This window comes from Emys orbicularis, chromosome 21 (assembly GCF_028017835.1).
Source record: "Emys orbicularis isolate rEmyOrb1 chromosome 21, rEmyOrb1.hap1, whole genome shotgun sequence".
NCBI classification, from domain to species: domain Eukaryota; kingdom Metazoa; phylum Chordata; order Testudines; family Emydidae; genus Emys; species Emys orbicularis.
Window position 1 is genome coordinate 21192276 of NC_088703.1, and position 65969 is coordinate 21258244.

Sequence of the window (65969 nt, forward strand, 5' to 3'; positions counted from 1 at the left end):
ACGGTTCAGTGCCCCGGGGGGCGGCCCGGGACTCCTGCACTCCACAGGGGGACAGGGCTAAGGCAGGAGAAGGCGATGGAGGGGGGCCATTAGGAGCAGTTACCTTCAGTCCTCTCCTGGTCCTGCTCCCAGCTCGGCTTGGCTGCTGCTCCCTCCTTAGCTCACCCGCTCTGGCTCAAGCAGCTCCAGCTCACAGGGAGGACGGGACCCTGGGATCCTGACTCCCTCCCTGGCCTGCCTGCCCTCTCAGTTGGGCTGATCTGGAGCATTGGCCTCTTCCCCATTGCCCCTGGGGATTGTCGGTCTCAGGGTCTTGATTTCTCATCAGCCCTTCCCCTTTCTTTGGCACTGGGAGCTGGCCAACCAAAAACCCCACTGTCAGTGAGGGGCCAACACTCCCCTTACATTAGCAAAAGGACAGATGGGGGGTGGGGAAGAGACAGGATGGAAACGGGGGTGAAATGCAGCTTCTGGGGATGGCGGCGGGCTCTAGACATGGGTTAGTGACAAGCGGGTGCGTTGACTGCAAGGTGACCCCGACCCCTGCTGCTCGGAGCCTGGGCGGTTACAATTCGGGCAGGGCCGGCCCCGCGTTGGGTCCGTTCTCCTTAGGCAGGGCAGGTGGGGTGGGTGCCACACATCCGACTGCAGCATCCAGTGGGAAGCCAGGAGAGTGATCTAGGAGAGGAGGAAAGACACAGCGGGGAGGAAAATAACCCAACCAGGAAGTGAAAAGGATCTCCAGGGCCTTCGCAGCGCTGCTAATCAGCTATCCCCGCGGGCGGGCTGGGGGCTGCAGGTCACAGCAATGGGACGACTTCCAGCTCGCAGAGGGGAAAACAAAGGTCCTTAAACATGAGCCAGGCCAGCCGGCTCCGGCCTCTCAGGGAGAAAGTCCTTTAGAGGAGTCGAGGGGCTGCAGTGCTGGGGGGCCGGGGCTGAGCTGGGGGAAGATGAAGCTGAGACAAGCTGAGCCGGGTCGCAAGGTGGGAGGGGGGAGGAGAGAGTTGAGCCCATCGTGGGGGTTTTTCCAATGTCTCTTTTTAAGGAACCCAGCGAGGGGGAAGTGGGCGGCCTAGTCCCTCCCTCTCATTATTTTGCCCCCCAATTAGGACCAAAGTCCCTCCTGCCAATTTGGGGCTATGAACTCCTGCTTCCAGCTTCCGTTTCCCCCAGTGCGATGTCGACAGTCGTGGGGCTGTAGCCAGGGGGCTTTTTGGGTCAGACCAACCCAGCGTCTGTGCCTGGTTCTCTCACCCGGGTTACAACGTTCAGCGTCGTCCCCAATTTCCCCTGGTTCTCCGGGGCCTTGGCACAGCTGGGGAACTTGCCCGTGGGTTTTACATGTGAGCTCGCAGCCGGGCCGCTTCACAGGCTCAACGGCCACCACAGTGCGAACGACCCCCAGGCGGCTCAGGCTGGGGGGACGATCCCACGTCCTCTCAGCTGTGGCTGTGTCAGAGCGTGTCCTGGAGGTCCCAGGCACGGGGGGGTGCTGCCCATGAAGCCCCGAGCCCTACGTGCCCCATGTCCTGATGGCTCCAGCCGCATTATAGGGCCCAGAGCTCTCCCCCAGGTGCGGCTCAGAGGGGTTCAGCTGCACTGGTCCTTCAAGCTCCATCCTGGGACAGCCAGGTTGGAGTGGGGGGGTGCTCTTGGGAGGGAGGGGGTCACCTCACCTAGCATGTTCCCCTCCTCCAGTCATGGGCAGCCTCGGCCAGGATCAATGCCAGGGCCAGCAGGACCACAGCACTCAGGGCCAGCCGGACGATGTTGCCCTGGGTGTAATCTGGGGTGACAAAGGGAGGAGGGGGCGTCAGCAGCTGCTCCAGGGGTTGGGGCGGGGGATCACTGTCCAGCTAGATGCACAGGGGCCCCCACCCTCTTTCTGCCCCCCAGAGGAAAAAAACACCACAGCCCCATATACCCATCCACCCCCTCTATGTAACTAATCTATCCCCGCCCACCCCCCTCTGTCTGGGAGTGCCAGAACAAGGTACTGGGCGGGCATGGCCTTCCCACTTTTTACCAGCGGTAGGAGTGAGTGACTGACGGGAAAGGACAGAGAGGCGGGAACAGGGCACGGGCTCTTGGAGGCTCTTGGGGGGAAGAGGCCGTGGGGGGGTAGGGTCTTGGGGAAAGGGGCAGGGCAGGGGCTTATTTCCTCCTTATTATGTTGTAGCCGAGCCTATGTGGGTCTTACTGTTTTGCATGAATACTGTGTGTGCCTCAGTTTCCCTGTGTGCTGCACCAGTGACTCGGGGGCGGGAATAAGGGTGTGTGACTTTTGCTGAGACCCGTGGGGGCAGGTGAGGCGGCTCCAGCTGCTTGCACGGAAGCGATGGACGGTGCCCTTCCTAACCTGAGACCCAGGAGGGGGATGCGACCAGGTGACACTTTGCCCGGGAAGCGAGACGAAGACCAGGAGGAGGGGCAATGGGCGTATCAGTGGTCAGGTCGCTGGAAGCTGGGCAGTTTCCGGTTTGGGATTCAGAGGGGGCATCCCGGGGTTCCCCCAAAATGGACTGGGCTGAAAGTCACTGATTTCTGTGCTAACAAGCTCTGTTCTACGCTTTGTTCCTGTCAACTAATAAACCACCTGTTTTACAACGCTGGCTGAGAGTCACTGCTGACCACGGAGCGGGGGTGCAGGGCCCTCTGGCTTCCCCAGGGGTCCCGTCCAGGTGGACCCGCCATGGGGAAGCGCACGGTGTGAACAGGAATGCTGAATGCTCTGAGGTCAGACCAGGAAGGCCATAGCAGAGGAGGCTTTTTACACTGGACAGCAAGTCCTGAGGGGAGTTGCGCCACCCCAGAGTCCTGGCTGGCTGCATACAGAGCAGTTCCAGAGCATCGGACCTGAGACTCCGTCACAACTGGTGGCAGCGGTGTGATCCACTGCAGCCCCTGCACGGAGCATCCTGCAGCAAGTGACTGGGGAGCAGTAGAACGAAGGGGGATTAGCGAGAGACAGGCGTGCTAAGGCTCAGAGAGGTGTGGTTCCAGGAAGCAGTGGAGCCCACGGCTTAACCCCCAATGGAGACTGTGACCCCCGAGAAGGGCTGTCGCACTGAAGGGGTTCCTCCCAGGGACCATGGGGAGCTGAGAGAGCACAGGCCTGTGAGTCCGTGACCACTTGGGAACAGCGTGGAGATGGCCTATAACCATCTCCAGAAGAAGGACATTGTAGAGCTGTGCAGAGAGACGGCTGCGCGTTGGAAAGCTCACCAAGGCACAGCTGATTGCTCAGTTGGAAGAGGACGATCGCTCTAAGGAGCCGGTTCCTGACCCAGCTGAGGCCGTGAGAGAGGCTGGGAGCAGCCGGGCGTCCCCGAGACCCGTGTCCCTGACCAGCACGGGGTCTTCACCCGGCTCCCCATGGGGGGATCTGAGACGTATGGAATTGGAGCGGAGATTGAAGGAGTCAGAGGACCAGGAGAGACAGGGAAGGCACAAGGGAGAATAGCAGGAGATGAACTGGCTATGGTGCAAGGGTGAGTGGGGATGGACCCACTTTATGGGCAACAATTTACATTCCTGGAGCACCAGGATCTGGCGTTACAACGTACAAGGCACTAGGCCAGAACCCCACCGCTCTACGGTCCCTTCGCGGCTTCTCTGTCCTTAGGCTGGTTTGTTGTATCTTGAGCCATCCCCTTGCCCCGTCTCTGTTTGCTGCTCTGAGTTCCAGCTCAGATACCTGCAGCTATTTCTCCAGGCGATGGGTCGGCTTCTCAATCGAACAACTATCCCTCCGCTGCTTTTTCTAGAGTCCCTTTGCGCTCTGCAGGGCTGGCCCACAACATTTTGGCACCTGAGGTGAGGAGCTCAAATGATGCCCCCATACCCCCTCGCTTGGGCCAAAACTTTGAAAGATCTCAATTCTGCCTTCTTCCTGTTCTACTCCTCTCATGATACTGCTCTGCTACCTACCCCAATAAAGGAGAACTAACAACTTAAAATTCCTTGTTCAAAAATGTTAAGTAACACGTAACTTTCAAATGCCTGAACAGCAAATGTAACTTTTCTTGTCTGCATAGTAAACACTGGCATTTTTATCTGTTTGAATAATCAAAGTGGTGCTTTCCATGCCTTCTTGGTTGCAAAGATTTGAACTGGTTCCTGAAGGTCCACAGTCTGGACCAGCTCATGCTCTATTAAGATGGTTGCAAGGCCGACCAGCCGCTCCTGTGTCATTGTGGAGCGTAGATGAATTTTTATTAACTTCAGCTTGGAGAAGCTGCATTCTCCACTGGCAACTGTTACAGGAAGGGTTAGAAGTATGTGCAGAGCAACAAAAGCATTTGGAAAGACGGTGGTCATCTTATTTGTGCCCATATATTCCAGAACAGCCTTTGGACTTGATCCTGCTGAAATGTAGCTTGAAAGGGCTTTCAGTTCATCACCTAAATCACTAGCATCAATATCGCGCATGTCATCATGTGTCAACACTGTCTCTAGTGCCCTGCACTGCTGGTGTAGGTCTTCTTCAGGTATAGTGAGGAGTTTTGGAATATCATACAACATCCCAAATATACTGCCGTGTTCCTTGAGCTGCATGAAATGTTCTTCAGCTGACTGTATTGCACAATCTAGCACCTGGTTAAAGACTTCAACTTTGAATTGTTGTTTGGGGTCTCTTATGGGATTATCCTGTGCCTCGTAATCAAAATGTCTTCTTCTTCGGTGACTCTTGTATTCTTGAATGGGTGGGAAAATAGCTTCAGTGTGAAGTTTCTCTGCCAACTTCTGTGCACTCTTCAGAACATTTTGAAATCTCTCATCTGACCGGTAAGACTGTAGGTATGACTTTGCGTTGTCCAATTGTTCCATTGCTCCAGATAGATCAAGGTCAACACCTTGGAGTCTCTTGCTTACAACATTTATTTCAAACAGTATGTCATGCCACAACACTAAGCCACACAGAAATTTGAAGTTATGTATGTTTCTGGTGATTCCATTTCCCTCTGCCACTGTTCTCCCACGAACAGTTCATGTCATAGCATTATCCTCCATAATGGCAACTTTGGCATCATCTATCTTCCCAATTTGGTGTTTGATAGGCTTTATCGCCTCCACTTCACTTTCCCATCATGTGGCACTCAGTGGTTTCAGTGTCAGAGAGGATGTTCCCAGATATTGCTTCAAAATTTGCCATCGATGAGTTGATGCAGAGAAAAATACATAGATGTTTTGAATTACATTAAAAAATTCAGCAGCCTCACTATAAGCTGATGCTGCATCACCGACCACCAAGTTCAATGAATGAGAACTGCATGGGACAAAAAAAGCTCAAGGGTTTAACTCTCGGACCCGTGTCTGCACTCCTCTGTTCTTTCCTCTCATGTTGGCACCATTATTGTAGCCCTGACCTCTCATGTCAGTTTTCGCAATTCCCGTATCTTCCAGCTTTTTAAGAAGCACATTTGTCATACCAGCTCCTGTAGTATCATCAATGTCAATAAATTCTAGAAAATGCTCTCTGACAGTCACCATTGCAGGGACATTTTCACTAGGTTCCGTTGTTGTTACAAAACGCATCATTAAAGTCATTTGTTCCATATGGCTGTGTGACGAAGTGGGGGGGTTTCTTGTTTTCGGTGAGGTTTCAATGGTTTGCATGCGGAGGGGGTGGGACTCAGTTTCCCTGGGTGTTACTGGTTTAACGAGGTGAGGGGAGAAGGAGTTTGTTGTTACAGAGGACCGGAGAGGGAACTTGGGACCTCAGCCAATGGCCTGGAGGATGGATACCCCAGAGACTGGTGACCCGGCGACCTGGTGACCCGGAGTCCCGGCTCAGGAGTTGCAGCCGGTTCTGGCCAGTGGGTGGACAATGGGCTGCAGAGTGAGGACCCAGTGACCTAACCAGCCGGTTCCAGCCAGAGGACAGAAGCGAGGAGAGGAGGCCCCGGTTTACAACCCTGTTTACCTGGAGAGAAGACAATGGACATAGGCGGGGCCTGCGGCCGGTGATCTCAGATGCCCAGCTGGGAAGCAGGGGGGCTCGGGGCTGGAGAGGGGGAGCAGGCAGAGCCCACCTGGATGCAGAGAGACTGGGATGTGCTGGGCTGAGGGAGGCCAGGCCTGAGACCCTGAGAGTTTTCTGTGCTGTGTTCAACTCTCAATAAATCCTCCTGTTTTATGCTGGCTGAGAGTCACTTTGGTCTAGAGAACAGGGTGGCATCAACCCCTTCGGGGGTGGAGGCCCCGGGGTTCCAGAGCGAGTGGACTCCCTGAGGGGGCCCATGCAGGGCCGGCTCTAACTTTTTTGCTGCCCCAAGCAGCAAAAAAAAGCGCCACCCCCCGAGTGCCCCCCGCCGAGCGCCACGCCGCCGGAACACGCCCCCCGCCGAGCGCCGCCGGAACACCCCCCCCCGAGCGCCGCGCCCCACGCCGCCCCCCCCGCCGAGCGCCGCGCCACCGGAGCCCACCCCCCCACCGAGCGCCGCCGGAACCCCCCGAGCGCCGCGCCCCGCGCCGCCCCCCCGCCGAGCGCCGCCGGAACACACACCCCCGAGCGCCGCGCCCCGCACCGCCCCTCTGCCGAGCACCGCGCCGCCAGAGCCCGCCCCCGCGGAATGCCGCGCCGCGCCGCGCTCCCCCCTCTGCCCCTTACCAGGTGCCACCCCAAGCATGTGCTTGGTTGCCTGGTGCCGGGAGCCGGCCGTGGGCCCACGGTGAGAAACAGGTGTGCTAAGGCTCAGAGAGGTGCGGCTCCAGGAGGTGGAGGGGCCTGACCCCGAGAGAGAGTGGACCCCCAAGAAGGGCTGTCGCACTGAAAGGGGCACCCCCCACGGACCGCACGGGGCCAAGAGTGGGCACGATCTGTGAGTCCGTAACAGGCTGATGTCAGGTGTACAGTCCAGAATAACAGAGTAATATTTTGCTGACTTCAGATCTGCCACAATCCTCTGTTTGACTTTTGTTGCCAGTAACTGTATGATCTCATTTTGAATTGTTTTTCCAAGGTAGTGGCGTGTGTACATTTCTTGGGTGGTGACTCTTCTTAGATGCTCCTGGAGTACAGAATCAAACTCAGCCATCAGCTTCACAATTTTAAGGAAGTTTCCATTGTTTGGCACATACAGCTGATCAGAAGTGCCACGCAGAGCTAGGTTTTGGGTAGCAAGCATTCTCACAATGGCAGTGAGCCTTTTCAGGACATTTTGCCAGTAAAGAGACTCTGATGCAATCTTCTCTTGATGCTGATCATCTATGGTGGCCTTTAACCTTTGTCTCATCTCAAGCTCTTTCCATCTATGGAATGCTCTCTGGTGATTTGCTGCCTTCCCATGGCATGCCAGATTTCTAGCCAGATTTTTCCAGTCCTTTGTTCCTGTAGAACCCAATGTGGCTGGAACATTAAACTGGAAGAGTTTGCAACAAAAACAGTATGCAGCATTCTGGGTTTTTGAGTACATAAGCCATGGCCTCTCCACTTTGTTACCATTGGAGATTTCACACCAGTAATGTGTTGGATGGAAACTTCTATTTTCATTGTCTTTGGGGAACATGAAGTTTTTCACTTGCTGTGGCCCATGCAGTACAAGGAAGTCCCTCAGGCTACTGCTCAAGTGGGTCCACTGTCCTGGATCATCTAGACTTAAGGAACTAAACTCAGCAGCAGCTGTTTCTTGCGCCTCCACCACACTCGTCGCTGATCTACACTTTTCTTCAGGAATGTGCATGGTTACATCCATTTGAGATGGAGATATGGATGCTGCAGTAGCTGCCAGGTCACCTGCACTCTGACTAACTGGAAGATCAGGCATCTCCTCACCACTCACATCCTCACTGGGGCCGGAAGGCTCACCGTGAACATTTGTGTCTATGTATCTCAGGAGAGCTCCTTCCTGCTTAGATAGAAAAGCTTCCTTTGCTTTCTTTCTTTTTCTGAATGCTGCCCCAAAGGGGCATTTTTTCTTCTTTCACTCATGACTGCTGTTCTGTGCCAGCTATAGTGACTCTCAACACTCAATTGAAGGGGACAAATAAGCAGGCTGGTAGCAGGGCCTGAGTGAGGGAAGATATCAGGGTCTTAAGGGCCTAACTGGCTCCTACTACTTCAGTTGACTGCCTGTTCTCCTCCAGTGGGTTCAGGGAAGCAGCAGGAAACAGGAAGCTCCCTGAGAAGCTGGTGTGAATCAGTCCAGGCTCATGGAGGTGCTAGAGAGGTACACAAGAGGCTCCTCCTCCTCTCTCTCCCTGCAGCTCCTGCTGCTTTCTGTTCTTCCCTCTCACCTTTTCTCCTGCCTGCCTGTTATGTCTCTTGTGCCCTCCTTCCTCCAGCACAGCACTCCACCATCTCTGTGCATCTAGAACAGAGCGAATACATAGGCACCTGCAGCAGACACAATTTGCCACACTCTGGGTTCTAGTGGTGCCCCCCACAGTCTGGCACCTGAGGTGGCCACCTCAGTTCACCTCATGGTAAGGCCAGCCCTGGCTCTCTGACAATTTTTCCCTTCCTGTCACTGCGAAGGTGCTGGGTGGAACTTGTCCGTACTATTTGCTTTCCTTTCGCTCCAGCTCACTTCCTCCTCATTTCTTCAGCCCGTTTCTCTTTGCTCACAGCTCATTTCCGTGATGTTTCATTCGTGCTTTACTTCTCCTGCGGTTTTCTAACAATTGCTTAGGTACTTAGAGACTCTTTTTTTCTTCGTGTTTCACTGCCAGGTTCTTCCTTTAACTTTCCCCCTCATGCCTCTGTCTTTCCTCTGTCTGCCTCCTCCTGTTCCTGCCATCTCTGTCCCTTCTCAATGGGACTTTCTCCCTGCCAGCTCCCTGCCTGGCGCCCTTCAACGACACAGCTCGGCCACCGGGTCTCTTTCCACTGGCTCCCCGCTCGCTGGGGCCCTTAATTTCTGGTGCCGGTTTCAACCTCGCTGGCTGCTGGTGTCTCTCTGCCGACGCTGGGCAGCCTCCCTCCAAACTCTACCAGCTGTTTCCACCCGGAGCGCTGGGGGCGGGGGGGGGAGCTGCTGTCTGCTGTCCCCTGCTGTGTTTTCTCTCTCTCCCCACCACAAAAAAATCCCACCCCAGGCTCGCGCTCCCCCCACTTCCTCTGCCCAGGAATCCTTGGGGGTCTCCCCACATCTGTTTCCAGGCTGCTTCTGAGCAGCCACCGTGTGCAGCTCCCACTGCTCTTGAACCCGACAGCCCCCAGCCCCGGTGGGCATCACACAGCCACGCAGGCACAGGCACAGGCTGGGGGTGGGGCAGCCCCTGGGCCCCGATTCCTCTGTGCGTCCCCAGAGCCGGGACAGCCAGGGGAGCATCCCCCTTGGAAAGGCCCCTGCTCTGCAGCTCCCCCTGGGGCAGGGATCCCCCCTCCCTCAGCATCAAACCTCCAGCAGCTGCTGCTGCCCCTTGCTGGGGAACCCACCAGTGATTCCATCCCTGCCCCACAGCCGGGCGTCACCTCTGCTGGGCCCAGGGCTCTGAGCATCCCATTGGCACAGAGACCCCCCGATCAGGGGCATGCACAGGAATGAGAATGTGGCCACTTTTGGAGGGGAACTTTGTGTGCCCCCCACAGCCAGAGGAGCTGGCTCTGCTCCTCAGAGGAGCTCTGTGCTCCAGCCCCACTGATTTGGGGGGCCCCTGCGCCTGTTTCCCCCCTTGCACATGCTTCTACCCCTGAGGGTCCGACTGGGGGTGGGGCTGGGAGCGGGGATGCTGAGCCGGGCCCCTCACCTGCTACCACCAGCTCCACGGGGTCGCTGGGATGTGACCAGATGAACCTGTTCAATTTGAGGTGATAATAGCAGCTGTAGTTCCCTGCAGGGGCCTCAGGAAACCTGGCCAGAGCGGTGGCTCAGCAGGGGAGGTGCCCAGGGGACGGAGCAGCCCTGCGCTCCCTGGGCGCAGGACCCAGGGCAAGGGGGTGGGGGGTGAAGAGGGTGTTAAGCCCCTGCCCGGGGGGCTGCTGTGGAGCCTGCAGGTTAGGGGTAGGAACAGGCTGGAAATCGCTTCCCCCCCCCCCCCCACTCCAGAGCTTAGCTGAGGGGTGGAGAGGCTCCCGCGTGCCAGCGCAGTGCGGGGCTTTGGCACACCCAGGGCTCAGCTCCTCCTGGCCAGTGCCCCAGGCCGGAGGGTCTTGGGCTTTCCCGGGGCGCCGGCCCAGCCAGAGGCAGTGGGGGGAGGAAGGGAGGAGCCCGCCGGCCAGGCTGTGGGTGAGCTGAGCGCTCCGACCAGGGGCTGGTTCTCCCCTCAGCGCTGGGTTGGGCTGCGCCCCACCGCGGGGGGGATATGGAGGAGCAGCGGGGCTGGGTGGGGGGTGAAGGGGCAAAGCAGGGAGAGGACAGCAAGATGGGGAGCACGTAAAGTGCTGATGGGTGGGCAGCAGAGGCAACACGTAACCAGCTGGTGTCTAACACCTGCCCGCACCCACCAGCCACCGCAGCTCGCACCGGGCAGAAACAGGACAGGGGGCTGCACTGATGGACCAGCAGGGGAGCGGCCGGCTCCACACGCTGCATCTTCGCCCCGTTACCAGCCTTGCACACCCACCCGTCTCGTCAGCCACTGGGGGCAGGCAGCTGGTGAGCAGGGATCCGGCAGGTACTGACGGGGGAGACAGAAAATACAGGAGAATTTGCCTGTTTTTAAGAAAAACTCGGGACACCTCCAGGAGGGTTAAATACGGGACTGTCCCTTTAAAATGGGAGGTCTGGTCACCCGCCCCCCCCTGCCCCCCCGTCAATCAGCAGTCACCCCCGACTGCACAGGGGGCAGGGCCAGGTTCTGATCTCAGCCCCCTGGGATCAATACAAGAAGGTTGAACTGATTTTTGGGGTGAAGGTTCAGGGCTCAGCTCCTCTTTTCCAATCCCCCATCCCCCCTCCCCGTCCTGAACACTAAAGTTTCCCCTGCCCCACAGATACTCACGTCCCGACACCCCGCTCTGCCCAGCCAGCCAGCAGCCTGGAAAGGAGACAGGTCGTTAGGCACCAGATCCCAGAGTGAGTCAGTTCTCCCCCACCCCATGGCACATGCCCTGGTCTCAGATCGGCCCTCCCCATGGACACACGCCCTGGTCTCAGATACCCCCCGCACACCCACATGGATACACGTGCAGGCTGTCTCCGAAACTCACAGAGGTAGAGGATGATGGGAGCTGATGCCATGATGGGGGCAGCGAGGGGCCCCTCAGCCCTGTCTCCAACACCCCAGTGCCCAACTCCACCGAGCCCCAAATAAGAAACTCAGCTGGTGGCTACAGCTACAGGAAGTTGACGATGTCTCGTCTCTTCCTGCGTCAATCACACGGTGTCTCTATTATGTAGGTGAAATCTACTGTGGTCAAAGAAGCAGAAGGCTTTGCGAAACCCAAGAAACCCAGAGACTGTCAGCCTCGCCAAGCGTCATGCAGCTCCCAGCTTGTCTGTGTCTCTGTGGAGAGGGGGGACAGGTCACCTCAACGTACCCTGCAGCCTTGAGAAAGGTTCATCAGGCTGAGAGCCGGGCGACCATGGGGTCTGGTCTTCAATCTTCCACTGACCACGATTTCCATGAAAATTCCATCCCCTTTTCATTCTGGGTTCAAGCCCGGCTGATGACCCATGTAGGTAAAGTGAATACGTGATCATGCAATTAAAGGCTGGCGTCATAATGGAGCTGCACAAAGGGGCAGAGTTAATGTCATTCAGGAAACTGTAACTGTGGCATTTCCTGATGCTGGAGGGTTTGAATCTGCAGCCTTCCCGCTCAGTCTGCAAACCTGCCCTCCTGCGACACGAGCCGTGTGAGGAGCGGGCGCGATGGGAAATGCCTGCGTTTGCTGCCTCTTGCGCCATAGGTGAGCGGTGATGGCGGGTTTACACTGTAACGCCTGGTTCTAAGGGGCATTTCCCAGCGTGTGAATTAGAAAAAAGAAAATTGTAGAAAGAGAAATTCCATCCTGGGCCCACAATGGGTCACCAGCCTGGAGAGACCCAAATTCCATCCTGCAGTAAGTGACTGGGGAGCAGTAGAAAGAAGGGGGATTAGTGAGAGACAGGCGAGCTGAAGGCTCAGTGAGGTGCAGCTCCAGGAGGTGGAGCCTATGGCTTAACCCCCGAGAGAGATTGTGGCCCCCGAGAAGGGCTGTCGCACTGAAGGGGGTTCCTCCCAAGGACCGTGGGGAGCTGAGAGAGCACAGGCCTGTGAGTCCGTGACCACTTGGGAACAGCGCGGAGATGTGGAGTGGGAACCAGTGCTGCTCCAGACTGAGTTGGGTCGGTTCCCCGTGTGGGGTCTGTTGGGGGGGGGTTATGAGAAAGCTGGAGCCCTGGTGTCTGTGGTTAGTTATACAGGGACACTCCCCCCGCCCCGCAATCGGCAATGGTGGCTCTTCCCCGGGCTGAGCCAGCGTTCCTGGGGAGAGGACGGGACCCAGGGATTCAAGCCAGCTCAGCGCCCCCGGGATCCCGGAATGGGGAGGATCGGCCCAACGAGACCCTCAGCACAGATACAGCCCCTGCCTGGCTCCATGGAAACCGGAACCAAAATCATTACTGACTAGTATTAATTACCAGGAGCCCCTGTCGTGGGCCAGTTCCCCCGTGTGCTCGGAGCTGTACAGACACAAACACACAGATGGTCCCTGGCCCAGTCAGGTGCCATTCACACCTGGAGTCACTGCCGAGCAGGTCTGGACGCGGCTGTTCCTATTTCGGAGGAGGAATGTCCCTGTGTCTGTAGAGCTACAGGGGAGCTTGTCTGCCAAACGGGGCTGTATCAAACCAGGGGGCGCTAATTCTGACAGCCCAGACTCGCTCTGAGATCACCAGTGGGGGTTGGGAACCACACGGGATTCGTCATTTCAGGTCCAGTTTTCATGGAGACGAGTTCTTAGTCCATCTTTCTATCCATCACCAGATGTGCTCCCATCTGTCCACCGCCCTATGTTCCCAAGGACCCATATTCCCGCCAATCCATGGCCGCCTGTCCCCAGTGATCTATCCATCACCCTCTATATAGAAGAATTGAACCCATCAGTTCTGTCTGCAGGGACCATCCCCGAATGGCCCCTTGGGCGTCTGAGTGGGGAGCTTTAAAGATAAGAAGGTAAATAAAAAGAATCCAGCTACGCAGTGTTTGTTTTTAACAGGGGCTCAGTCACCTTGATGTTAATTTGAAGGTTTGCACAGCATAGTTCTGACTGATTGTCATTGAACTCGCTTGAATACGGGTAATTTTACCAGGTGTCCCATATTCAGCAGAGGGAAATAGCTGAATTTGATAGCAGCCTTCAACTACCTGAAGGGGGGTTCCAAAGAGGATGGAGCTCAGCTGTTCTCAATGGTGGCAGATGACAGAACAAGGAGCAATGGTCTCAAGTTGCAGTGGGGGAGGTTTAGGTTGGATATTAGGAAAAACTTTGTCACTAGGAGGGTGGTGAAGCACTGGAATGGGTTCCCTAGGGAGGTGGTGGAATCTCCTTCCTTAGAGGTTTTTAAGGTCAGGCTTGACAAAGCCCTGGCTGGGATGATTTAGTTGGGATTAGGTCCTGCTTTGAGCAAGGGGTTGGACTAGAACCTCCTGAGGTCCCTTCCAACCCTGATAGTCTATGATTCTATGAAGGGGTTCGGGTCCTGGCAGTGCTTACTGGGGCTCAAGGAAGCAGTCACCTGGTCCCTGAGGCAGCTCTGTGGGGGGTGCGCTGCCTTCATGCCCTCAGGCTCCGCTCCCCGCAGCTCCCATTGGTCACGGATCCCGGCCCATGGGAGCTGCAGAGCCGGCACTGGGGTGGGGGCAGCATGCGGAGCCTAGGGGTTGCAGGGACCTGGCGGCCGCTTCCGGGAGCCACGTGGAGCTAGGGTAGGCAGGGAGCCTGCCTTACCCCGGGCCCCCGCTGTGCCGCCGACCTGACATTTAACGGCCCGGTCGGCAGTGCCGACTGGAGCCACCAGGGTCCCTTTTTGACCAGGCAACCCTGGTCCCCACTGACCCGTGGCCGTCTGTCTCCATGGATCTATCCATCAGCCTCTATGTAGAGGAATTGAAACCATCAGTTCTGTCTGCAGGGACCATCCCCCTCCAAACAGCCCGCATGGCCCCATGGGCGTCTGAGCGGGGAGCCCTGTTCCCTGGGGGATGAATTGTTCCATTTCTCCCGCTCACCTTCTCCCGCCGGCTCCATCAGGGGGGGATCCGGCTGCTGGGGCCCAGCTCGGTGGGTTCCCTCTGTGGGATAAAAACGAGCGTCGGGTGGGATGGGGGAGGGACAGAACCGAGCACCCAGGCCCGGGTGGGAAGGGGCTGAAATGGTGACGCTGCTCGGACCATGACCCGGCATTTGTTACGGCTTTAACTGTCCGGGCTGGTGGGGAGTGAATTCAGCGCTGGGGCCAGGGCCGGCTGGGCAGCCCCTGGACCCTGACTCCTCTGTGCGTCCCCAGAGCGGAGGCAGCCAGGGAGGGAGCATCCCCCTGGGAAAGCCCCTGCTCTGTAGCTCCCCCTGGGGGCAGGGATCCCTCCTTCCTGAGCCCCAAACCTCCAGCAGCTGCTGCACCCCCTTGCTGGGGAACCCCCTAGTGACTCCGTCCCCGCTCCCAGGCCAGGAGGGGAGTGGGGTCTAGTGGGGAGAGCAGGGAGGATGGGGGCCAGGACTCCTGGGTTCTGTGCACAGCACCACCACTGACTTGTAGGGGACTGTGCAAGTCTCTACTATACACTGAGGTTTATAACCTTCAGCTCCGCCCATCACCCCCTAACTGATGTGTTGCAGGGAAAGGCCCCCCCTGCTCTGCAGCTCCCCCTGGGGGCAGGAATCCTCCCTTCCTCTGCCCCAAATCTCCAGTTGCTGCTTCTCCCCCCTGGCTGGGGAACCCCCCAGTGACTCCGTCCCCACTCCCCGGCCAGGCGTCCCCTCTGCTGGGCCCAGGGCAAAGCCTGGCTCTCAGCATCCCATCGGTGCAGAGACCCCTTGTGGATCTGGCTGGGTGTGGGGCTGGGAGCCGGGACCCTGAGCCGGGCCCCTCCCTCACCTCCTACAATGATCTTGACGGGGTCACTGAGATCCAACCAGCGATTCTGTTCCGTTATGGAGCGATAGTCGCAGGTGTAGCTCCCTCCATCTTCCCAGCCGACACTGGCGATGGGAAATTCAGGCACGGTCCCATCAGGCACCATCCGCACCTGCAGGTTTGTTTATCCAGTTTTACGCAGAAAGAACTCCGTGCCCGGGTACAAACCCTCACAGCGAATGGTGACGCTTCCCCCGAGCGCCACCACCCTGCTGGGGCTCACCCAGATGGGAGGTTTGGGGTATTCTCGCCCTGCTTTCAAGAAGAGAAAGGAGTTAAACAGGGGAGACACACACCCCCGCCTGCCCCTCCCCAATTCAGTCCATCCGTCATTCGGCCTCTCTAGGAGTCTGTCCCCTACCAGGGTTGGCACTGCTGCCCATGGGGCTTGGGGGCAGGGGGTTCACCCAGACGTAGCTCAGGACCCAGCTGCATGAGAGATCACCTGCCCCCCCGACCCCACCTGCGGCCAGCCAGGGAGCCTGACCAGTGGGCCCCCTGCAGCTCTGTACCCCGCCCCGGGGTTGGAAATAGAGTCTGTGACGACAGGAAATAGAGTCTGTTACAAGACCCACCTTTCCCCAGGCCTTGGGATTGGGGGGGGGGGCTGTAAGTGCAGGGGAGGGAGCTGTTGGGTGGATCTGGGGGCAGGGGTGGATCTAGGGGGTTCTCCCCCACAGCTGCACTGACCGTGAACCTTTCGGTTCCCCAAGGGGATCTAGAGCCCATGGACGGGCCCTATTAGCATTTGTATGAGCTGAAATAAATCCACGTGCCGCCCCCAACCCACGATCCTCACAGCCTGTGGGGGGCAGGCCCAGACCCTGGGATCCAGATTCGGCTCCTAGTTACTCCATGGGTGCGTTGGGGTCACAGAAGAACGAGGCCGGGTCTGAGCTCACAGGGGGGAGTTTGGGTTGAGTTTTGGGGAAGGTTCAGGGCTCAGTTCCTCTTTTCCCCACCCCACGTATCCCCTCCCCCGTCCTTGATGTTACCTTCCTCCCCATAGAGTGATACTCACCTCCCCACGCCCCGCTGTGCCCGGCCAGCCAGCAGCCTGGAAAGGAAACTGGTGTTAGGGGCTACATCTCAGAGCAACTGGATCCTACACCCTGGTCTCAGATCCTCCCCATGGGCACACGCCCTGGTCTCAGATCCCCCCCATGGGCACACGCCCTGGTCTCAGATCCCCCCCATGGGCACACGCCCTGGTCTCAGATCCCCCCCATGGGCACACGCCCTGGCTTTATCCAACACTCACCAAGTAAGAGAACAATGAGAGCAGATGCCATGATGGGGGCAGCGAGGGGCCCCTCAGCGCTGCCTCCAACACCCCAGAGCCCAGCTGCATCGAGCCCCAAATGAGAAACTCAGCTGGTGGCTCCAGCTACAGGAAGTCAATGATGTGTCATCTCTTCCTGTGTCCATCACACCTTGTCTCTAATCTGCAGGCAAAATCTAGCACAGCCGAAGCAAGCAGAGGTCCCTACAAAACCCAGGAAACCCTGGGCCTATCAGCCTGGCCAAGCATCCTGCAGCTCCCAGCTTGTCTATGTCTCTGTGGGGAGTGGGGACAGGTCACCCTCAGTGTAACTTACAGCCTTGGGGAAGGTGCATCGGGCTGGGAGCCAGGAGACCACAGGGTCTTGTCTTCAATCTTCAACTGACCACTACAGTAGAACCTCAGAGTTACGAACTGACCAGTCAACCACACCCCTCATTTGGAAATGAAAGTGAGCGATCAGACGGCAGCAGAGATAACTTTTAAAAAAAAGCAAATACAGAACAGTTCTGTGTTAACCATAAACTGCTAAAAACACAAAGGGAAAGATTTGACAAGGGAAAGAAACTGTTTCTGTGCTTGCTACATTTCAATTAAGATGGTTAAAAGCAGCATTTTTCTTCGGCATTAGAAAGTTTCAAAGCTGTGCTAAGCCCATGTTCAGTTGTATGAAGTCAATGTTCACTTGTAAACTTTTGAACGACCAGCAATAACCTTTTGTTCAGAGTAGTGAACATTTCAGAGTTACAAACAACCTCCAATCCCGAGGTATTTGTAACTCTCGAGTTCTCCTGTATTTCCATAAAGATTCACAAACAGACCCCCTCCCACACACACACACACACACACACACAGCCTGCTTTGTTGCATTCTGAGTTCAAAGCTGGCTGGTGACCCATGTAGGTAAAATTAATACGTGATCACACAATTAAAGGGGGCAGAGTTGAGGAAAACTTAACTGTGGTATTTCCTGGTGCTGGAGGATTCCCTCTCAGCCTGAAAATCTGCCCACCTGTGACATGAGCCGTGGCACCGTGTGACGAGCGGGTGCAAGGGGGAACACCTGGGTTTGCTGCTCCTTGCGCCACAGCTGAGTGGTGATGGTGCGTTTACACTGTAACGCCTGGTTCTAAGGGGCTTTTCTCAGTGTGTGAATTAAATCAACCAGGTTCAAAAGAAAATCAGAGAAAGAGAATTTCCATCCCGGGCCCCCAATGGGTCACCAGCCAGGAGAGACCCAGGGACTTTCTAATGCCCCTGCAGAGACCCTGCCTCCAAGCTGGAGGAGACACAGTCAGTGGTTATGTGGCCAGGCTTCTAGAGAGGGACGTGACACAGGCTTTGTTTATACGCCATTGGCTAGAGGGCAGCAGGAAGCTGGGGGTCAGGGGGCTCCATTCCCGGCTCTGGGTGGGGAGTGGGGTCTAGTGGTTAGAGCAGGGGGCTGGAAGCCAGGACCCGGGTGTGATGGTTGCACCATTGCCCGTCTGTTCTCACACAGCGCTGGGTAACACCGGGGGCACCGTGACTCGGGGGCAGCGTTAAATGTGCTTCAGCCACCCGGCCAGATGGTCCCAATGGCCTTCGTAAATCCTGAAGCCCCCTGCTCACCTGCCACCCCCCAACCACTCGGGAGCCTCCCCCCACAGCTGCTCTCGGCCCCACGGAGCAGGAGGGGAAGGAGCAGCAGATTTGTTGCACAGCAGAGTCACTCCCTCCTAGCCTGACCCCCTATCTCCCATCCTCCCCCCGGTCTATCCCCCTTCAAATCCCCCCCAGCCTGCCCCCGTCTCCCCTCCAACCCCTGCCCCCCCATCTCCCCTACAGCCCCCAAGCTCCCACACTGTCCCTTCTCCTCTCAACCCTCTGCCCCCTACCCCCATCTCATGTACCCTCTAACCCCTTGTCTCGGACTCCCAGGCCTTTGTCCCGCCACTGGCCAGAACCAGCCGCTCCCAACATGGGCTGGGCCTCCGGGTCATCACTTCCTTGGTTCCACCACGTCCAGGCGTTGTCCAGTGTCCAGGCTGCTAGGCGAGGTCACACCTGGCCCTCTGCACCAACACCCCCCTCTCCCACCACCTCATTACACACACCGCACACAGGGGAAACTGAGGCAATCACAGTGCTCATACAAAGCACCAAGAAAATTCCCCACTTTGTCACATGGAGGGACCTGTCCAACCTCCTTCTCAGGTGACGTCCACTGCAGGATCTATTCTTAGCCAAGTGGTGTGGGACTAGGGTGACCAGATGTCCCGATTTATAGGGACAGTCCCGATTTTTGGGTCTTTTTCTTATATAGGCTCCTATTACCCCCCACCCCGTCCCGATTTTTCACATTTGCTGTCTGGTCACCCTATGTGGGACAGAGATGGGATGGGGGGGCTGGGAGGGGTTGTGGTTTACGGCCCCTATGAGGGGGGGACGTAGGGTAAATTTAGATCCTGAGTTGTTAAAGGAGCAGCCAATAAAACCACAAAAGGGGAAGTCTGCCCAGAACCGGCGCTCGCTTGCTGTTTCTGCTACTGCCACTGAAACTCTGAGTAAAGCTGATGCCCAGAACATACCCTGTTATATACCCCAGCTGTGGGAGGAAAGCGGGGTCTAGCAGTTAGAGCAGGAGGGCCCCACACCTCTCCCCCCGAGCGATCCCATCTCCCCCAGGTGTTACACACACTCCTGGTGTGGGGACAAGGGGGCTGTTGTTGTCCCACAAACTTATACAGGATTGTTTTAGGGGTCAAGACAAAGATGCCACATTTATTATTAATCTGTAACTATTAGCAAATACCTTAATGCTTATACACATACACTCACACACACACACACACACACACCAAAATGTTCTGCAGCTGCTGGATAGTTACCGGTCCTGATTGTAGTTTGAGTTCGCAGCTTGGGATCGGAGCTCGTGGCAGCTAACTGGCCAGGAAAGCTGAGCCCGAGGAGGAGCCGGGTCTCTGTCGGGCGCGCACCGATGCTCCTTGATGTTGATAGCAGAACGTTACCCCAAGTCTCTTATCTTACCCTTCCTTTTTTATAGGCTTTTAGTTTGGATTCAAAGTCTCTAGGTCTTGCTGTGTCACGCCGCCTCTGGGTTTGGTGCTTGATCACCCATCAATTGCAGGTGTGACTGTCAGCCTGGGACCTGGCTTTGATCTTCCTTCTGTTGTTTTTTCTTTTTAGGGTGGATGCTTCTTGCTTGAGTTAGGGCTGTTGTCTAGTTCTTCAGCCGTTGGTATTTCAACTTTATCTCATCAGCAGGGGCTGGTGCTGGAGGTTGATTCTATCACCCATACATACCTCATTCACACATCTCAACTAGACTAATCAAATTACAGTCTGGCTTGCAAAAATGGAGGCTGCAGCACAGGCCTTCTACAAAATGGAGTCAGCATTTTAAAATGGGTTTTGAATTACAATATTGCACCGAAGTTACAATGTAGGCAAAATGGCAAGTGTAATGAGAAGTTACAATGGTACAGTGAATAACTAAAAACAATTTCATTCACATTGGTTCTACACTGTGGGGTGCCAGTGGGTGGGGCAGTTTGTGATTCTGTGTTTATTACAAATCAGGAGATTAACAGGATGTGCTCTCCAAGGGAGGGGCTGGGTCACCATCCCAATTGCACAGATGGGGAAACTGAGGCACCAAGTGAGGGGACCTGGTCAAAGTCTAGACCTGGGAATAGAACCCAGGAGTCCTGAGGCCCAGCCTGGTACTTGGTCCACTAAGGCAGTGGTTTTCAAACTTTTTTTCTGGTGACCCATGTGAAGAAATTTGTTGATGCCCATGACCCAGTGGAACTGGGGCTGAGGGCTATGGGGTGTGGGAGGAGGCTCTGTGCTGGGGCGGGGGGTTGGGGTGTGGGAGAGGGTCAGGGCTCTGGGCTGGGGGTGCAGGCTCTGGGGTAGGGCCGGGGATGAGGGGGTCAGGGTGCAGGAAGGGGCTCCAGGTTTGAGGGGACTCAAGGCTGGGGTGGGGGATTGGGGCACGGGGTTGGGGCACAGGCTTACTTCCAGCTGCTCCCGATCAGCGGCGCAGCCGGGATGCAGAGGCAGGCTTCCCATCTGTCCTGGCACCACCAGATGGCGCTGCACCCCAGAAGCAGCCAGCAGGTCTGGATCCTAGGCGGAGGTGTGCAAGCGGCTCCTCGTGGCTCTCGCCCGCAGGCACTGCCCCCGCCGTGGCACTGGCCAATGGGAGTGTGGAGCCGGTGTTCGGTTCAGGGGCAGCGCACGGAGCCCTGTAGCCCCCCTGCCTATGAGCTGGACCTGCTGCTGGGTAGGGACTAGTAGCTTTATTAGTAGTTTTACTAGTACTTTTTACTGGCCGGCCTCTAGAGTCCCTGGGTGCTGAGCAAGGCGACCCAGTGCCTGGCATTCCACGACCCATCACTGAGTCATGACCCGAACTTTGAAAACCACTGCACTAGGGCACAGGACCCATGTGATTGACATGCAGAGCAGGGCCCAGCCCCTCCAGCAGGGAGTGGCAGGGACACACACACACACATACACACACATACATACACTGTTACTCCTGGGGGAATTCTGCGCATCTGCGGACATGCAGAATTCATCTGTCCCACGTAATTTTGTTTTTTCCCTGCATATAATCCATTCTGCCCATTTCATACATTTTTCTCTATGCAGAAGAATAAATGGACACAAATCTGACATCAGGAATCATAACATTCAAAAACCAGTAGGAGAGCACTTCAATCTCCCTGGTCACTCAATAACAGACCTCAAAGTGGCAATTCTTCAACAACAAAACTTTAAAAACAGACTCCAACGTGAAGCTGCAGAACTGGAATTAATTTGCAAACTGGATACCATCAGATTAGGCCTGAATAAAGGCTGGGAGTGGTTGGGTCATTACAAAACCTAAACTTAATTTCCCCAATACTGATTTCTCCCTACTGTTACTCTCACCTTCTTGTCAACTGTCTGTAATGGGCCACTCTCTTACCACTTCAAAAGTTATTTTTCCTCCCTTGGTATCCTGCTGTTAATTGATTTGTCTCATTAGACTGACCTCACACTTGGTAAACCAACCCCCGTCCTTTCATATATTTATACCTGCTCCTGTATTTTCCACTCCAGGCATCCCATGAAGTGGGCTCTAGCCCAGGAAAGCTGATGCCCAAATAAATTTGTTAGTCTCTAAGGTGCCACAAGGACTCCTCCGTTGTTTCTGCCCAAGTGCTGCAGTTCTGCCTTTTTCCCACCAGAGGCCACTGTGGCACCACAGCAGCCAGCAGCAGGAACACAGCGCGCTGTTCTGGCGCCACAGCGGCCCCCTGCTGGGCAACAGGCAGAACTGCAGCACTTCTGGGGCAGAATGTATTTCTGTGGGGAAAAAAATTCTCTGCCTGCCCAGTGCTGCAGAATTCCCCCAGGAGCAGAAGTTCATCACAGCACCTGCCGCAGAGCCAGGTTAGGGCAGAGTGGGGCACCCAGGGCTGCTGGGGGGTCACAGACTGGGGCTCAGGAGCTAGTGGGGTGACAGCGTTGAGTCTGGGGATGGGGGAGGAGGCTGCAGAGACCCATGGGGACGGGGGTTGCGGGGACAGGGACTGATGTGCCTGACTGAATGGGAGAGGCTTGGGGTCTGCATGGGGGAGGCTTCCCAGCTCCCTAACAACCTCCCCCCCACTGAAAAAAAACAACCTTCTCTCACCCACACCCAACACCTTCCAGGTTCACTCCCAGGCTCCTTCCCTCTCCCTCAGCTCCTCCATTACCCCTGACTCTCCCAAGCCTTTGCACTTGTAACCCTTCTGCCCATCTAAGTTGGCAGCAACAAGGGCCGGGTTCTGTATCTAGGGGTTCTGTTTCAATAACACAATGCAAAACCGGCTCGAGCCCCCACCCAGTGACCTGGGACAATTACATACCACCCCCCTGGGTACCTCTAAGAGGCAATACTTCCCCTCTCGCAAGCACGGAGTCTGAGTGTAGCAGAAAATGTTTAATAACATGAGGTAAACGACATCAGCATAAGATTGGAAAAACACCACAAACAGGATTCATAACACAAACCATGAGCAAAACCCACCCCAGCAAATTGGGCTGTGTCCTTTCCCTTTGTCTCTTGAATCCAACAACCCAAAAATCACCCAGAGTCCCCAAAGTCCAACACCCCCAAAGTCTCTTGGGTCCAGCAACCACCCAAAGTCCCCAAAGTCCAACAACCCCCAAAGTCTCTGTCCCTGGTCAGTGCAGCCCCAGAGCCAAAAGGGGGGGCACGCAGGGTGTTAAGGGGCACCTTACGTGATCCGAGGCTGGCCAGCCGTCTGTTTCTCCGTGGGGGTTCCGCCGCAGCCTTCACCACGAGCCAGTCCACTTTCCTGCCATCCCACGAACTGCTCCGCTCTACAAGCTGCTCCGCTCCACTCCGCTCCGCTCACCGACCTGTGAGCCGTTCCAGCCGTCCCCGCAAACAGCTCCGCTCGCCGTTCCTTGGGCCACTCCAACCGGCCCCACAAGGCTCCACGCCGCTCCTCCAGTCGTCCCCACAAATTGCTCCACCAGCTGCTGAGCAATATAGCTTCAGGCTCCCCCACTTGTTAACACTTCACTCAGTGATCTCAGCTCTTAATAACTTTAGCTCTTTTGTGATTTCAGCTCTTAGTGATTTCAGCTCAATAGTAGGGGAGCCCTAGTGCTGGTGCACCATTGGCCCAAAGTGAATTCAGCTCAGCAGTCTGTAACTAGACTTCTAATGGAATCAAAGTTAGCTCTAACATTCAACAGTGGAGAGAGAAGGTGGTGCAATTGGTGTTTCAAACCCTCAGAGGGGGCCCATACCATCAGGTACAAATACCTGTCCCCATCCTCTCTCAATTCACTGGGTTTTGTAACCCATGCCCCTTGTCAAGCAAGTGCTACTTAGGTAATGGTGAAGGACTCACTCAGTCCTTCTGTCATACAACAGTTCCACTGGCCTTGATTCACAGAATCAGGGTAACAAAACTTTATTCTTCCTGCCCCAATAATAGAGAAACTGGGGATCCCCCACCAGCCAAAGTAACCACTTTCAGTTGCTGTTGTTCCATGCCAGGCGAGTGGGTGTGCCTATGCAAACAAGATCAGCCCCTGGAGTTCTTTTCCACACTCGCCATAATTCACCACCAGATGTCAGGGTAGAGCTCATCCTGACACTGCTTACACACTGCTTCTAGGGTGACCAGATGAGAGGAAGAAAATATCGGGACACATGAGGGGGGTTACCAGCGGAGCAAAAAAAAAAAAAAAAAACACTGGAGTGCTGCCGGCAGAGCAAAAAACACCCAAACATTCATTGCAGCTGAAGCCATCTTCTTGCGCTGTCTTTCTTGGCTTTTGTGAGTAGGGTGACCAGATGTCCTCTTTTTATAGGGACAGTGCCGATATTCAGGGTTTGTCTTATATACACACCTAAAATCCTCTACTCCCTGTCCCGACATTTCATCCTTGCTATCTGGTCACCCTAGTTCTGAGTTCCAGCTCAAATCAAGACAGTTAGTCCTCCATGCCGTCTCTGTCCCTTGTGAACGGGACGTTCTCCCTGCCAGCTCTGTGCCTGGCGCCCTTTGACAACACAGCTCGGCCACGAGGGTCCCTATCCACAGGCTCCCCGCTCACTGGGGCCCTTCATTTCTGGTGCCGGTTGCTACCTTGCTGGTTGCTGGTGTCTCTCTCCAGGGCCTGGGCAGCCTCCCTCCAAACTCTACCAGCCCTTTCTGCCGGGAGCACTCCGGGGTGCGGGGAGCTGCTGCCTGCTGTCCCATCTGTTTCTTTCTCACCCTACTTCAGCTGCCCAGGAATCCTTGGGGTTCTCCCCACCGCAGCTGTTTCGTGGCTGTTTTCGAGGAATCCCCCCTCTTTCAGCCCCGAATCTCCAGCAGCTGCTCCTTATCCCAGCTGGGAACCTCCAGTGACTCCGTCCCCACTCCCCAGCCAGGCGTCCCCTCTGCTGGGCCCAGGGCTCAGGGCAGAGCCTGACTCTGAGCACCGAGATCCCCTGAGTGTCCGGCTGGGAGTGGGGCTGGGAGCAGGGATACTGAGCTGCGCCCTCACCTGCTACCACCAGCTCCACGGGGTCGCTGGGCTCTGACCAGACGGGCAAGTCTAATTTGGTGCTATATCGGCAGCTGTAGCTCCCTGCGTCAGTTCAATGCCATTTCTTTGTCTGTCTGTAACACGATAATTTTTGAAGACAACGTTAAATTGATTCCAAAATTTCTGGGCATCGGTGGGAAGAACCTTGTTGATTTTGGTGACAAGTGGAAAACAGCAGCACCAGAAAAGCCTGATTTTCTGCACCATCCCCATTAAATTGGTGCTCTAGGCAGAGGCGCTTTGTGACATCAGAGTTAACTCAGCCAGTCAGTGCTAACTCTTTCCAGGTGATTTGCATAATTCAACCCCATTGGTTAAAATGAGTCAACCTGCGGGTTTCAATGGGGAGAGATGACACAGGCAGGTGGCAGGGTGAGGATTTAAGATCAGGGTTAGTGGAGTGAGTGTGTGATGGGCGGGTTGCTGAGTTATGGTCGATGTCATAAGGCTACTGCTCAGCTCCTCTGCCTGTAGCACCACATGAGCACCGACTGCCAAGGGGAAGTTTTTGTTCATCTGAAACTTCTGAAACAAGAAGAACAGACGAGGAATGGCTCAGACAATTTGACAATAAACTGTAGGGTTTGGGGCATTGACCATGCAATTGTTACTGGTTCAGGGACGGAAACTGGGCCTACAGAAACAAACAAGTGTCCGACCCTCTAGTTAGTCTCTTTTAAGGTCGATTAAATAATTTTCAATGAATTATTGATATGATGAATTTTGCTGCCTTCTCTCCTATAACCGAATATGAGCAGTTGATGATTCTCTTGAATGTGGAAGTTCTTCTTAAATCAGGGTGAATCAAAAGGATTTTTTCAAAAACAAAAAAACCACAAAAGGGATTTAAGAAAAATGTCAATTGGATTATTTTCATTTAAAATAAAAACATGGGTCTTTTTTTTTAAAACAAGACTATTGGGGATTAAATTGGAAATTATGACAACCCATGTTAATGCCTAGACTTGCTATAGTTTGGTCCGCGTTTGCTTCCCAGTTTTAATGGAAGTCAAACCGCTGAATTTGTGGAAGTCGTTGGCTCAGCACCTGGAACCAGAGTTTGTTGAAAGGGTAAAACCAGCTTTTGACAGCAGTAGCCTCTTCTGCAGGCACAGAAAGAATATTTTCTTCATTTCAGTGTATTCAGCTAATTCAGTTCAATGACACGTTCATTCAAATTTCAGATACTGACGGGGAGTTGAGAAAGCAGGAAAGCTTCTTTTACTCTTCCAATCCATGAATAAATACTACATGTGGGGGGATCTAAAATCTGAGAGATACGATGACTAGAAACAATCAGTTCATGTCACTAACTGCAGATACCTCCTTACATCAGTTAGGTTCAAATGAAAAATACGTTTCAATACACTTTTTTTTATTATGTATTCAGCACATTTAAGATAGTTTTATTTAATTAATAAACATATTGAAAATGCTGTTTCTGTGCATTTTTGAGTGCATTTGAATTTCCATCCAAACAGAGCTTGGACAAATCAGAAGTAAAAAAATCATCCTCATCTAGGAAATAAATGTATCATTTGCCATTTTCCAACATAATCAAAATGTAAAAATTAGACTGAAGAAATGTAAATTACTCCATATAACTGCTTCAATCAATGTGCATAGATATAGTTTGCCATCATGGTTAGCAAAAGAAAAAGCACCAGATTTAGTGTAAAAACTATATTTAGTTGCAAATCAACATTTTTAATGGTTATCAACTAATGAGAATCAACCTATCATTAGGAAAATAACTAAAAAGTACAACATTAAAACCTCCTCGCCCCCCTGGTGTAACCACTGGACACCACTTCCCATCCGGAGCCGGGGAGAGAACCCAGGAGTCCTGAATCCTAGGGCAGGTAGATCAGGGTGGGAAGCAGAGCTGGGGTCTCATCTGCTCTGTCTCGGGGCTGGTCCTTACCCTGCAAAGACATGAAGCAGATTTGTCCATGAGTCGACTCTGATCCCCATGTATCAGCCCTGCCCCTCTGCCCTACAGGGCAGCCGGGACGGGGGAGCCAGGACAGAATCCCTGCCCCCCATGCTCTGCCAGGGGGAGCCCCGCCCCCTCCAGCTGCTGACCCTGGATACCCTAGAGACAGGTTCCCACCTCCGGCAGCAAAGTGGCTCCTACCGAGCCCCCTGCCCCACCCCCTGCAGCCCAGCGCCCCCTAGTGCTGCCCAGGGGCTTTGGGGCCAGCTCTCACTGCCAGGGGAGTGCGCCCCCAGGCCCTGGGTTTCCTTCCCTGTCTGCCATGCAAGCTATGACACCTTTACAGCCCGACTTAGCAGCGGCTTTAACCCTTCCCTCGCTGGGTGGAGCACTCACTTCCTCGGGTTTTCCTGTAAAAGAGGAAGGCCAGGAGACGGTCCCTGCCCCAGCCAGGTGCCATTGACACCTGGAGTCACTGCGGAGCAGGTCTGGGCATGCCTGTCCCTATTTCAGAGGAGGAACGTCCCTCTGTCTACAGAGCTACAGGGGAGCTTGTCTGCCAAACGGGGCTGTATCGAACCAGGGGGCGCTAATTCCGACAGCCTAGACCTGCTCTGAGACCCCCGCGATGGTCTGGCTGGGGGTGGGGCTGGGAACAGGGACGCCGAGCCGGGCCCCTCACCTCTCACCAGCAGCTGCACGGGGTTGCTGGGCTGCGAGGAGACGAAGGGCTCTGGTTGGGGCCGGTAGCTGCAGCTGTAGCTCCCTCCGTGCTGCTGGCCCACGGTGGGGATGTGGAACTCGGCCCCGTCCCCAGCAGGGTCCATGTGTTGCTGCAGGTTCGGGTCTTCAGTCTTGTGCAGGAAGAACGTCACATTCTGGCGCTGCCCCTGACACCTGATGGTGACGTTTGCCCCTGGGGCGGTGACCCCAGTGGGGCTCAGAGAGATGGAGGGTCTGGGTAAGCTGGGATCTGTTCACAGGAGACAGGCTGTGAGAGCCAGACCCGGGCACCCACCCAGCCCCGGCCTCCCCGACCGGCCCCAGCCATGGACAGATCCTGGGGCCCCCGGGCAGAGATTCTCTCCCAGATCCCAGAGTTCCCCCCACCCACAATCCCAGCCCTGAGAGCTGGGCTCCCAGCCCCACAGACATGGAGCCGCGGCTCCCTAGTTCTTGGGATCCTCATATGCCTGTGTGTGGCCCCGGTCTCATTCGCTGCATCCAGCCCCCCGAGCACAGAGTGACTCACAGGCTGGTCTCTGGTGCACGGCACCACCCAACACCACAGGCCCTGAGCTGCACACAAGAAGGGAGTCAGCCTCCCATTCTACATAGCGGGAAACAGAGGCACAGACATAGTCACTTTCCTCAGTGAGCTCCCAGGGGAAGGGACTGTCTCTTCACTCTGTGTTTATGCAGCACCTGGCACAACAGGGCCCTGATCATGGCAGGGGCCCTACATGCACCCGCTACACAAGGGATCCAGTGCTATTGAGGTCTCCGCTAACTGTGGGTATCTCGGTTTGTGGGCGCTCAGCCTGAGAACCCTGAAGATTGAGGCCCCCCCACAATGAAGGACACTTTTGAAAACCGTGGTGTGCTCCCATCACACAGCGTCTATGGCCGCAGCAGGAGCTGGGCCAGATCTCCTGGGTCCCAGCCCAGCGCCGTGTCCAACAAGCCACCGCTTCTCCTGCAGCCCCTGCCTCATTCAGCCCGGGCCGAGGCACTGCCTGGGGCGGGCGCTGGACAACAGGGGGGAGGGGCTCACGGGATAAATAGCGACTCACGGTTCATACAAACTGGGGACAGTGTTAAAGTAGCCTCCAGGAGCTGCTTCTCCACCCTGGCTGGGGAACCCCCCAGTGACTCCGTCCCTCCTCCCCAGCCGGGCGTCCCCTCTTTGGGGTCAGGGCTCAGGACAGAGCCTGGCTCTGAGCGTCCCATTGGTACCGAGCCCCCGTGAGGGTCTTGCTGGGGATGGGGATGGGGCTGGGAACGGGGACGCCGAGCCGGGCCCCTCACCTCTCACCACCAGCTCCACGGGGTCGCTCCACCTGACGAACGGCTCCGACCTGATGTGATGGGAGCAGCTATAGTTCCCGCCCTGCTCCCGGCGCACGTTGTTGATGGGAAACACAAACTTCGACTTCTCCGAATCCACGTGTGCAACATGGTGTCCCCCTTTATTCAGCACGATCCGCACGCCCTGGCCCTGCCCCCAACAGTGGATGCACACAGCTCCCCCCAGTAAGACGTCCCCTCTGGGGCTGATGGAGGGCTTGGGCAGAGTGGGCTCTGGGAGCAGAAGGAGACAGGCCGTGAGACGCAGACCCCGGGTGGGGAGGGGCCGACACGGCGACCCAGCCACCGGCCCCCACCCAGCACAGCTCCCCATTGAGTGCTGGGCATCCAGGGGAGTGGGGAGGGGCCGGCTGAGCAGCCCCTAGGCCCCAAAAGCTCTGTGTGTCCCCCGAGATGGGGAGTATCCCCCTGGGAAAGGCCCCCTGCTCCGCAGCTTCCCCTGGAGCCAGGGATCCCCCTTCCCTCGGACTTAAATCTCCAGCGGCTGCTGCTCCCTCCAGTGACTCCATCCCCCATGGGCGGTGGGTGGACCCCCCTTTCCGGGAGGTTAGCCCTGCAACCCCAGCCCCCCCCTGCACAAGGCCCTGCTTCTAGTGGCAGGAGCCCTGAGTGCCCCTCGCCACCCCCTCCCCCGGCCAGAGAACCCCCGGACCAGCCGGAACCCCAAGACAGCCCCCCACCCCCACCGTCAGAGGACCCCCGGCACAGCTCCTGTCCCGGGTCAGCCGCAGCCAGCCAACCGACCTGAGCCCCAGCCATGCCGGCCGACTGACCCCAGCCTGGCCAGCCCGAGCAGCCCCAGTCACGCCGGCTGGCCCGAGCGACCCCAGCCCTGCGCCGGCCAGAGCAGCCTCAGCCCCCGGCTGACCAATCCCAGCCCCCGGCCAGCTGGCCAACCCCAGCCCAGTCCCGGGTCAGCCACAGCCACCCAACCAACCTGAGCCAACAGTCATGCGATGCCAAGAGCCCCAGCGGCGCCAGCCGGCCTGGGTGACCCCAGCCCTGTGCTAGGCCAGAGCAGCCCCCAGCCCCTGGCCCCGGCCAGCCCCAGGCCCCGGCCAGCTGGCCAACCACAGCCCAGTGTCCCTCGGCAGTAGGGTTACCATCCTTCCATATTTCCCCAGACATGTCCGGCTTTTGCATCTCTAAATAGCCGTCCGGGAGGAATTGGTAACAGGGTTAAAAGGTCCGGGATTTTTCCCCCTCCCTCCCTCCCTTCCATGCAGTGTGCGGCGTGGTTGATTGGGCGGCTGGGCCTGATTGAGCCGCTCCCATTGGCCTCCAGCAGCCAGAGCCCCTCCCCTGCTCCCCCCTGCTGCCTGCAGCGTGTTTTGCCTACACGTGGACATGGGCATGGTAAGGGGAGTCCCGGGGGGCAGTCAGGGAGCAGGGGGAGGGTTGGATGGGTCCCCGGCCTCCACCTGCCACTCCCCCTCCACGCATCCCGCCCTGGTGGGTCCCCCCTCCCTGCCTGCCTCTCCCCTGCCTGCTTGTACTGCCAGAGCCAGCAGCAACTGCTGTCTGCTGCCCCCGGGTCCTAGTGCCCCCCACCACTAATGGCAAGACAGGCTGCCCTTACCCTGCCCTTCCACCCTAGCCCTGAGCCTCTCCAATGCCCCAAACCCCTCATCCCCAGCCCCGGCCCTCATCCCCCCGCACCCTAATCCTCTGCCCCAGCCCTGAGCCCCCTCCTGCATCATGAACCCCTCATCCTCAGCCTCACAGCCCTCACCCCTGCATCCCCTCCTATCCCCAAACTCCCTCCCAAACCCCCTCCCCCTTCCCACACACCCCCTCCTGCCCTCAAACTCCCTCCCAAAGCCTGCACCCCCTCCCTTTGCACCACCTCCCACCCCCAAACTCCATCCCAGAGCCTGCACCCCTCACCCCCTCCTGCACACCCACCCCCTGTCCCAGCCCGGAGCCTGCACCCAGCACCCAAACTCTATCCCAGAGCCTGCACCCTGCACCCCTCCTGCACCCTAATCCCCAGCCCAGGACCTGCACCCCAGACCTCCTCCCCCCACCCAACCCCCCTCCCAGAGCCTTAGGCAGGTGGGGGGGTTCTGGGCACCACCAAAATTTATACAACCCTGCCACCCATGCGAGTGGATAAGGGTCGGGGCAGTCAGGGGACAGGTAGGGTCCTAGGGGGAGCAGTTAGGGTGGGGGGTTCTCAGCAGGGGGCAGTCAGGGGACAAGAAGCAGGGGGGTTGGGGGTTCTGAGGGGGGCAGTCAGGGGGTGGAAAGTGGGAGGGAGTGGATGGGGTGGGGGCGGGGCTAGAGCGGGGCTCCCCCCCACCCAGTTTCCTTTTTTTTGATTGTGGAAATATGGTAACCCTACTCGGCAGCGACTCCAGACAGGGAAGGCAGAGCTTTACCTGGCCTATTATAACCACCACCCACATCGTCCCCGCTCCCCGGCCGGGCATCCCCTCTGCTGGGCCCAGGGCTTAGGGCAGAGCCTGGCTCTGAGCGTCCTACCAGCATGGAGCCCCCCGTGAGAGACTGGCTGGGTGTGGGGCTCGGAGCAGGGACGTCAAGCCGGGCCCCTCACCTGCTACCGCCAGCTGCACGGGGTCGCTGGGCTCTGAGGAGATGAAGGGGTCTGATCGGGGCCGGTAGCTGCAGCTGTAGTTCCCTCCATGCTGCCGGCCCATGGTGGGGATGCGGAACTCGGCCCCGTCCCCAGCAGGGTCCATGTGTCGCTGCGGGTTCAGGTCTCCAGCCTTGTGCAGGAAGAACCTCACGTCCCGGCGCTGCCCCTGACACCGGATGGTGACGTTTGCCCCTGGGGCGGTGACCCCAGTGGGGCTCAGAGAGATGGAGGGTCTGGGTAAGCTGGGATCTGCGCACAGGAGACAGGCTGTGAGAGCCAGACCCGGGCACCCACCCAGTCCCGGCCTCCCTGGCCAGCTGCAGCAATGGACAGATCCTGGGGCCCCCGGGCGAGATTCTTTCCCAGATCCCAGAGTTCCCCCCACCCACAATCCCGGCCCTGCGAGCTGGGCTTCCAGCCCCACGGACACCGAGCCACGGCTCCCTAGTTCTTAGGATCTTCATATGCCCATGTGTGGCCCCTGCCTCATTCGCTGCATCCAGCCCCCCGAGCACAGAGCGACTCACGGGCTGGTCTCTGGTGCACGGCACCGCCCATCACCACAGGCCCCGAGCTGCACACAAGAAGGGAGTCAGCCTCCCATTCTACATAGCAGGAAACTGAGGCACAGACATATTCACTTTCCTCAGTGAGCTCCCGGGGGCTGGGACTGTCTCTTCACTCTGTGTTTATGCAGCGCCTGGCACAACAGGGCCCTGATCATGGCGGGGGCCCTACATGCACCCACAACACAAGGGATCCAGCGCTATTGAGGCCAGCGTTTGCAGAGGTCTCTGCTAACTGTGGGCATCTCGGTTTGTGGGCGCTCAGTCTGAGAACCCTGAAGATTGAGGCCCCTCCACACACACAATGAAGGACAGTTTTGAAAACCGCGACGTGCTCCCATCACACAGAGTCTGTGACCACGCCAGGAGCTGGGCCAGATCTCCTGTGTCCCAGCCCAGCGCCGGGTCCACCAAACCACCACTTCTCCTGCAGCCCCTGCCTCATTCAGCCCGGGCCGGGGCACTGCCTGGGGTGGGCGCTGGAGAACAGAGGGGAGGGGATCACGGGATTAAATAGTGACTCACAGTTCATACAAACTGGGGACAGCATTAAAGTAGCCTCCAGGGCTGCTGCTCCCCGCTGGCTGGGGAACCCCCTAGTGACTCCGTCCCCACTCCCCAGCTGGGCACCCCCTCTGCGGGGTCAGGGCTCAGGACAGAGCCTGGCTCTGAGTGTCCCATTGGCACTGAGCCCCATGAGGATCTTGCTGGGATCGGGGACACCGAGCCGGGCCCCTCACCTCTCACCACCAGCTCCACGGGGTCGCTGGGGTACGACACGGCGAATGGCTCCGATCTGCTGTGATAGGAGACTGGCCTTGAGGGAGAATACCTGAGCATGTCACGTGAGAACCCAGGAAGGGGTTAGAGACCAGGTGACACCTTTGCCCTGGAGACTGAACAAAGGCTGGGGGAGGAGACGCTGGGAGAGGGAGAGTTGCAGGAGCTGGCTGGTGGAATGGCTAGGAGGCAGACGGGGCTCTGACCCCCCAGTGGGCCTGTGGTGCCCCTGGGACCCCAAGATGGACCTAACTGAGGGGGTCCTCTTGTCTGTGCCTGCAAGACCTGTCTTGGACTGTGTTCCTGTCGTCTAAATAAACCTTCTGCCTTACTGGCTGAGAGTCATGGTGAATCGCAAAAAGCCGTGGGTGCAGGGCCTTGTGTCCCCCAACACTCCGTGACAACTGGTGGCAGAGGTGGGATCTACTGCACCCCTTGGATGGCGCTACTTGCAGTAAGTGACTGGAGAGCAGTAAAATGAAGGGGGATTGACAGGGACCAGGTGGGCTGAAGAGTAAGAGAGAGATGGTTTCAGGGGAAAATTAACCCCTGGGAGTGTGTGACCAGTGAGAAGGATTTTTGCAGTAACAGGGTCCCCCGGGGGATTGCAGTGAGCGGTCCCGGGGCGGAGGAGTCTGCAGCTTGACCCTGGCAGAGAGGTGGTGACCTGAAGAGGGGCTGGCACACTAGGGGTCCCCCTGGAATGGTGGAAAGCGGAGAGCACAGGCCGGTGAGTGGCCAGCAGGAGGATGTATGCTAAACGCCTCAAGAGTGACCTGGTGGAGCTGTGCAGGCAGAGGGGGCTGCGCGTTGGGAGGTCCACCAAAGAACAGCTCATTGCCCAGCTGGAGGAGAGGGATCGCTTGGATGAACCGAGCCCTGTCCCTGAGGGAAGCCGCCCGGCGGATGCAGCGTGGGCCCCGGGGCCTGACATGGCTGGGAGGGGTCAGACTGCTGCCGAGGACATCCCGAGACCCTGCCTACCTGTGCCTAGGGGAGGGGTTGGGGGAAGCCCAGCAAATACCGAGGGCACCCTGACCCCGGCAGCCAGCAGGGGATCGTCCTGGAGGAGCTCCCCGTCCCTGGAGCGGATGCGGCTGGAATATGAATGGCAGATGAGACGGGAAGAGCTTGAGTTAAGGAAGCAAGAACTGAAGCAGGAGCGGGAAGAGAGGGAGAAACAACGTCAGCATGAGCGGGAAGAGCGGGTAGAACGGGAGAAACAACGTCAGCATGAGCTGGACCAATGTCAGCATGAGCTGGAACTGGCCAGGCTGAGGAGCAGCGAGCCCCCGGCTGCGGTGAGTGAGGGGGGACCCAAGACTGCAAAGAGCTTTGATAAGTGCTTCCTGGCCCAGCGTAAGGAGGGGGAGGACATGGATACCTTCCTGACGGCCTTTGAGAATACCTGCGAGCTGCTCCAGGTTGACCCTGCAGACAGGCTCCAGTTTCTCATCCCCTCACTGGACCCCACAGCCAGGGAGGTGTACAGCCGACTGAAAGGGACGGAGACAGGGGACTACGAACTGTTCAAAAAGGCCCTGCTCCGCGAGTTTGGGCTGACCCCTGAGATGTACTGGAAAAGGTTCCGGAGTCAGCGTAAAACCCGTGAGGTCACACGCCTACAACTGGCCAACCGGGCGCAGGGGTATGCCCGAAAGTGGACAGCTGGGGCCCAAACTAAAGAAGACCTGCTTGACCTATTCGTACTGGAGCACGTGTATGAGCAGTGCCCATCCAACCTGAGGCGATGGTTGATGGACCAAAAACCAGAGAACCCACAGCACGCAGGCCAGCTGCCCGACAAGTTTGTGAACAGTCGGGCAGGGGATAACAGGGAGGAGTCCCAAAGGAACAGGCCCACCACAATGCAGAGAGAGAATGACCTGGAGACCTCCCACCGGGGAAATATGGAGAACCCCCACCAAAGGGGAACATCCAGCGTCAGGTCCCTCCGACCCGCTCGAGGGGACCCACGGGACATGGGCTGCTATCACTGTGGCCAAAGAGGCCACATACAGGCCAAGTGCCCCAGGCTCAGGGACAGACTGAGCGGACCCAACCCACAGAGGGTTGACTGGGTAGAGACCGAGCCAGGCGAGAAGCAGCGTTCCCAGGAAAGGGGGGCTGGCAGTGTACCACCTGCTAAGGAGGGAGGAGAGCTCCAGGCCAGCTCCTCTGGGGGGCTGGATGCTCCAGACTCAGGGTTTTTTGTTTACAGGGTGGGCGAGGGGTGGTCCCTGTGGAGCGAGTGCCTTGTTCCCCTGGAGGTGGATGGGAGGAAGGTCAATGGATACTCGGACACGGGTGCTGAGTTGACGCTGGCCCGACCCGAGGTGGTAGCGCCAGATCAGGTGATGCCCAACACCTACCTGACCCTGACGGGGGTGGGCGGGACCCCATTCAAAGTGCCCGTGGCGAGGGTACAGCTGAAGTGGGGGGCCAAGGAGGGCCCCAAGGACGTGGGGGTACACCCGTATTTGCCCACTGAGGTGTTGATGGGGGGGACCTGGAGGACTGGCCAAGCAACCCCCAGGGTGCCCTGGTTGTGACCCGTAGCCAGAGCCGGCGAGGGGCACTGCGCTCTGACAGCGGGGAGGGTGCCTTGCCCGAGGTGCAGGACCCTAACCTCGTGGGGAGGGAACACCCAGGGACACGGCTCAGGGAGGCTGCAGCTTCAGACCCAGCCGGTGAGAGAGAGCAGGTGGCCATCCCTGTCCCAGCTGCGGAGTTCCAGGCCGAGTTACAGAAAGATCCCTCCTTGTGGAAGATAAGGGACCTGGCCGACCTCAGTGCGGTACAGACCATGGGGAGAGGTGACCAGAAAAGGTTCCTGTGGGAGAAAAGGTTCCTTTCTCCCACAGGAACCTTTTCTGGTCACCTCTCCCCATGGTCTGTACCACACTGGGGTCGGCCAGGTCCTGTACCGAGAATGGGCTCCCCCAGGGAAAATGGAGTCAGGGGGGATCAGGAGAAGTACCCCAGAAGTACCCCAGAAGTATCGCCGCCAGCTGCTGTGCTGGGCCCATGACACCCCCCTCTCAGGGCACCAGGGAACCTGGCGTACCCAGCAGAGGCTGCTACGGAGCTTTTACTGGCCTGGGGTCTTTGTTACTGTCCGGCAGTACTGCCGATCCTGTGACCCCTGTCAGAGGGGGAGGAAGGCCCGGGACAAGGAGAAAACGGCTTTAGGACACTTGCCCATCATAGAGGAGCCTTTCTAGAGGGTGGCCAAGGACAAAAGGGGGGCTCTGAACCAAGAGAGCCCAAATTACAGCCCTCCAGACTGGAACGCTGGGAGAAGACCCCAGCCCAGTTTGAACCTCAGGGGCATTGGGGTGGAAAAAGGGCACGGGCCACGTAAGCCTTCCCAGATGTGAACTACGAGTGTCATCGAGCACCCCTGACCTGTATGGGGGCGTGAAACTGGAAGGGCCTCGTGTAATTCTCACTAAGGAATGGGAGGGATGTTGGGGCATCCATGGGAACGTGGGTAGGTTCGAACTTCCCCGAGTCACTGGCTGCAGTGACCCCACTCAGTTCGGTCTCGAAGGGGGAGAGGTGTGACGAACTGGGACTGTTCTTAATGTGGTTTTTGAATGCTGAGTGGGGAGTGTTGGCTGGGAAGGCAGGGGAGTGTGGCTAGGATGGTCTCCATTGGGGGATGGGAGACTGGCCGAGGGAGAATACCTGAGCATGTAACGTGAGAATCCAGGAAGGGGTTAGAGGCCAGGTGACACCTTTGCCCGGGAGACTGCACAAAGGCTGGGGGAGGAGATGCGGGGAGAGGAAGAGCTGCAGGAGCTGGCTGGTGGAATGGCTGGGAGGCAGACGGGGCTCTGACCCCCCAATGGGCCTGTGGTGCCCCTGGGACCCCAAGATGGACCTAACTGAGGGGGTCCTCTTGTCTGTGCCTGCAAGACCTGTCTTGGACTGTATTCCTGTCATCTAAATAAACCTTCTGCTTTACTGGCTGGCTGAGAGTCATGGTGAATCACAGGAAGCCGTGCGTGCAGGGCCTTGTGTCCCCCCACACTCCATGACAGAGGGTCTGGCTGGGAGCGGGGACATCGAGCCGGGCCCTCACCTGCTACCACCAGCTCCACGGAGTCGCTGGGCTGTGAGGAGACGAAGGGCTCTGATCGGTTCCGGTAGCTGCAGCTGTAGCTCCCTCCGTGCTGCCGGCCCACGGTGGGGATGTGGAACTCGGCCCCATCCCCAGCAGGGTCCATGTGTTGCTGTGGGTTCAGGTCTCCAGGCTTGTGCAGGAAGAACCTCACGTCCCGGCGCTGCCCCTGACACCGGATGGTGACGTCTGACCCTGGGGCGGTGACCCCAGTGGGGCTCAGAGCGATGGAGGGTCTGGGTAAGCTGGGATCTGTGCACAGGAGACAGGCTGTGAGAGCCAGACCTGGGCACCCACCCAGCCCCGGCCTCCCCGACCGGCCCCAGCCATGGACAGATCCTGGGGCCCCCGGGCGAGATTCTCTCCCAGATCCCAGAGTTCCCCCCACCCACAATTCCGGCCCTGCGAGCTGGGCTCCCAGCCCCACAGACATGGAGCCGCGGCTCCCTAGTTCTTGGGATCCTCATATATCCATGTGTGGCCCCTGCCTCATTTGCTGCATCCAGCCCCCCGAGCACAGAGCGACTCACGGGCTGGTCTCTGGTGCCCGGCACCACCCAGCACCACAGGCCCCGAGCCGCACACAAGAAGGGAGTCAGCCTCCCATTCTACATAGCGGGAAACTGAGGCACAGACATATTCACTTTCCTCAGTGAGCTCCCAAGGGAAGGGACTGTCTCTTCACTCTGTGTTTATGCAGCGCCTGGCACAACAGGCCCCTGATCATGGCAGGGGCCCTGCATGCTCCTGCAACACAAGGGATCCAGCGCTATTGAGGCCAGAGTTTGCAGAGGTCTCCTCTAACTGAGGCCACCCACAATGAAGGACACTTTTGAAAACCGAGACGTGCTCCCATCACACAGTGTCCGTGGCCGAGCCAGGAGCTGGGCCAGATCTCCTGGGTCCCAGCCCAGCCCATGTCCACCGAGCCACTGCTTCTCCTGCAGGCCCTGCCTCATTCAGCCCGGGCCGGGACACTGCCTGGGGCAGTGCCTGGAGAACAGAGGGGATGGGATTAAATAGCGACTCACGGTTCATACAAACTGGGGACAGCGTTAAAGTAGCCTCCAGGGCTACTGCTCCCCCCTAGCTGGGGGACCCCCCAATGACTCTGTCCCCACTCCCCAGCCGGGCGTCCCCTCTGCTGGGTCAGGGCTTAGGGCAGTGCCTGGCTCTGAGTGTCCCACTGGCACCGAGCCCCCGTGAGGGTCTGGCTGGGGGTGGGGCTGGGAACGGGGACGCCGAGCTGGGCCCCTCACCTCTCACCACCAGCTCCAGGGGGTCACTGGGGTACGACACGGCGAACGGCTCCGATGTGCTGTGATAGGAGCAGCTGTAGCTCCCACCGTCCTCCCGGCTCACATTGCTGATGGGAAACACAGCCTCAAACACGTCTAAATCCACAGGCTGGAAATGGCGTCCCTCTTTATTCAGCACAAACCGCACGCCCCGGCGCTGCCCCCGACACCAGACGCTCACGTTTCCCACCAGGGAGACCCCCCTGCTGGGTCTCAGGTAGATGCTGGGTTTGGGGTAGCTGGGCTCTGCAGTGGGAAGCAGACAGGCCGTGAGACGCAGACCCCGGGCGGGGGAGGGGCTGACACGACGACCCAGCCACCTTCCCCTCCCCAGCACAGCTCCCGACTGAGTACTGGGTTTCCAGGGGAGTGGGGAGGGGCTGGCTGAGCAGACCCTGGGCCCCGAGCCCTCTGTGCATCGCCCGAGATGGGGAGAATCCCCCTGGGAAAGTTCCCCTGCTCCGCAGCCCCCCAGGGACAGGGATCCCCCTCCCTCAATCTCCAGTGGCTGCTTCTCCCCCCCAGTGACTCCATCCCCCATGGGCGGTGGGTGGACCCCCCTTTCCGGGAGGCTAGCCCTGCAACTCCACCCTGACGCACAAGGCCCCACTTCCCATGGGAGGAGCCCTGAGTGCCCCTTGCCACCCCCTTCCCTGGCTCGAGAATCCCCGGCTGGCCAGAACCCCGAGCCAGCCCCCCATCCCCACCTCCAGAGAACCCCCGGCACAGCCCCAGTCCCGGGTCAGGCTCAGCCAGCCAACCGACTCCAGTTCCAGCCGTGCGATGCTGAGCAGCTCCAGCTGCATTTGCCGGCCCGGGTGACCCCAGCCCTGTGCTAGGCCAGAGCAGCCCCAGCCCCCAGCCCCAGCCCCCGGCCTTCCTCTGCCCCAAATCTCCAGTGGCTGCTTCTCCCCCTGGCTGGGAAACCCCACAGTGACTCCGTCCCCGCTCCCCAGCCGGGCGTCCCCTCTGCTGGGCCCAGGGATCAGGGCAGAGCCTGGCTCTGAGCATCCTATCAGTGCAGAGACCCCCTGTGGGTCTGGCTGGGTGTGGGGCTGGGAGCCGGGCACTGAGCCGGGCCCCTCACCTCCAACAATGATCTCGACAGGGTCGCTGGGATGCGATGTGCGATTCTGATCCGTTATGGAGCGATAGTCGCAGGTGTAGCTCCCTCCATCTTCCCGGCTGACATTGGCGATGGGAAATTCAGCCACGGTCCCATCAGGCACCGTCTGCCTCTGCGGGTTCAGTTGTCCAGTTTTACGCAGAAAGAACTCCATGTCCGGGTACCGACCCGCACAGCGGATGGTGACGTTTCCCCTGATCGCCACCACCCTGCTGGGGCTCACCCAAATGGTGGGTTTGAGAAATTCACGTCCTGCTTTCAACAAGAGACAGGAGTTAAACAGGGGAGACACAGCCCCCCATATCCCCCTCCCCAATTCAGTCCATCCGTCATTCGGCCTCTCTAGGAGTCTGTCCCCTACCAGGGTTGGCACTGCCGCCCATGGGTTTGGGGGTAGGGGGTTTACCCAGACGTCTCTCAGGACCGGGCTCCATGAGAGATCCCCTGCCTCCCCTCCCCCCCCCGCCTGAGGCCAGCCAGGGAGCCTGACCAGTGGGCCCCTGCAGCTCTGCCCCCCGCCCCGAGGTTGGAAATAGAGTCTGTGACCAGCAGGAATCTCACAAGACCCACGTTTCCCCAGGCCATGGGATCGGGGGGGTGGGGCTGTGAGTGCAGGGGAGGGAGGTGTTGGGGTGGATCTGGGGGTTCTGCCTATGGCTGCACTGACCGTGAACGTTTCGGTTCCCCGAGGGGATCTAGAGCCCATGGATGGGCCCTGTTAATGTTTGTATGAGCCTGGGAGCGGGGGCGGGTGGGGGCAGGACATTAAACTAGAGGATGGTTCCCCACGAGCCAGATTCAGCTCTTAGTTATTCCCTAGTGGGGCCGGGACGGGGGAGGTTCACAGAAGAACAGGGCCGAGTCTGAGCTCATGGGGGGAGTTTGGGTTGAGTTTTGGGGAAGGTTCAGGGCTCAGTTCCTCTTTTCTCCACCCCACGTATCCCCTCCCCCGTCCTTGATGTTATCGTCCTCCCCACAAACTGATACTCACCTCCCCACACCCCGCTGTGCCCGGCCAGCCAACAGCCTGGAGAGGAGACGGCTCGTTAATAACCAGATCCCAGAGCAACTGGATCCTACACCCTGGTCTCAACCCCCTCTCCCCCCATGGGCACATGCCCTGGTCTCAGATCCCACTCCCCATGGGCACACACCCTGGTCTCAGATCCCACCCCCCATGGGCACACGCCCTGGTCTCAGATCCCCCCATGGGCACACGCCCTGGTCTCAGATCCCATCCCCCATGGGCACACGCCCTGGTCTCAGATCTCACCCCCCATGGGCAGACGTCCTGGTCTCAGATCCCCCGATGGGCACACGCCCTGGTCTCAGATCCCACACCTCCATGGGCACACGCCCTGGTCTCAGATCCCCCCATGGGCACACACCTTGGCTTTATTCGATACTCACCGAGGAACAGGATAGTGAGAGCAGATGCCATGATGGGGGCAGCCAGGGGCCCCCTCAGCGCTGCCACCAACACCCCGAAGCCCAACTCAACCAAGCCCCAAATGAGGAACTCAGCTGGTGGCTCCAGCTACAGGAAGTGGACGATGTGTCGTCTCTTCCTGCATCTATCATATGTTGGCTCTAATCTGCAGGTGAAATCTAGGGCAGGCAAAGCAAGCAGAGGTCCCTGCAAAGCCCAGGAAACCCTGGGCCCACGGTAACAAGGGCGAGGTGAGTGAGGCACTTGCCTCGGGCAGGCAAAGTTGGGAGGGTGCAGAAAGTGGTGGAGAGGGGGAAAAAAAGCTGCTGGCACAGAGATATTTATAACCCAGGTGATCTCCCCCCTGGCCCCACCTGCGCCCCCCCCCCGAGTGTCCCCCAACCCCGACTTGCTTCCCCCCCCCCCCGTTCCCGGCCCTGGAGCAGAGCAGCTCCATGCTGCCTCCCTGCCGCAGGGTTCTAGTGCCCCCCTTCTCCCCTGCCAGGGCAGACTGACTCTGAGCCTGCCCTTCCCCCTCAGACCCTTCCCTTTTCTGGCAGGACCCTCCAGCAGCACAGGAGGGCCCCCCACCCACAGTCACCGCTCCTGCCCCATGCTGGGCAAGGAGGCAACCCCATCCCTCACCCCCAGTGAGGCTACAGTCAGGGACAACAGCAGGGGAGGAGGCGCACGCAGCAGCACCCCAGCACCCACCACGGGGGAGGCGAGGGAGATTCCTGGACCTGAGAGGGGCCCTAGGAGCACATGCAGTGACAGTGGTGGGGGTGAGTGTGCTGCTGGGGGGGCAGGAAAGGGGGGCTCCTCCCCCAGAGCTTGCTGCTGCTATCAGGGAAAGGGCTGAGGGGAGTCCCCCTCTCTGGCCCCTGTCCCAGAGCAGCCTGCCTGCACCCCAAACTCATCTGCAGCCCTGCCCCACCCCAGAGCCCACACCCCCAGTCAGAGCTTTCACCCCCCACCACACCCTCAACCCTCTACCCCAGCCCTGAGCCCCTCCAGCACCCCAAACCAGCCAGTCCCAGACAGAGCTCTCACCCCCCACACCCCAAACCTCTGCCCCAGCCCTGAGCCTCTCCCACACCCCAAACCTCCCATTCCCAGCCCCAGCCAGAGCCCTCACCCCCCACACTCCTACTCTCGCCCTGATCCCCTCCCACACTCCAAACCCCTCATCTGCAGCCACAACCCACAGCCCTCACCCCTGCACCCCATCCCTCTGCACCCCTCCCATCCCCAAACTCCCTCCCAGAGCCTGCACCCCAATCTCCTGCCCCAGCCTAGGGCCTGCACCCCAGACCTCCTCCCTCACCCAAACTCCCTCCCAGAGCCTTGGGCGGGTGGGGGGGCAGAGTTTGGGTGGGGCGGGTTCTGGGCACCACCAAAATTTCTACAAACCTGCCACCCCTGATCCTGCCCTGCAAACTTGAACTCCCAGCATTCTCAGGACACATGCTGATATCCAGCACCTCCCTCCTCTCTTAACCTGTGAGTCCCTCTCTGGATTGGAACTGGACTGGAACCAAAGACCATCTTGGAAGCAACATTACCAGCCCAAGCAGTCAAAAATCATGAGTTAGACCCCCCAAAATCACAGGCTCTACCGCCACCACTTCATTCATTCTTCGGCGGCAGGCCCTTCCCTCCAAGAGGGACTGAGGGACCCGTGGCCAAATTGCCGCCGAAGAGCTGGCCCTGGGGGAGGGCGCAATTTTATATTCTTGCCTCGGGCACAAAAATACCTAGTTACGGCTCTGCCTGGGCCCCTCAGCCTGGCCAAGCATCATGCAGCTTCCAGCTTCTCTATGTCTCTGTGGGGACTCGGGAGAGGTCACTGTGATGCAGCAGGGAGTGGGGAGTATTGACCTAGGAAGGTTGCAGGGGAGTTTGGCTGGGACTGTCTGCATGGGGGATGGGAGACTTTCCTTGAGGGAAGATACCTGAGCATGTAACATGAGAACCCAGGATGGGGGGTTGGGGCCAGGTGACACCTTCTGCCCCGGAAACTGGACAAAGGCTGGAGGAGGAACCAGGGAGAGGAGGTGTGAGACAGCTGGAAGGGGTTTCAGTTTGGAGCTGGCTGGGGAAATGGAGGGAGTCCCAGGATTGATCCCAGCAATTACAGACCGGTAAGTCTAACGTCAGTACCGGGCAAGAATAAAATTGTCAGACACCTAGAAGAACATAAATTGTTGGGCAAAAGTCAACATGGTTTCTGTAAAGGGAAATCGTGTCTTACTAATCTATTAGAGTTCTTTGAAGGGGTCAACAAACATGTGGACAAGGGGGATCCAGTGGACATAGTGTACTTAGATTTCCAGAAAGCCTTTGACAAGGTCCCTCACCAAAGGCTCTTATGTCAATTAAGTTGTCATGGGATAAGAGGGAAGGTCCTTTCATGGATTGAGAACTGCTTAAAAGACAGGGAACAAAGGGTAGGAATAAATGGTAAATTCTCAGAATGGTGAGGGATAACTAGTGGTGTTCCCCAAGGGTCAGTCCTAGGACCAATCCTGTTCAACTTATTCATAAGTGAAATGGAGAAAGGGGTAAACAACAGTGAGGTGGCAAAGTTTGCAGATGATACTAAACTGCTCAAGATAGTTAAGACCAAAGCAGACTGTGAAGAACTTCAAAAAGATCTCACAAAACTAAGTGATTGGGCAACAAAATGGCAAATGAAATTTAATGTGGATAAATGTAAAGTAATGCACATTGGAAAAAATAACCCCAACTATACATACAATGTGATTGGGGCTAATTTAGGTACAACAAGTCAGGAAAAAGATCTTGGAGTCATCATGGATAGTTATCTGAAGACGTCCATGCAGTGTGCAGCGGCGGTCAAAAAGGCAAACAGGATGTTAGGAATCATTAAAAAGGGGATAGAGAATAAGACGGAGAGTATCTTATTGCCCTTATATAAATCCATGGTACGCCCTGTCATGGTCAAAGACACCCACACATAATTTTTAGTTCAAAGACTCAAGCCTGAGGCCATCTTTATTGCAATACATACCAGCGCGCTGGGGTGCCATCCGAAAACTGACACCCTGAGCTTGGCATACAGACAGCTTTTTATTTCGTTAAACCGCAAGCATAGTGCAAATAATACGTCATTTATGCAAAAACAAGAGTGGGGGTCTGTTCCCTTTCCCGGCAGCTTCCTTATTATTTATGAAATATTTTATGAAATTTGGGTGCCTATTGGGTGGGGGTTTCTTGGTGGTTTTGACCTGGGTGGTACTTGACATCAGTGGGGGTGTTGTTTTCGTCAGAGTACATATTGTTCGCCGGGGGGGTTTGTTACAGGACGCCCAAAGATGATATATGATTGGCTGGTGGCAGGTAGCTGGACTAAGGAAGCTGACCTTTACTAAAAACAATTTCTTCATATAAGCCGTTACTATGTTTCATCAGTGAGCAGTTATCATGTTCTTTATCTATAAGCGGTTATCATGTTACTAAGGCTTTTCGTGTGGCTTCCTTTTTCCTCCCTCCTCTGGTCATGGCCCATGACCGTATTTGGTAGGGAACTACACAGCCTACGTTGGTTCAGGCTCTGGCCCGTACTGTTTTATGTAAAGGCCGTCTGTGTAGTCTGCTTCTGTCAGAGGGCCTGAATTTGGGCCTTCGGTGTTACTCTGGCTGTCATTTAGAAGGCTCCCTAGTTCTTTTTCCCCACAGCCCACATCTTGAATACTGCGTACAGATGTGGTCTCCTTATCTCAAAAAAGATATACTGGCATTAGAAAAGGTTCAGAGAAGGGCAACTAAAATGATTAGGGGTTTGGAACGGGTCCCATATGAGGAGGGATTAAAGAGGCTAGGACTTTTCAGCTTGGAAAAGAGGAGACTAAGGGGGGATATGATAGAGGTCTATAAAATCATGAGTGGTGTGGAGAAAGTAAATAAGTAAAAGTTATTTACTTGTTCCCATAATACAAGAACTAGGGGCCACCAAATGAAATTAATGGACAGCAGGTTTAAAACAAATGAAAGGAAGTTCTTCTTCACACAGCACACAGTCAACCTGTGGAACTCCTTGCCTGAGGAGGTTGTGAAGGTTAGGACCATAACAGCGTTTAAAAGAGAACTGGATAAATTCATGGTGGTTAAGTCCATTAATGGCTATTAGCCAGGATGGGTAAGGAATGGTGTGTCAGAGAAAAACACAGTTCTCACTCTTTTGGTTGGGTACAGCAAAGTCAGATACTTTATTCTCTCAAGCAATTGCATAAAGGGAGAGAGCTGAACAGGTCTCTGGGAACAGATAAACAATTACAGCAAGAATTTATACCTTTTGTTACAGACAATGAAAAGCAACTGCAGCATTTTGTTTATACATAGGTCATTCTGATATCTTGTTTTTCTCACTAATGTAGACTCTCAGTCTACATTCCATATTGTCTGCACATTATCTACACAAGGTCGCAACAACTTCTCACACAGTTCTTTCCCACTCGCCTCACACAATCCTCGCTTCTACAAATCTCGCGTTATTAGGGTTACGGTTCGCCTGACTCTTGCTAACAAACGGTCATGCATTGCAATCCCCTTCCTGTCCGTTCTTTCTCTGCTTCCACACCTCCCCCCCTTTGTACTACTAGTACAACAAACATTCTCAAATCTCTATTTGCAATAAGTCTTGGAATTCAGATTCTACATCAGATGCTTCAACCTGAAGGGTTTTGATTGGATGTAATGACAATGCATGATGAGCATGGACATGAAAGGTATTACTATTAGTACGTCCTTTACAATAACAATAACATACTCCTAAGCTAACTAATAGCAATACAAGCAATAACATTCCCATAGCAATAATATGATGGGGTTGTTGTACAGTTTTAGTCATAAAGCACAATACATCTGTGACGAACTGGGACTGTTCTTACTGTGATCTGTGAGTGCTGACAGGGGAGTGTGGCTAGGATGGTCTCCATTGGGGGATGGGAGAATGACTGAAGGGAAATACCTGAGCCTGTAACATGAGAACCCAGGAGGGGGCTGGGGCGAGGTGACACCTTTGCCCGGGAAACTGAACAAAGGCTGTGGGAGGGGTCGCTGAAGGCAGAGACTCTGGGAAGCTGGCTGGTGAGGTGGCTGGAGGCAGGGAGGGCTCTGACCTCTGGAGGGGGGCTGGGATGCCCGAGGACCCCAAGATGGACCTAACTGAGGGGTATCCTGTTGTCTGTGCCTGCACGACCTGTCTCGGACTGTATTCCCGTCGTCTAAATAAACCTTCTGCTTTACTGGCTGGCTGAGAGTCATGGTGAATCGCAGGAAGCCGGGGGTGCAGGGCCCTGAGTCCCCCCTTACTCCGTGACAACTGGTGGCAGCGGTGGGATCTACTGCACCCCGTGGACGGCGCTTCCTGCAGTAAGTGACTGGGGAGCAGTAAAACGAAGGATTGACGGGGACCAGGCGTGCTGAGGAGTCAGAGAGAGAGACGGTTATCACCCCTGGGAGTGTGTGACCAGCGAGAAGGACTTTTGCAGTAACAGGGTCCCCCGGGGGATCGCAGCGAGTGGTCCCAGGGGCGGAGGAGTCTGCAGCTCGACCCTGGCAGAGAGGTGGTGACCTCGAGAAGGGCTGGCACACTAGGGGTCTCCCTGGAAACGGTGGGGAGCGGTGAGCACACAGGCCTGTGAGTGGCCAGCAGGAAGATGTATGCCAAGCGGCTTAAGAGCGACCTGGTGGAGCTGTGCAAGCAGAGGGGGGTGTGCACTGGGAAGCTCACCAAAGAACAGCTCATTGCCCAGCTGGAGAAGGGAGATCGATCGAATGAACCGATCCCTGTCTCTGAGGGAAGCAGCCTGGCAGATGCAGCGCAGGCCCCAGTGTCTGTCCCAGCTGGGAGTGGTCAGCCGGCTGCTGAGGGCTTCCCAAGACCCCTCCTTCCTATGCCTAGGGGAAGGGTGGGGAGGAGCCCAGCAAATACCGAGGGTGCTGTGACCCCCCCGGCCAGCAGGGGATCCTCCCGGCAACGCTCGCCGGCCAGCAGGGGATCCTCCCGGCCACGCGCAGCATCCGTGGAGCGGAATGGGCTGGAATGGGAGATAAAGCTAAAACTGAGAGAGCTGGAGGATCGTGAACACCAGAGACAGCATGAACGGGAGGAGAAAGAGAAACTGAGGCAGCATGAACGGGAGGAGAATGAGAGACAAAGGCAGCATGAAGAGAGAGAGAGGCTGAGGCATCATGAACTGGAACTGGCGAGGCTGAAGGGCCGCGAGCCCCCGGCTGCGGTGAGTGAGGGGGGACCCAGGACTGCACGAAGCTTTGATAAGTGCATCATGGCCCCACGTAAGGAGGGGGAGGACATGGATGACTTCCTGGATGCCTTTGAGACGGCCTGCGAGCTGCACCAGGTTGATCCTGCAGACAAACTCCGGGCTCTCACCCCCTTACTGGACCCCAAAGCCTTGGCCTTGTACCGCCAACTAGAAGAGGCGGAAAAAGGGGACTATGAACTATTCAAAAAGGCCCTGCTACGTGAGTTTGGGCTGACTTCTGAGATGTACCGGGAAAGGTTCCGGAGTCAGGATAAAACCCCGGAGATCTCATATCTGCAACTAGCCGTCCGCATGGAAGGATACGCCAGCAAGTGGGCTGCTGGGGCCCAGACAAAGGAGGACCTGGTTAAACTGCTGGTACTGGAGCAACTGTATGAGCGGTGCCCATCCAACCTGAGGCTGTGGTTGGTGGACAAAAAGCCAGAGAACCCGCGACATGCAGGCCGGCTGGCCGATGAGTTTGTAAAGAGCCGGTCAGGGGCTGGCAGGGAGGAGTCCCAAAGGAACAGTCCCACCTCAACGCAGAGCGAGAGTCACCATGGGCCATCCCGGCGGGAAAATGCGGAGAAACCCCACCAAAGGGGAAGATCCAGCGTCAGGTCCATCCAACCCACTCGAGGGGACCCCTGGGACATGGTCTGCTATCACTGTGACCAAAGAGGTCACATACGGGCCCAGTGCCCCAGGCTCAGGGACAGACTGAGCAGACCAAACCCACAGAGGGTTGACTGGGTAGAGACCCAGCCGGGCGAGAGGCAGCACTCCCAGGGAAGGGGGGCTGGCAGAGTACCACCTGCTAAGGAGGGAGGAGAGCTCCAGGCCTGCTCCTCTGCGGGGCGGGATGCTCCAGACTCAGGGTTTTTGGTTTATACGGTGGGCGCGGGGCGGTCCCTCCGGAAAGAGTACCTCGTTCCCCTGGAGGTGGATGGGAGGAAGGTCGATGGATACTGGGATACGGGCGCAGAGGTGACGCTGGCCCGGCCCGAGGTGGTGCCCCCAGAGCAGGTGGTGCCCAACACCTACCTGACCCTGACGGGGGTGGGCGGGACACCAGTCAAAGTGCCCGTGGCGAGGGTACACCTGAAGTGGGGGGCCAAGGAGGGCCCCAAGGATGTGGGGGTGCACCCGTATTTGCCCACTGAGGTGTTGATGGGGGGGGACCTGGAGGACTGGTCAAGCAACCCACCAAGTGCACTGGTTGTGACCCGCAGTCAGAGCCGGCGAGGGGCACTGCGCCCTGGCCTTGGGGAGGGTGCCTTGCCCGAGGTGCAGGACCCTAACCTGGTGGGGAGGGAACGCCCAGGGACACGGCTCAGGGAGGCTGCGGCCTCAGACCCAGCCGGCAAGAGAGAGCAGGTGGCCATCCCTGTCCCAGCTGCTGAGTTCCAGGCCGAGGTGCAGAAAGACCCCTCCTTACGGAAGATAAGGGACCTGGCCGACCTCGGTGCGGTACAGGCCATGGGGAGAGGTGGCCGGAAAAGGTTCCTGTGGGAGAAGGGGTTCCTGTACCGAGAATGGGCTCCCCCAGGGAAAATGGAGTCAGGGGGATTCAGGAGGCAGCTGGTGGTACCCCAGAAGTATCGCCGCCAGCTGCTGTACCGGGCCCATGACACCCCCCTCTCAGGGCACCAGGGAACCTGGCGTACCCAGCAGAGGCTGCTACGGAGCTTTTACTGGCCTGGGGTCTTTGTTACTGTCCGGCAGTACTGCCGATCCTGTGACCCCTGTCAGAGGGGAAGGAAGGCCCGGGACAAGGGGAAAACGGCTTTAGGACCCTTGCCCAGCATAGAGGAGCCTTTCCAGAGGGTGGCCAAGGTTAAAAGGGGGGCTCTGAACCAAGAGAGCCCGAAGCACAGACCTCCAGACTGGAGCGCTGGGAGAAGACCGCAGCCCAGTTGGAACCCCAGGGGTATTGGGGTGGGAAAAGGGCACAGGCCGCATAACCCTTCCCCCATGCGAACTGCAAATGCCCTCGAGCACCCCCGACCTAAGGGGGGGAGTGAAACTGGAGGGGCCTGGTGTAATTCTCACCCAGGAATGGGAGGGATGCTGGGGCATCCATGGGAACGGGGGTAGGTTCGAACTTCCCCGGGTCACTGGCTAAAGTGACCCCGCTCAGTTCGGTCTCGAAGGGGGGAGATGTGACGAACTGGGACTGTTCTTACTGTGATCTGTGAGTGCTGACAGGGGAGTGTGGCTAGGATGGTCTCCATTGGGGGATGGGAGAATGACTGAAGGGAAATACCTGAGCCTGTAACATGAGAACCCAGGAGGGGGCTGGGGCGAGGTGACACCTTTGCCCGGGAAACTGAACAAAGGCTGTGGGAGGGGTCGCTGAAGGCAGAGACTCTGGGAAGCTGGCTGGTGAGGTGGCTGGAGGCAGGGAGGGCTCTGACCTCTGGAGGGGGGCTGGGATGCCCGAGGACCCCAAGATGGACCTAACTGAGGGGTATCCTGTTGTCTGTGCCTGCACGACCTGTCTCGGACTGTATTCCCGTCGTCTAAATAAACCTTCTGCTTTACTGGCTGGCTGAGAGTCATGGTGAATCGCAGGAAGCCGGGGGTGCAGGGCCCTGAGTCCCCCCTTACTCCGTGACAACATCATACTTAGTACATAAAGTAGACACTCTATAAGCTGTATAAAAGGCATTCTTTTCAACTTGATATATATTTTGAAGCATATGAATTTGCCTTTGTAATTCAGAGATTCTTTGAACCTCTGGTAACAGTGAAAGCAAATTTTGAAATCCATCAGGCATTAAGCTGGTCCAATTAAAGGGTATCTGGAACCTAAGGGCTACTTGAAAAATTCTATCTGCAGGCCAGGAAATAATATGATTGCCTGCAGTAGTAGTGAGATTAAAATGTATATCTTGCAATGTGGTGGCTTTAACATACACACAGCTATCATTAGCTTGAAAAAGTAAGTGTCCTGCCAGGGTAGTTCCTTGTCCCCTACCCTCCCAGCAAACGTAGTCATGAACAGTGAGAACTTTTTCTGGCTTCAGTTTACATGTACACTGAAGCTGTGGGGGTTCTAACGGCCAAAATGTCCATTGACTCCCTATCCCCATTCAAATGTGTAATCCCAGGAGTACTGACAAAAATCGATTGGGCATACCAGGTAGTCTAATCTCCCAGATGTCTCGGTGAATTACCCAATCCCACATGCATCCTCACCATGGACCCGGCAGGATTCGGTATGTGGGAGCCCACACCCCCCAACCGGTCCATATGCTTGGAAGGAGCACTGAGAACGTCCGCACTTCCACCCAGAAAGTCTCCAAGTATGTCTCCATGGCCACAGATCAGATGGTACCTCTGATGTGTCTGTAAGGGCAGTGGGCCAAGCCTGATGCTCTAGATCATTCTGAATGGCTATTAGCTGGTCATTCAGGAAATCCTGAATTTCTGAACATGCTAGATCCCACTGCAATGCCTTCCCAGCCTCAGTCACATTCAATACCATCTCTGTCAGCAACTTCTGGGTCATAGAACTAAGGGCGGAAATAACATGTAACTCACCAACTCCAGCCTGTACCTGGGTTAGCTGTGCCCCAGAAGTAAGGCTAGTGGCCTTCTCTAGTTGCCCCAATTTCTCATTATGTTCTTGGTTCTTAAAAATATTCCAAACTGCTGCTACACTATTGGCCCCATCCAATAGGGATCCGGTCAAGTCTCTCTTCTTTCTAGAGGAAATAACCCAAGCCCTCTGTTGTGCTAATCTAATGGCAGCCCCCTTTGAACGATTTGGGTATGTAGAGGTGATCTGGAAACTGGATAAGGGCAATGAAAATTTAACAGTCCCCAGTGTAGTGTTAATCACAGCCCATCGATATCCTAATACATCTCACTTTGGTGTAGTACTGTACCACATCTGTTGGTTGAACATCTTTATGTACTTCCGGGAGGCTTGCAATAAGGTACAGGTAACATTATTAGTCACTGGAATAATTTCTATGCAGGTAAAATTTCCAGTGGTAGAACAAACTCTTTGGGTATTCGTTTGATTGTTCACTAATTGGGTGACCAAATAACAATAAGGGCCTCTCTCATTTAACACAGTGCAAATTCCAGGAACAGCCATCCTATCTACTTCGCTATAGAACCCATCAATTGCAATTACAGATTCTTGGGGTCCACTAGTAGTGATATCATATATCTCTATTTCCACTGATCCATTTATTTTCCATTCAATTGTTCGCTTCTATGGGATATCCTGAACCTTAAAATAATTTTTTCAAACAATATTTAAATAAATCACTGAAGTGTGAAGGCCTTGGCCATTGGTTTCATTGGAATATACAGTATTGTTTGTATCTGGGTAAGTTACAGGGGTAACAGTGTAATGGAGGAGATGGCAGGGGCAGTGGCAACAAGGTGCCTTTGGTACTTGTCATTTAAAATCCAATTAGGGAGGGCAATACATGCTGAAGGACTTATCCAAAACACAGGGCGCAGCCTGTAGAATAAACCCCAAAATCCAATCAATACCACATTCCTAAGCATGGGTCCCACAAGTTTCTTCCTGCCAGTGTATAATTCTTTGTTTCTTCACCAGGGTCAGTTCTTAATGTCTTTTGTAGTCAGGAATCCCTGAACTTTGTGGTTTCAATGGAGCGAGTGTTCCTTCTTCTCTTTTCCTGAAACAGTCGTGTTTCCACATCATACAGGGGAGAGGTTACCAGCACATCACTCTGTAATGGTTTTGCTTCTTCTAGAAAAATCCAAAGGCACAGTAGGTCTGTCAGTGGACAAGGGAGAGGTTACTAGCACTTCACCTTGTCCTCCTTCCCTGCTGTCCAGAAGGCACAGCAGGGCTAGAAGGAGGAATAGGCTCATCAGTTGGAGGGTCCTCCCAAGATGGAGGGGTCTTTTTACAGTGAGAAGCATGGGTCCAGGCAGGTAGTCCTTGGCACTTCACAGTGGTGTTGGTGGTTAACAGGACTTGGAAAGGGCCTTTCCAGCATGGAGCCAAAGCAATCTTTCATTGATGGACTTTACGTAGACTCAGTCTCCTGGTTTCAATGAATGGCAGGGCTGCTAGGGTCTTTGGGTAGCACTTCTTTACCTGTGAGAAAAAACCTAACACGTTTCATTAATGCCTGGCAGAGTTTTGCAGATCTCATAGCTGCTTGAGCACATTCTTTTCTTGATTGTCAGCCAAGTCTTAGCTGTGAGCAGTGTCCTTGGATGGGGCCAGCATCTTATCTTTGGACTGAGCTTGCTAGCTATTTTTTTCCAGTGAACTCGTTCTGTTCTTTTTCCTTCTCCCCTTCTTGGTTTCTTTTAACCTACAAAGGAAACTTCCACTCTTCACTCATACACCTTTTCCCAACAATGAACACATACACATTGCCATTATACAGTACATTAGTCTTATTATTCAATGTATGCCACATACACCCTTCCAGTAAAATAACTTTATTACAGAGCTTTGGAGCAACAAACCAGGACGAGCACACCCACTTTTGAGGAGTCCACTCGGTACAACCTCTGGTGTCCAATAGCTTTCCTCCCTCCCCAGCCCTCTGGCTAGAAATCTGAGGTAGCCAGAAGGATCCCATGGGCAATATGGGGAGTGGGTTAACCTTTCATGTCCTTGCTTCCAAAGACTGTTGGTATGCAAATTTTAACAACAATTTTTTCAATTAAAAGATCTGGCCAATGAAGTTTCTTTTTCTTACTTAAGCAAATGTGTTAGACTTTAGTATATCACATTTTCCTGATTTATCCAAACACTTTGTATTCCAAGTTGAATAAAACAAGTATTTGCTTTTTGATTTAACCCTTCTATTTAATTTTGAACTAGACTGTCTTATGAAAATATTAAACCCAACAATTCTGGCCACAAGACAAACACCACAAGACAGGACAAAGAACACAAAAATAATTCCTATTGTACCAGTAAATGCATGGTACATTGAATGCTGTTCAGCTGGCATCCGTTTTCTCTGATGATCTGAAAGACAAAAGAACAGAGGTCTACCCCTTCTGGGCAGTCGGTCGTTGCTTAAAATATTTCCTTTATATACAAATACTCTTGTTGATTTCAGGCAAAACAAAGGAATTACCCATATTTCCTTGTATTTGGTTCATAGGCAGCCCAGGTTTCAGTGGCTTCTACCTTATCAGTTAGATAATTTGCATTAGTACAGATGCTTTCTGGCTTGCTTCCGGGTCCAAAGCTATTCACAGCTTAAAGATTCTTACTTTAAAAAAGGACACAATTAACTTTCCCAGACTTTTGATTGCCTTTTACTTCTAGCTCCTGCTTTCAAACACCCAGTGATCTGAAAAAGACAACACAACCTATATTGGTAGGTTTGCATTTCTTTTACCTCTGCTACAATATACACTGCACATGTTCTGGGGAAAATGCACATTTCCTCCATAATTCAACTTCCACAACACTAGCCACATCAATTTCTGCACAAGGTGTAACTGTTTCTTTTGTGCTTACAAAATCTCCATGCACCCACAGCAAAGTGACAGCTCGACCACGCAGAGCCAGGGGCAATGTCCTTCTCTCTCTTTACCAGAGCTTTTATCTGCTATTTGTTACCCAAAACCAAATGCAAATCTTTTATTCTCCTGGCTTTGACTACCCTGCTGCAGCCACAACCTTTGGTCTTTATTCAAAACATTTTAAATCGTGTAAAGCATTAAGTCACCTTAAGGATTAAAAGCCTAAATACCACATTAAACAACACTAGTTTCCTGTGTCTGGCAAAAGTATTCTCGGTTTTGCAACTTTAAACAATACCAATTCATCTCAAACTTCTAAAACACAGATTGTATACAGCAGGAGTGTTCTTCAGCAAATTCGACTAACTTATCCATAGTCGAATAATTCCACTTAAATAACCTCTTGCCTGGATTACTTGCAGACATTCCTACCAAGTTTCACTGCTTGATTCCCTCTAGCAACTACAGAGTTAACTTCTCACTCTCTTTTCTTAAATCACTTGCTTGTCTCCCAAAACGACACCCAATCAACTCAGATTTTACCAGTCCAATTATTGTCCTGGGGATTTGAAATCCCCGTGCTTATAATTACTTACTCCTTCCCTTCCACTATGCCCTCAAAGTTTCCAACCTTGTTTTCCAATCTCTCTATCTATTGCCTGCCCGCTTGGGCCCGATCCTGCTTTTCTCACTGAACCGTCCCTTCCATGGGCACCGGCTTGTTCCACTATCAATTTAGCTAGGAGGGTGGGCTTCTCAACTAGCCCCCACCCTTCCTGGTCTCTTCCCTTAAACATTCTTACTCACAAGGCTACCCGAGTCCTCCCTCGTGAGGCTCGTAACCTGGGCAAAACGCATGGCCCATTGGCATTTAACTATTCAATTTTCTCTTGTGGCAAACACACTGCTGTTACTGCATATGCTGAGCACAAATGGTTACATTTTGACAAGTCCCTGAAGGACCGGTACTTGCTTAGCCAGTGCTTCTTTTTCTGCCTGGAAGTCCTGTCTCAAGGCTTGCAACGTGCCCTGGGCGTAGGTTTGAGTTGCTGCCTGGTTCATGATCTATGCTCGTAATTGCTCAATTCTAGTTATCAAGTACACATCTCTTCCCTTTTCTCCAACTTCTCTATTGCCCAGTCCTGCTACGACTGGGGGTAGATCCACCTGACACCCTTCCCGGTCAACCGGGGTGGAGAGAGGAATGCTAAACCCCTCTCCGGTTCTCAGACTTACTGCGGCTGAGAGGGGACACACTTTCATACTCACACACGTACGTCCAGACTGGCCACGTCTGTGTATAACGTCCAGAGAAGGCGCTGTGCAATCTCCAACTTGCTTCCGCTCTTGGGAGGGCTGTTCTTTTACGCCCTGGGGTCTCCTGCGGCATCTCTTTCAGAGATTCCAATCCAGGCCGGCTGCCTGTGGCTTCTTCAGCGTCCCCAAACCATACCGGCTCCAGGGTCGCAAAGGCAGACTGTTGGATCTCCCTGGACAGTTAAGCTTTGCAAATGTAATCTCAGCCCTGTAACTGGTATTGCCTTTGGTTTGCCTCTGTCTATATTTTTTCCACAGCCAGCTGGGGCCGAAAGCAGTTTTTCTTTGTATTTTGCATTCTCTGCGTTGATTCTTGAACGCAGCGCAGCTTTCTCTTTATCTCTGGACCAAGCTGAATTTCAAATTAACCTGTTCCTTTCCTCAATAGACAAATTGCTCCCATTGTGCGTCAGAGGCTTTTTGGTGATTAAAAGCTCCTCTGAGATGTATGATCTTATCTAGATTGAAGGTACCGTCTAGTGGGCATTGTTTAGATGGATTTTCAAGCGTGTAATGATTCCAATTCTCTAAATACCTGCAGGTTTTAAGACCATAATGTACGTACATGAAATAAGATGGGGTACCCTTAGGGGGTGAGAGGGAATGCTTAGACCAAGGGTAGGCAACCTATGGCACGTGTGCCGAAGGTGGCACGCAAGGTGATTTTCAGTGGCACTCACACTGCCCGGGTCCTGGCCACTGGTCCGGGGGGCTCTGCATTTTAATTTAATTTTAAATGAAGCTTCTTAAACATTTTAAAAACCTTATTTACTTTACATACAACAATAGTTTAGTTACATATTATAGACTTATAGAAAGAGACCTTCTAAAACAGTTAAAATGTATTACTGGCACGCAAAACCTTAAATTAGAGTGAATAAATGAAGATTTGGCACACCACCTCTGAAAGGTTGCCGACCCTTGGCTTAGACTGTCCCCCACCCATTTTCCAATCACACACACAGGGAGGATGCCCTGTCCGCTTTAGCGGCACATAAACTAAGGATCTCTCCCTACAGGGTACTCACACAGGAGAGGCTAACGAAGATGGCCACGACCCTCCTACACCTCCCTTCAGCAAAGAGTGTCGGCTAGTCTCAGAGAGACGGCACCGCTCACTCTCGTTGCATCCAGTGAGATGATCAGACTGTCAGTGGCCCACACAGAGAGGAATAGGGGAGGGAAGATGGGTTCACACACTCCTAGACCCAGGTAGCCTCCTCACCGGATGATGCCAGGCCGAGTCAGCCACCGTGGGTCGGATCTTCTATAGATCTGTCAAGGCTGTATCCCCACTTTGAACTTTAGGGTACAAATGTAGGGGCCTGCATGAAAACTTCTAAGCTTATCTACCAGCTTAGCTCTGGTCCGCTGCCACCATCTTAAGAATTCCCTCCCTGGGAAGCCTTGAGAAACCTTTCACCAATTCCCTGGTGAATACAGATCCAAACTCCTTGGATCTTAAACAAGGAGAAATTGACCCTTCCCCCCTCCTTCCTTTCACCAACTCCTGGTGAATACAGATCCAAACCCCCTTTGGATCTTAAAACAAGGAGAAATCAATCAGGTTCTTAAAAAGAAGGCTTTTAATTAAAGCAAAAGGTAAAAATCATCTCTGCAAAATCAGTATGGAAAATAACTTTACAGGGTAATCAAACTTAAAGAGCTCAGAGGAATCCCCTCTGTCTTAGGTTCAAAGTATAGCAAACAAGATAAGCACTCTGGTAAAAGGTACATTTACAAGTTGAGAAAAACAAAGTAAATCTAAGACGCCTTGCCTGGCTTTTACTTACAATTTTGAAATAAGAGAGACTTGTTTAGAAAGATGGGGAGAACCTGGATTGATGTCTGGTCCCTCTCAGTCCCAAGAGCGAACAACCCCTCAAACAAAGGACACACACAAAAGCCTTTCCCCCCCCAAGATTTGAAAGTATCCTGTCCCCTTATTGGTCCCTGGGGTCAGGTGTCAGCCAGGTTACCCGAGCTTCTTAACCCTTTACAGGTAAAAGGATTTGGAGTCTCTGGCCAGGAGGGATCTCAGCACTGTACACAGGAGAGCTGTCACCCTTCCCTTTATAGTTATGACACGCCCCCCAAATCACAGATAGTGTTGGACGTTTGGTTCCACACTGGCTGTGATTTCTTTCCTGGAGCTCTAGGAGAAAACAGAGTTAATAAGACACATGTACCTTTAGACATACTACTGATTATATAAAAACTAACAATATGTTTCATTACAAGAACAATTGTTAACCAGTTAACTCTGGGAAACTTTCCCGGGAGAGTGCATCAGCCACTTTGTTAGAAGCTCCCGAAATGTGTTGTATTTCAAAATCAAAATCTTGGAGAGCTAAACTCCACCGAAGAAGTTTTTTGTTATTTCCCTTGGCGGTATGAAGCCACTGTAGCGCAGCATGGTCTGTTTGTAGTTGGAAACGTCGTCCCCAAACATATGGGCGTAACTTTTCCAGCGTACACAATGGCGTAGCATTCCTTTTCGCTGATTGACCAGTGGCTTTCCCTCTCAGACAGTTTCTTGCTGAGAAACACGACAGGATGGAATTCTTGATCCGGTCCTTCCTGCATTAAAACTGCTCCCACGCCTCGCTCGGAAGCATCTGTGGTTACTAGGAACGGTTTGTCAAAGTCTGGGGCCCTTAGCACAGGGTCAGACATGAGTGTTGCCTTAAGCTGGTTAAAGGCCTTTTGACACTTATCAGTCCACTGAACTGCATTTGGCTGTTTCTTTCTGGTTAGGTCTGTCAGCGGGGCGGCGATTTGGCTGTAGTGTGGTACAAATCGCCTATAATATCCGGCCAAGCCTAAGAAGGATTGGACCTGTTTCTTTGACTTTGGAACCGGCCACTTTTGGATAGCATCCACTTTGGCCTGTAGGGGATTTATAGTTCCTTGACCCACCTGGTGCCCCAGGTATGTCACTCTGTTTTGGCCTATTTGACACTTTTTAGCCTTAACAGTTAGTCCTGCCTGCCGGATGTGCTCGAAGACATTTTTCAGGTGCTCCAGGTGTTCTGTCCATGAATCAGAAAAAATGGCCACATCATCGAGATAGGCAACGGCAGATTCTCCCAATCCCGCCAAGAGACCATCTACAAGTCTTTGGAAGGTGGCGGGTGCATTTCGCAACCCGAAAGGGAGTACATTGAATTCATACACCCCTGCCTGGGTGACGAAGGCTGACCTTTCCTTAGCGGGTTCATCTAGTGGTACTTGCCAGTACCCTTTGGTTAAGTCTAAAGTAGAGATGAATTGGGCATGTCCCAATTTTTCCAATAGCTCATCTGTGCGTGGCATTGGATAGTTGTCAGGACGAGTTACAGCATTTAGCTTACGGTAGTCCACGCAAAAGCGTATTTCCCCATCTGGTTTGGGAACTAGAACCACTGGAGATGCCCATGCACTGGTAGAGGGGCGGATTATACCCATCTGTAGCATGTCCTGGATCTCCCTTTGTATAGCCGCTTGGGCATGAGGTGACTCCCGGTAGGGTGGGGTTCTAATTGGGTGAGCATTACCTGTGTCAATGGAGTGGTATGCCCGTTCGGTCCGTCCTGGAGTGGCTGAGAAAATCGGTGCAAAGCTTGTGCACAGCTCCTTGATCTGCTGTCGCTGCAGACGTCCCAGGGTCGTGGAGAGGTTCACCTCTTCCACGCCACCATTCCTTTTTCCTTCATAGTAGACACCTGCAGGCCACTCCGCGTCATCAGTTTCCTGGGCTGTAAACTGGCAAACGTTTAATTCTCTAGAATAAAAGGGCTTAAGAGAATTAACATGGTATACCTTAGGCTTTATGTTGGAGGTGGGGGAGGCTATGAGATAGTTAACAGCTCCTAGGCGCTCCTGGACCGTGAATGGTCCTTCCCACGACGCTTCCATTTTATGGGCCTGGAGCGCCTTTAAGACCATGACTTGGTCTCCTACTTTGAAGGACCGTTCTCTGGAATGTTTATCATACCAGGCCTTTTGCTCTTCCTGAGCATCCTTTAGGTTTTCTTTAGCAAGGGCTAAAGAGTGTCGGAGGGTGTTTTGTAGGTTGCTTACAAAGTCTAGAATGTTAGTTCCTGGAGAAGGCGTAAACCCCTCCCATTGCTGCTTCACCAACTGTAATGGCCCCTTAACCTCGCGGCCATACACAAGTTCAAATGGTGAAAACCCTAAACTGGGATGTGGTACAGCCCTGTAGGCAAAAAGCAACTGCTGCAACACTAGGTCCCAATCATTGGAGTGTTCATTTACGAATTTACGTATCATGGCCCCCAAAGTTCCATTAAACCTCTCCACCAGACCATTGGTTTGATGGTGATGAGGGGTGGCAACCAAGTGATTCACCCCATGAGCTTCCCACAGGTTTTTCATGTTCCCTGCCAGGAAATTAGTTCCCGAATCTGTAAGGATGTCGGAGGGCCAACCTACCCTGGCAAAAATGTCTGCTAATGCCTGGCACACACTTTTAGCCTTGGTGTTGCTTAAGGGTACAGCTTCCGGCCATCGGGTAGCAAAATCCATGAAAGTCAGTACGTACTGCTTTCCTCTGGGTGTCTTCTTTGGGAAAGGACCCAGAATATCCACAGCTACTCGCTGAAATGGGACCTCAATTATGGGTAGTGGCTGGAGAGGGGCTTTAACCTGGTCTTGGGGCTTTCCCACTCGTTGGCACACCTCACAAGACCGGACATAATTAGCAACGTCCTTGCCCATTCCCTCCCAGTGGAAGGACTTCCCCAACCGGTCTTTGGTTCTGTTCACCCCAGAATGGCCACTGGGATGATCATGGGCTAAGCTCAAGAGCTTTACCCGATACTTAGTGGGAACTACCAGCTGTCTTTGAGGATGCCAGTCTTCCTGGTGCCCACCAGAAAGAGTCTCCTTGTATAAAAGTCCTTTTTCTACAACAAACCGGGATCGGTTAGAAGAGCTGAGAGGCGGTGGGGTGCTCCGCGCCGCCGCCCAAGCTTTCTGAAGGCTGTCATCTGCTTCCTGCTTGGCCTGGAACTGTTCCCTTGATGCTGGAGACATCAGTTCCTCCTTGGACCGTGGACTGGGGCTTGGTCCCTCTGGAAGCGATGCAGGTGCTGGGGCTGTTTCCATTGACTGTGAACCGCTGTCCGCTGGTGCACTATGTGGTATCTCAGGCTCTGGCTGAGCCTCTTGGGTAAGGTTATCTGCTGCTTCCGCCAGTTCAGGCTCGCTGGTGTCCTCTGGCATTGGAGTTGTAGACGGGCTTGCAAGCGCTGGACTCAGTGCTGACAATGGTTCTGGTGCTGGCTGCGTTGCCAGTTCCGGTTCTGGGACTGGCTTTGGCTGGGTCTCTGGGATTGGATCCACTACGGCTGTTGCAGTCGTTGGCAGGGGATCCGGTTCCACCACCTTTGTTTGGGTCTCTGGTAACACAGACGGGGTCCTGGTGGACGGCTCAGGAACAGGGATGGGGGTGAAAGCTTGCTTAGCCTGGCTGCGGGTGACTATTCCCACCCTCTTGGCTAGCTTCACATGGTTGGCCAAGTCTTCCCCCAGCAGCATGGGAATGGGATAATTGTCATAGACTGCAAAAGTCCACAGTCCTGACCAGCCCTTGTACTGGACATGCAACTGGGCTGTAGGCAAGGTTACAGACTGTGACACGAAGGGTTGAATTGTCACTGTAGCCTCAGGGTTGATGAGTTTGGGGTCCACTAGGGATTGGTGGATAGTTGACAGTTGTGCCCCAGTGTCCCTCCAAGCGATAACCTTCTTTCCGCCCACTCTCAAGGTTTCCCTTCGCTCCGAGGGTATGAGAGAGGCATCTGGGTCTGGGGTTCTTTGGTGTGATTGGGGTGTAATGAACTGTAATCGGTTGGGGTTCTTGGGGCAGTGAGCCTTTATATGCCCCAGTTCATTACATTTAAAACATCGCCCTGCTAAGGTATCACCGGGGCGATGTTGGTTGATGGAGACTGGTGTGGTGGGGTGAGAAGGCGTCTGGGGTTTCCCTTGGGATGTGGGTGGGGCCTTGGGTTGTCCCCGGTGATAAGGTTTTGTTTCGGTTTGCCCCTTCTGATATTCGCTCCAACTGCTACTAGCTTTTTTCTTTTCTGTCACCTCCACCCATTTGGCTCCAATCTCCCCTGCCTCGGTTACAGTTTTGGGCTTCCCATCTAGGATGTACCTTTCTATTTCCTCAGGAACACCCTCTAAAAACTGCTCCATTTGCAATAGGAAGGGCAACTCTTCCGTAGATTTAACATTTGCTCCTGATATCCAGGCATCCCAATTTTTCCCAATGTGGTAGGCATGTCGGGTAAACGACACATCAGGTTTCCACCTTAGGGCTCTGAACCGCCAACGGGCATGCTCAGGTGTTAGCCCCATTCTGATTCTGGCCTTGTTTTTAAAAAGTTCATAACTGTTCATGTGTTCCTTAGGCATTTCAGCCGCCACCTCTGCTAAGGGTCCACTGAGCTGCGGCCTCAGCTCTACCATGTACTGGGTTGGAGGGATGTCGTATCCAAGGCAGGCCCTTTCAAAATTTTCTAAGAAGGCCTCAGTATCATCGCCTGCCTTGTAGGTGGGGAATTTCGTGGGATGGGAAGTGGTACCTGGAGAGGAGTTGGGATGGTCTGATACACCCTGCCTAGTCCTTGCTGCTTCCAGTTCCATCTCTTTTTCTTTCAGCTCCATCTCTCTTTTATGGGCCTCCTGTTTGGCTTTCTCTTCTCTTTCATGGGCCTCCTGTTTGGCTTTCTCTTCTCTGTCATGTTTGGCTTTTTCCAGCTCCATCTCTCTCTTGTGAGCCTCCTCTTTGGCTTTTTCTTTGGCTTTTTCCTCTCTTTCATGGGCCTCCTCTTCAAGTTTTTTAATTTGAAGCAGTCTTTGATGTTTTCTTTCATTTTCTTCTGCTTCTAGTTTGGCCAGTTCTATTTTGTTAGCTGCTTCTTTGGTAGTCATTTTCCTGTTTTCTTGTGCTGGGTCACACCCTCTGCAGTTGACTGAAACTGGGATGTATTTAGCTCAGGCTCCTGCTGAGTGTTGCTGAGTTAACAGAGACTTTCTAACTAGCTACTTCCGAGGATGTAAAAAGAAAAAAAACAATTCAGATTGTAAATTACCTTTACCAGATCAAAGTTTGCTCACTTATTGAACCGTTCTCTTAACAAAGGACCTTGTTAAAAAAACTTAACACCTCTGCCTTCAGGCAAGGAGAGATAAGATATGCATCTACCTTCAGCTCTGCTCTCCAAGCAGCAGAAGGAAAAAAAAATCTCTTACTGGCTTTTGGGTTTAAAACGATCCCACCGCTGTGCCACCATGTCAAGGCTGTATCCCCACTTTGAACTTTAGGGTACAAATGTAGGGGCCTGCATGAAAACTTCTAAGCTTATCTACCAGCTTAGCTCTGGTCCGCTGCCACCATCTTAAGAATTCCCTCCCTGGGAAGCCTTGAGAAACCTTTCACCAATTCCCTGGTGAATACAGATCCAAACTCCTTGGATCTTAAACAAGGAGAAATTGACCCTTCCCCCCTCCTTCCTTTCACCAACTCCTGGTGAATACAGATCCAAACCCCCTTTGGATCTTAAAACAAGGAGAAATCAATCAGGTTCTTAAAAAGAAGGCTTTTAATTAAAGCAAAAGGTAAAAATCATCTCTGCAAAATCAGTATGGAAAATAACTTTACAGGGTAATCAAACTTAAAGAGCTCAGAGGAATCCCCTCTGTCTTAGGTTCAAAGTATAGCAAACAAGATAAGCACTCTGGTAAAAGGTACATTTACAAGTTGAGAAAAACAAAGTAAATCTAAGACGCCTTGCCTGGCTTTTACTTACAATTTTGAAATAAGAGAGACTTGTTTAGAAAGATGGGGAGAACCTGGATTGATGTCTGGTCCCTCTCAGTCCCAAGAGCGAACAACCCCTCAAACAAAGGACACACACAAAAGCCTTTCCCCCCCCCCCAAGATTTGAAAGTATCCTGTCCCCTTATTGGTCCCTGGGGTCAGGTGTCAGCCAGGTTACCCGAGCTTCTTAACCCTTTACAGGTAAAAGGATTTGGAGTCTCTGGCCAGGAGGGATCTCAGCACTGTACACAGGAGAGCTGTCACCCTTCCCTTTATAGTTATGACAAGGGTACTCACACAGGAGAGGCTAACGAAGATGGCCACGACCCTCCTACACCTCCCTTCAGCAAAGAGTGTCGGCTAGTCTCAGAGAGACGGCACCGCTCACTCTCGTTGCATCCAGTGAGATGATCAGACTGTCAGTGGCCCACACAGAGAGGAATAGGGGAGGGAAGATGGGTTCACACACTCCTAGACCCAGGTACCCTCCTCACCGGATGATGCCAGGCCGAGTCAGCCACCGTGGGTCGGATCTTCTATAGATCCTCTAGTTACCGGGCTTGCATTAGAGAAGTTCTGGTCACGAGCCAAACGACTTCGCAGAATACTCTGGGCGTCTTCCGGTAACTTTCATTCACACTGGTGTAGACACACACACACGCACACACACACACACCAAGGCCTCTATTGCTAAATACCATGCTGCATCTATACCTTATGTCCGGACTCAATACACTATGAGGCGGTAACAACCCCTCTTGAGGCGGTAAAAACCCCTCAGCGCTGGTGCATACCTAATGTATTTCCCTTATGCATTAACCTTATTGGGGGCGGCCAAACTATAGTCCCCAGTACCGCATACAACTACCTTATTGAGGGTGGCAAACTAAGTCCTCAGTACCACTTCAACTAACGTTATTGGGGGCAGCAAAACAATTCCCCAGCACCACTCTGCATCTGATCTTGCTGCACAGTCAATAAGTTCAGATGGCGTAAGCCCAACAGGGACAGACGGCCCCACGGACAGTCCTCCTCCGACACCCCAATAGAGATTTCAAAAGGTCTCATACCTCTCTTGTGGCGCCATGGGGTTTAAAGGGGAACGATCCACAGCAGCTGCCGTTGTCTCATTAGGCATTGCCATCCTGGACGAGCCCCCAAATTGTCAGAGAAAAACACAGTTCTCAGTCTTTGGTTGGGTACAGCAAAGTCAGATACTTTATTCTCTCAAGCAATTGCGTAAAGGGAGAGAGCTGAACAGGTCTCTCAACAGGTAAACAATTACAGCAAGAATTTATACCTTTTGTTACAGACGCAACAACTTCTCACACAGTTCTTTCCCACTCGCCTCACACAATCCTCACTTCTACAAATCTTGCCTTATTAGGGTTGCAGTTAGCCTGACTCTTGCTAACAAACTGTCATGCATTGCAATCCCCTTCCTGTCAGTTCTTTCTCTGCTTCCACAGGTGTCCCTAGCCTCTGTTTGTCAGAGGGTGGAGATGGATGCCAGGAGAGAGATCACTTGACCATTACCTGTTAGGTTCACTCCCTCTGGGGCACCTGGCATTGGCCACTGTGGGTAGACAGGATACTGGGCTAGATGGACCTTTGCTCTGACCCAGTACAGCCATTCTCATGTTCCTGTTCTTATGACTGGGGTCTAAGCTCCCTACCCCCCAGAAGGACTTGACTGGGGGGTCCAAGCTCTGCTTGGGACTGTGTTCCTGTCGTCCAATAAACCTTCCGTTTTGCTGGCTGGCTGAGAGTCACGGTGAATCGCAGGAAGTGGGGGGTGCAGGGCCCTGACTCCCCCGGACTCCGTGACAGTTACCCTCAGTGCACCCTGCAGCATTGTGGAAGGTGCATTGGGCTGGGAGCCAGGAGACCACAGGGTCTTGTCTTCAATCTTCCACTGACCACTACAGTAGAACCTCAGAGTTACGAACTGACCAATCAACCACACCCCTCATTTGGAACAGGAAGTGAGCGATCAGATGGCAGCAGAGATAATTTTTTAAAAAAGCAAATACAGAACAGTTCTGTGTTAAACATAAACTGCTAAAAACATAAGGGGAAGTTTAAAAAGAAAGATTTGACAAGGGAAGGAAACTGTTTCTGTGCTTGTTACATTTCAATTAAGATGGTTAAAAGCAGCATTTTTCTTCGGCATAGTAAGTTTCGAAGCTGTACTAAGTCCATGTTCAGTTGTAAACTTTTGAAAGACCAGCAATAACCTTTTGTTCAGCGTAGTGTATATTTCAGTTATGAACAACCTCCAATCCCGAGGTGTTTGTAACTCTCAGGTTCTCCTGTATTTCCACACAGATTCACAAACAGACCCCCTCCGACTCCACACACACACACACCCGCCTGCTTTGTTGTGTGATGAATTGGGGGATTTTCTTATCTTTTCGTGGTTTTCCAATGGGTTGCATGCAGAGGGACTGGGACTCAGTGTCCCTGGGTGTTGCTGGTTTAACGAGGTGAGGGGAGAGGGAGTTTGTTGTTGCAGAGGACCGGAGAGGGAACTTGGGACCCCAGCTGATGGCTTGGAGAATGGACACCCCAGTGACTGGTGACCTGACGACCTGGAGGCTGAGCTCAGGAGTCGCAGCTGGTTCTGGCCAGTGGGAGGACAATGGGATGCAACGAGAGGACCCCATGACCTAACCAGCCGGGTGGCATCATCCCCTTCGGGGGGTGGAGGCCCAGGGGGTCCAGAGCGAGTGGACTCCCCGAGGGGGCCCACGGCAGAAACAGACGTGCTAAGGCTCTGAGAGGTGTGGCTCCAGGCAGGGCCGGCTTTAAGCCAATCGGCCGATTCCCCAGAATGGGGCCCCGTGCCTAAGAAGGCCCCGCAACGTCCGGGGCTGCCAGCGGAGCGGGGGGGAAAAAAAGCCACGTCCTGCTTCTCCCCCCTCCCTCCAGCACTTGCACCGCCATACAGCTGGTCAGCGCAAGCCTGGGAGGGAGGACTGAGGAGGAGGAATGCGGTGTGCTTGTGGAAGATGCTGGGCCAGGGCAGGGATTTGGGGAGGGATCCAATGGGGCAGGGAGGGGGCGGGGGCGGGGTGGAGTTGGGGCAGGGGTCGCGAGACAATTCGCGTCCCGGCTTGGGGCCCCACACCTGCTAAAGCCGGCCCTGACTCCAGGAAGTGGAGGGGCCAACCCCAGGAGAGAGTGGACCCCCGAGAAGGGCTGTCTCACTGAAAGGGGCGCCCCCCACAGATCACACAGGGCCACGAGTGGGCACGATCTGTGAGTCCGTGACATGTTGCATTCTGAGTTTAAAGCTGGCTGGTGACCCATGTAGGTAAAATTAATACGTGCTCATGCAATTAAAGGGGGCAGAGTTAAGGAAAACGTAACTATGGCATTTCCTGGTACTGGAGGGTTTGACTCTGCAGCCTTCCCTCTCAGCCTGCAAACCCGCCCACCTGCGACATGAGCCGTGGCACCGTGTGAGGAGCGGGCGCGATGGGGATGCCTGGGTTTGCTGCCCCCTGAGCGGTGATGACAGGTTTACACTGTAACGCCTGGTTCTATGGGGCTTTTCTCAGCATGTGAAATAAATAAACCAGGTTCAAAAGAAAATTGAAGAAAGAGAAATTCCATCTCAGACCCCCAATGGGTCACCAGCCGGGACAGACCCAGGGACCTTCTAATGCCCCTGCAGA

General features: G+C 54.7%; 1 protein-coding gene across 1 annotated transcript; it reads right to left on the minus strand.

The window, feature by feature from the left end:
• Nucleotides 1–25792: 25792 nt before the first annotated feature.
• Nucleotides 25793–40430, minus strand: LOC135893095 (immunoglobulin superfamily member 1-like). Its single transcript, XM_065420881.1, has 10 exons — nucleotides 40338–40430; nucleotides 39919–39954; nucleotides 38889–39179; nucleotides 37763–38047; nucleotides 36534–36755; nucleotides 32338–32409; nucleotides 30990–31280; nucleotides 28373–28645; nucleotides 27027–27317; nucleotides 25793–26333 (listed from the first exon to the last, which is right to left on the minus strand). The coding sequence occupies exons 1-10, from the start codon at nucleotides 40366–40368 to the stop codon at nucleotides 26329–26331; spliced, it is 1797 nt and encodes a 598-aa protein (XP_065276953.1). The 5' UTR covers nucleotides 40369–40430; the 3' UTR covers nucleotides 25793–26328.
• Nucleotides 40431–65969: the final 25539 nt, after the last annotated feature.

Coding starts and splice junctions, on each gene's coding strand:
- LOC135893095 (XM_065420881.1), bottom strand. CDS start 40,368: ATGGCATCTGCTCTCACTATCCTGTTCCTCG. Junction 38,048..38,888: donor TGTCGAGATCATTGTTGGAG/GTGAGGGGCCCG, acceptor TTCCCACTGCAG/AGCCCAGCTACCCCAAACCC. Junction 36,756..37,762: donor CCTGGAGCTGGTGGTGAGAG/GTGAGGGGCCCA, acceptor TCCTGTGCACAG/ATCCCAGCTTACCCAGACCC.